The 72,089-nt window shown below is 42.2% G+C and overlaps 1 protein-coding gene across 4 annotated transcripts; it reads left to right on the forward strand.

Annotated features, from left to right (window-relative positions):
- Window positions 1-6,988: 6,988 nt before the first annotated feature.
- MANEA (mannosidase endo-alpha) lies at window positions 6,989-39,291 on the forward strand. Of its 4 annotated transcripts, XM_065588214.1 has the most exons (6): window positions 6,989-7,261; window positions 11,050-11,091; window positions 11,373-11,962; window positions 17,882-17,991; window positions 26,214-26,290; window positions 31,873-39,291. In XM_065588214.1, exons 3-6 carry the CDS (start codon window positions 11,416-11,418, stop codon window positions 32,507-32,509), a joined length of 1,371 nt encoding a protein of 456 aa, XP_065444286.1. In that variant the 5' UTR covers window positions 6,989-7,261; window positions 11,050-11,091; window positions 11,373-11,415; the 3' UTR covers window positions 32,510-39,291. The 4 variants fall into 4 exon arrangements, with proteins under 4 accessions (XP_065444286.1, XP_005301206.1, XP_023958217.2 ...); XM_005301149.5 differs by lacking the exon at window positions 11,050-11,091; XM_024102449.3 differs by lacking the exons at window positions 6,989-7,261; window positions 11,050-11,091 and adding an exon at window positions 7,411-7,813.
- The last annotated feature ends 32,798 nt before the right edge of the window (window positions 39,292-72,089 follow it).

Raw genomic sequence — 72,089 nt, forward strand, 5'->3', positions numbered from 1 at the left:
ACAGTAAAAATAGCAGATATGTTTAACTAGCCACAAAATAAATATTTCAGATTTGCAATCTGATGCCACTGACACCAGCTTCCATAGGCCATGCATTCTTTTCTCCCACAACCACCTGTCCTTCTACCCTATCCCTTACATATGCAATATCCTTTTGATCTGGTCTGCAAAGCTACTAACCCTTCCCTTTCCCCATCAAAGTCCCTCTGTAAAACCCACTTCTTCAGGAAAGCATACAAGAAGTTACCCAATTAAAAAATATGATTCCTTTTATTAAACCTCATCCCATCATGGAAGTATCTTATTGGTATTACCCATTTCCTCCCCCTAACTCTCTCCTTACTCTCTTGTGAGTAAGTTACAGCATTGCTAATTAGTTTGTAAGATCCTCAGGGCAGGAAATATATGTTTATCTGTTCTGTGCAGCACTTCACACAATTAGATGTTTTAAGAAATGGTTATTGCTATTATGGATACACAGGACAAAGATAAATCACACTCTGCCAATAATCTAATGACAAAAAAGTGTTAGTGACTGTTATAATGAAGTGCTTGTCCATTTGCTAGCTTAGTTGAAGACTTCCTCTTCTGTTGGCAATAAATCAGTTGCCAAGTTTGCCCATAGGCTTGAGCACAACAATAACTGCATGGAGTTCATCTCCATTTCATCAGATAAAACTGTCTGCATCATGAAGGCAGATCTAATTAATTTGAAGATGTTATTGTTTTAACTGCATAATTAAGGAAATTACTGTTCTCAGCTGGCATTTTCCCAACTACTAATGCTGCTCAGTGGACTATATAATGCATACAGATATCTGAAGAAACTGCTGCACCCTGATACTGTACCTTCCTCTCAGTGATCTTGCTTTGCAGCTGCAAATTCTAATTTAAGATCCCAAAACAAGACCTAGTTTTAGGGAAAGCAACACAACTTAATGTGTTGAAGAGTGGCTAATATAATAGTCTTTTGAACATATAAAGCAAACACTGGATAATGCTCTCTTACATCTACAAATATACATAGAGGGAGACAGTGTAATAGAGGAACCATATAATAGAGAGTGGTATCAGGTTTCCCATCCCAACAGGGGAGTTCAATATCACTGCCTTGGGGGGCAGTGTATGGTCCAATCAGGAACTGTGTTGTGTAGCTCAGTATTTTTTGACCCAACGACCTATCCATTTTTCTTTCAAGAAAATTTTAGAAAAAGGCAGAATAGTTTATTTCCAATTTACATTTCACTGAAGCTAGTAAAGGCACATACTATCTATCACCTGTCAAAATGTCAGCCTGAATACCTCATGGAGGTACAGTACTTAACTGGACTCACCCTGTGTAAAACCACTGACAGCAGTAGTTCAGTGACCAAAGTTCACCCAACACTAAGGCATACCACCACTGTAGATCTCAAAGAGAAGTATTTTTAAAAGCCTCAGAGAGATATCATGCCACAGAATGTACCTGGATCTCCAAGGAACACTAAACCCACTATCAGTGTCCCATATTCTCCTCTCTTTGAGCAAAAGCCTAGTCATAGCCCAACCCTTTCCTTTTAAAAGCTCACTTACTCAATGAATCCCAACTGCTAACCTTTCCTCCAGGCCTGATAACTTGGTACACTCCCTTTGGGGCAGGTGATATTCCTCACATAAAAAGGAATCTTATTAACCTTTTTCACTCCTTGCTGGAGACAAGGTAATACATCTCTTTCACAGGACCCAAGTAGTAAAGAATGATCATATCTCCACCTTTTGCACTGCACTGAGACATTTCTAAATGTGAAAATGTTGTATTGTGAAAAGTAACTTTCAAAATGTCATTGTTGGGTTCCATACTTTTTGTCCCTTACTAATTCCATATCAAATTGACTCAGTGTACAACTAAGCAACAGAGGGTCCTGTGGCACCTTTGAGACTAACAGAAGTACTGGGAGCATAAGCTTTCGTGGGTAAGAACCTCACTTCTTCAGATGCAAGTCTTCTTCTTGCATCTGAAGAAGTGAGGTTCTTACCCACGAAAGCTTATGCTCCCAGTACATTTGTTAGTCTCAAAGGTGCCACAGGACCCTCTGTTGCTTTTTACAGATTCAGACTAACACGGCTACCCCTCTGATAGTGTACAACTAAAAAACACTCTTTTTTAAATTGCCAGCCTTCTAAACTGAACATGGGATCTGAAAGTTAAGCTGGGCTCTTTGTTGGCTCAGGTATCAGCATTATTGTTAAAGATTCCATAGGTCAAATCTGATACTCAGTTCCACCTGCCTAACCTCATTGTCTTCCTTCAGGATGTTCAGCTAGGTGAGGGATAGTCAGTGCTTCATAGAATGCGCTACCAGATTCAGCTCATCCCATCCTGCCCTGCCCTGGTTCCTCCACACTCAGTCACATCCACTTCGGGGACTGAATTAGCTGTCCAGGGGCCTCTTTAAGGAAAGAAGGTTACTGAACTTTTCTGCCATCTCAATTCCCCTCCCTACTGACAAACTTTCAGATCCTGCAATAGGATCTCCATTAGGTTAAGCCATTGTAGACCATGGACTTACTCTGAGCCAGTATCTGCACTTGGCTTACCAATGTAAATCTTATTGAGGTACTGAGACAAACAATTTGTAATGGATACATACATTTTATTTCATTAGTAAAGCTATGGAAAATATTTATATAGTTGTTTCAGTGGGGAAAGTTTATGTCATACAAACCAAGGAAGTTAATCAAATTTACATCTAATTATACTGTGCTTCTATATGATTATACACATGTGCTTACTCAGGGCTAACCTTAGGCACAAACAAAGCAAGTAGCCCCTTGGAACCTTACACGTCTGAAGACCAGTGATACAGTATAACTCTGCAATTAGTAGTCCTATTTCCATTTCTGATTTTATTGACAGAATAGAAGAAATCCTTCTATCCTACATACCTACCAATGTGACTCTGAAACAAGATCAGGAACACTGTGATGTTTGGTGTTGGGAGCCTTGTGCTATCTAATGGCCCCCCAAACCAGTCAGACTTGCCTTTCTCTGACATACAGGGAGGAAGTTCTATAAATGTCTGTTTGCTTTTTAAAGTTGTGTTACCCTGTATTGTCAATAAAAAATATTACATCTTGCAAAAGTTTGTGTATATTGCTTGAGTGGTAATTGAAAATGGTTGATGAGTTAGAAATGTGATGCAACAGCATTTAGCTAATTTAATTCTCTCTGGATGTTAATACTGAATCAATTAGAAAATGATTATCCAGTATTGGAGCACTTTAAAACCAAATTGATACGTCTTAAAAATGTGCACATAGACTAAATGCCTCTAGGCAAATTTTAGAAAGACAAGGTGGGTGGGTAATATCTTTTATCTGACCAACTTCTGTAAGGAGCATGTGATGACCTCTTGTTTGAGGTGGTTCCTGCTGGAATGAAGTACAGTAAGTGGTTCTTCCATTTTTTGAAGTCCTTCTGCAGAGCTATGCGATATAGAGTAGTCAGAGACTTATGGATGGTTAGGCCTCTGGGGATGATGTTTAGTTTCTTGCCTTGCTCATGAAGCAGGTGTTCCTGTTACATTTTTGCTTTCTTTTTCTCCATGGAGTTTCCATTTCAGATGGCAACATTCAATATCTTCCATTGTTGTATGCAGTGTTGTATCTGTATTGGTCCATGGACCACAACGTTTTGGTCCTGGGATCAACATGGCTACAATGTCTGGTCAAATCTGTTTTTTGTTTCTTTAAAACCTTTTGGCTGCTTTGGCTCTTCTTCTTGTCAGCACAACCTATCACAAATATTTCTAAGGCATCTATCATCCTGGCATATAAACTCTCAAACCTTTGCATCATCACACATTTCTTCCCTTGAATTGTCTAGGAACTGTTCCTTCATCTATCAACATGGAGGAATTTTCGTTCATGAGGCTACCTATACTGAATCACCTACACTGCCAGTAGATGAAAACATTATTGTCCCATCACAGTTCATTTAATCTACAAAATAGCACACTTGAGGTTCTTAAAATCTAAAGGATATGGAACTCAAATCAGATACTAAATTATATTCATAGCTTGAAAAATACTCCTGGGGAAAATTCGGTCTTGAAAACAAAATGTATGTTTTCTCTTTAATCTTCTCAATGCCAGCAAAGACTGAAAATGCTTTTGTTCCAAAGCATTATATATTATTACTACTAACAGACAACTGTTAAAAATAATGAAGGTTGCTTAATAATTAATAATTAAGGGCAATACCTCTCCACACAAATCCTTGAAAGGAAGAACTTGTCCAGTTATGGTATCCTTTATTAACATGTGTTAACTCACATATAACGCATTTCCTGCTTTCATTGCCCTTCTGTGAATAAGCTCCATACACATCCAACAAGTATAGTAACACACCATATTCCTCAGAATCACACAATAATGCAAAACCTTAACTCCAAACTCAGCAACATTAACATACATCTATTATGCATCCAAGCCCAAGCAAAGTGTATAATGTATTATTTTTACATTAGATAGATATTAATAGTACTAGTGATATTCCCCAGTGTCAGTGTAGGGAATATCTGTTAGTACCAATAAATGTATTACATAACCATAACAAGTTAAAAGGAAACTTTTCAAGTGAACCCACTGTACTTATTATGACGATAACACCCACTTTTATTAGACTATGCTCTTTTTGAGGCTTTCGCAACACATGTTCAGACAATAGGCAAGACATGAAAGGCATTCTTTTCTAAGAAAAGCATCACCCCACACATGCTGGACTTTGGTTCAAAATCTGATATCTGGCCATTATATAGGGATATACTGGCAGATTTTGGAAATCCACAATGTAGATCAGTCAGTTTCATATTGACTTTACTATCACTTGTATATATGTACAGTAGTTACACTGCTGTACAGTTGGAACAAATCCATAACAAATACATCTATTTAATGAGCCAGTCAATAAATACCAGGATTAGTTACATAATAAAAATGGTACTATGGCCTTGCAATAGCATTGGGTTATATTCAGAGCTTAAAAAATCCAGTCATCCACGGAGTGAAGCAAGATTAACTTGCTGAGTCCCATTCAACTTCTTCATAGCCTAAGCTTTCAATTTTTAAATAATGGATATGTCTAGTCTTTACCACTGCACAACAATCTGTCAAACATGTACCAACTGAAAAACCAAAGCAGTGCTGTCTTCCAAAGTCTACAGATGGTTCCAGGTCTTCTATTGTGCTCCCAAAGCTTTTCCAAGTTGCAGCAGAATTAAAACTAATCAAACTTGGTAGTTTTCACTGCTGTTGTGTAAATCCATGTTCAATTATCTTCTGCTGCTACATAGGAAAGATATGGGTGGCAGCAGAAGCAGGCCCTGGAGGTAGCCACTGGGAAGGAAGTCTCAAAAGTAGCAGTCAGGGGAGAAGTACAAAGTATTAATATAAACAAATAACATAAGTATGCAGGGACAAAATTAGAAAGGCCAAGGCACAAAACAAGATTAAACCAGCTAGAGACATAAAGGGTAACAAGAAAACATTCTACAAATACATTAGAAGCAAGAGGAAGACCCAGGACAGGATATGCCTATTACTCAATGGAGGGGGTCGGGGTGGAACAATAACAGAAAATGTGGAAGTGGCAGAAGTGCTAAATGACTTTTTTGTTTCAGGTTTCACCAAAAAGGTTGGTAGAGATTAAACGTTTAACATAGTGAATACCAGTGAAAACAAGGTAGGTTCAGAGGCTAAAATAGGGAAAGAACAAGTTAAAAATTACTTAGACCATTAGATGTCTTCAAGTCGCCAGGGCCTGATGAAATACATCCTAGAATACTCAAGCAGCTGACTGAGGAGATATCTGAGCCATTAGCGATTATTTTTGAAAAGTCATGGAAGACAGGAGAGATTCCAGAGGACTGGAAAAGGGCAAATATAGTGCCAAAAAACACAAAGGAAAATAAGGACTACCTGGAGAATTACAGCCCAGTCATCTTAACTTCAGTACCCAGAAAGATAATGGAGCAAGTAACTAAGCAATCAATTTGCAAACACCTAGAACAGGGATCGGCAATCTTTGGCATGCGGCCGCAGGTGCTTATCCTGGCGGGCCGGGCCGGTTTGTTTATCTGCCACATCTGCAGGTTCGGCCAATCGTGGCTCCCACTGGCTGCGGTTCGCCGCTCCAGGCCAATGGGGGCTGCGGGAAGTGGCGCAGGCGGAGGGATGTGCTGGCCACCACTTCCCACAGCCCCCCTTGTCCTGGAGCAGCGAACCGCGGCCAGTGGGAGCCGCAATCGTCCGAACCTGAGGATGCAGCAGGTAAACAAACTGGCCCGGCCTGCCAGGGTGCTTACCTGGCGGGCCACGTGCCAAAGGTTGCCAATCCCTACTATAGAACTTCCTCAAAATAATTCCTACACCATATATTTTGAAAAAAACATCCAATGTTATAAACTATAAGGAATGATTTTAAACAGCAACAAATCGTTTAAAATAAAGAATTTTTGAGGATTGTAGGGGTTTATAAAATATTTCATGAATCAAGTCTCCTTTACTAGCTTAATACATCATTTCAGATCTGCCTTGTTTAGGCATTCGGCTATATGGTGCCTGTCCAAACCCAGCCCTGAAAAGCCGCTGCTCAGACCTACCGTCCTGCTGGAAGGGAAGAAGCCCCGCTCACCCTATTTGGGGTAACTCTTAACCCCTCTGCCCCTGCCTGCTTGCCACTGCCTCTTTACCTCATCCTTCACCCAGGCTGCAACCCTGTCCCTGATTTTGTCCAACCGCATGAACCTCTCCCCTTCCCCGGCCGCACGTGTTTGAACAGCCCGTGAATGCAATTCACCGCCCACTGCACAACTTTGGCAGTTTCCCCTCCCTCCACCCTTCGCAGCAGGGAGCACGTTCGGAATCCCAAGTGCGGGCACAGTGAGGGCAGAGGAGGAGTCAGCAGATATTACCGCGCATGCTCAGCAGCCAACTCTGACGCTACCGGACTCCCTCGTCTCTTCGGGGAACGCGCTCATTTCAGGGCAGAGGCTTCGCCGGTAGCTACTGCGCATGCTGAGACGTCTGAGCATGCTCAGTAGCAGTTTAGGGACCAAAACCCGAACTGACTTGACTCAGCCCATGATCACCCCGCAGCCTCAACTGCCCCAGCAGGCCTCGGTGCGGACACCAACTGCCTCGCGCCCGCGAGTAGCCGCTAGGCGGAGCGCTGCTGCTTCGCTTTCCCCAAGCTGTAGGGCCGCGCCCCCGCCTTCGACTGGTGAGTAAGGGGGGCAGCCTCCAAAGTACCCGCCTCCCCCCTTCACACCCCCGGGCCCCTGCTCGCAGCGCCGCTCCGGACTGGGGGCCCCATGCTCGGCCCGGCCGGGGGGGGGGGGCGTGCGCAGGCAGCAGTGACGCTGGTGGGGAGCGGGTGCCGGGGGGCGGCTGCTCCGACCCAGTCCCTGCGCGCTCCTTTTGCGGGCTGTGGCTGGCCTGCGAGTGAGGAGGGCGCACAGCGGAGTGTCACCTGCCCCCCCCCGGCCAACATTTTTGGGCCGGACCCGCGCCTGGACGTGCCTGTGCTGGGACCCGGGGCCTGTCTGTAGCGCCCGTCGCCACAGGGGCTCAGGCCCACAAGCGTCAGGTATCCTCCGTGGCCCTGAGTCCGCCTGACGCTCCCTGCTGGGCTTACAGCCCCACGTTGCTGGGTTTTGTTTTGTTGTTTAATTTAAATGTTTGTATCACTCACGTTGGTGTGCGAGAACCACGCGAATCAAGGGGGAAGCTGGCACACTGTGCGGAGGAAACTGAAAATGGCTCTTAAGCTAAGGTCCGATTAGTCCCAAATGTACATAAACTGGCAGAACCAGCCGGCAGTTTCTCTCTTTAAACCCTCTTAGTTGTAACGGTTTTAAGTGGGGTAATGCCGTAGATTCTCCATCAGTGGCAATTTTTAAATAAAAGTCGGATTTTGGACGTTCTAGTTCAAAGAGGATTTAACATGGGCCTAGCATTTGCTGAATTAGCTAAGGGGGGCAGACTAGGTGATCATGGTGGTCCCTTCTGCCTTATAATCAATGAATTTATTGAAGCCTTTGCAGGACTGGGACACTACCATGTCTAAATACAATAAAATATTTAGCATTGATGGATCCTTGACATTTCTGCCATTATTTGCTCTAAAAATTCAGGACGGGTTAATCAAAAATAAGGTTCGCATTCTGTCTACGGTATAAAAATAACTTTGTTTAAATATGTTTGAACCCAACGATGTTATAGCCTTTTGGCATGGAAGGAGGGAGGAGAGGGGAGGGGAACTGGATGGAACCGAAAGAACCGTGTTATGATTATATTATGACTTGTTTAATTGTTTTAGACAGAGAAATGAAAATATGGCTCTCTCTCCTACACAAACAAACCACTGTTGTTTTTTCAGTTTGTGTCATCAAAACCTACTCAGTGGAGCACAAAGATAAAATTGCCAATGACTGGTTTCAGCTGCGGTGCTGAAGTTCAAGTAATCACAGATACCATGCAAATGAAAATTGATCTCATGATACTACTAGTTTCAGAGTCATAGACTCTTCCAGGAGGAACAAGTTAGGCAATATTTAAATGAATATGAAAAACAAGCTGAAAAAAATCAGAACTTTCAGACCTTATTTTTAATGCATTTTTTAATCCACATATTTATGAGACAAAAAAGATTATGCTTGAGAGTTATTAAAAAGGGGTAAAATTACATTAACCTTGAAGGAACAAGACCCATGGATTTCCTCTCAGGATGAGAGGCAAGAATTAGTAATATGAAAGCCATATGGAAATTATTATTGCAGGACACAAATGGTGGTAGAGGAAAAAGTGGCTTTTATGTCTGCAGTCTCTAAAGATTTGGTAAAAAGTAGCTTTTTCATATATAGGAATTTAGAAAGCTGTGAGTAAAGTAGATATGTAAGGGTTTTAGAGAAATAAAGACTAGTGAAATATGGATTACACAATCATGCACATGGAAAATGTCAGATTTTACAGAGTCCTTATGGAATGAGAGATGTTTCAGTATCTTTATCTATAGTAGGAGTAGCTAAATTGGTAGATTTCAAATATTTTGAGTCCCATATCTAAGCCCTACTCCCCAGACCAGGAGGAAGAAACTGGAACAACTCTAACAAATGTTTTGAGACTTCAGGAGTTGAGCCACCAATTTTGTTTCAAGTTAAACTCAGTTGCCTACATTACTGACAACAGGTAAAAAATAAGTTAATGTGTTCAGCTGCATTCCAAGGCAAAATGCATGATAATTAGGCTTGGTAGAATTCAATTTTTATTTTATAATTTCAACAGATAATATTGACTGCTTCCTTTTTAAGTATTTTTTATTTTAAATTCTTCACAATTGCGCATGTTGGGATGGGTTTTAAGCATTTTTTTGTCAATTTTTAGAGATTTAAAATTTCACAGTTGAGAAATTATGGGCAGGTCAGAAAGTAGGGAGGGCCTGACAATTATTTAATAACAGTGGAAGTTGACATTTTAAAAGTTAAAGCTTTATGACAATTAAAATACAAATTGTCAACATCATGTGTCAATACACAAAGTAAATATCATTACAACAACTTAAATGAACTTAAATAAATTGCAGAAGCAGTTTAAATCCCATGGATTTACCAGTGATAAAGTATCCTCTTGAAACAGTGCAGAAGGGTTCATTTACAAGTTGAACAGCCATTTTCACTGATAAAGACCTGTGACGGAGTTGTCTATATAACAGTTAATGATCAGTTGCCAAGTTTGTTATGATGTCTCCAAGTTCCAGTTAGGATCCCGGGGCCATTGAGCAAAGCATTGTACAAATCCATACAATAAGAGGGTCGTGTCCCAAGCTTACAATCCAGAGTCTGAAATTTGTATGTTTACTCCTGTGGGAATTCTGCGCCAAAAACCTAAATTCCGTGCACAGTGTTTTAAAATTTTGCATATCTTATCTGTCAATATAATGCATTATAATCATACCGGTTTCAGTTATTTTGAAATAAACCAAAATATCTGTCAACAAGTATCTCTGTTACAATACAGATGACAAAAAGATTCAGGAAATGTTTTTTGACAAATAGATTCCTTACCAGGCTTATTAATACAGAACTTTGCATAATAATTCATTTAAACTACAATACAGAAACTTATTTCCCACACCCCTTATCTGCACCCCTCAGAAGAAGTGCAAAGGTCTTTGCTTGGGGGAGTCAGGGGTAATGAGCGAGAGGGAAGTAATTTTTGGAAAGGCGCCTGGAAGTGAACCTGGAGGATTGTTGGGTGTGAGTGGGAGAAGTATGGAACATTTTTTTGGGAGGAGGGAGGATTGTTAGGGAATTGGGGTGCCTCCCCCAGGCAGACCCTGGCTGACCTCTAGCCTCTCCCATTCAGTCAGGCACATCTGCCTCTGTCCCCGTGTGTACCTGCACCCTCCACTCAGCCACCTCCTTACTCCTGTCCCCATGTGTCGCTGCACCCTTCTCCCCACATCCTATCTGTCCCTGCACTGCCACTCAGCTACTCCTTTGATCCCATGTGGCCCTCCACTCCCATTAAGCTCCTGGCTCAATGCTGTCCCCCCAGTAGTTCCTGTGCCCCTGCCCCAGTCTGTCTCCCCCAATACTTCTGAACCCCAGTCAATGTGACCCCCAGCAGCTCTGGGTGGCCTGCGGTCTGTCACCCCTCAATATGCCGTGCCTCTTCACCTGTCCCCACGGGCAGGGGGCTGTGAGGAAAGCATCCTCTCTGGGACTGACTGCTCTAGCCCTGAGCTGGCTGCTCTCTCTTTTGGTGCTATAGCGGCCACTGGTGAGTGTAATTGCAGTGCCTCTTCAGCAGAATGTAGTATTTTACAAAGGGGGAAAAATCTACAGGAGACATGAATTCTGTGCATGCACAGTGACATAGAATTCCCCCAGGAGTATCAAGTGCACAAAATAAAAAATCACAGCTATATTATGGTGTTTCTGTCAGTGACACAGGGTAAGCACAAAGCAGTGGCTTGGAAATAATGTAACCAGAATTCCCATTTCATAGGGTTTAGTGGCAGCTTGGGAAAACCAGGAAGCCAGTTGAAAGGTAGGATGTTCCTTAAAATGTATAATCCTTGGATGCTGTAAAGCTTCACTTCATGGTTCACTAAAACATGTCTGCATGTTCTTTGAGAATGTATGTGTTGATTTTGTCGTCTTTTTCCCAGCAAAGGCGATATGTACAAGAGTATGCAAACATAGTGTATTTTTAGAAATTAGTTATGTTTATTCCTATATCTCTTATTTAGAAATTTTATGAAGAGTTTAATATTGTTGAATTGATAGGTGACAAGAAATCTGATTTAAAAATATTTTTTTCTTGACCAGTTGTAGCTGGAAACCTGTTGTTTGGACGTTGAACTATGACATCATGGCAAGATTTCACAGAAGAACGTGCATTATTTTGTTGCTTTTTATTTTATTCATTTGCTCCATGATGATGGCTTTGAAGACTCTGAGACCTGACAGAGCTGGTTTTGGGGATCCATTTGGACTTGGTCTCTTACCGGAACTTCAACGGACAACACTCTTGGAAAACAAACACAGTCCCCTAACTGCTGCCAGGGGGGATAGCGTAACACACACCAATAATTTGCACACTGTTGCATTGAATAGCATTAAAACATCTATGGCCTCTGTAAGAAAGATGGAAGAGGAATTGCCTTCCCCTAATTATAACTTTCATGTGTTCTACTACAGCTGGTTTGGGAATCCACAATATGATGGTAAATATATTCACTGGAACCATCCACTGGTGCCACATTGGGATTCCAAAATTGCAAACAATTACCCAAAGGGAAGACACAATCCTCCAGATGATATTGCATCCAGTTTTTACCCTGAACTTGGAACTTACAGCTCTAAAGACCCTTCTGTCATAGAAGCCCACATGCAACAAATGCGTTCAGCCTCTGTTGGTAATAAATGTTTGTTTATTTTTGGCATAGTAGTCATTTGTTTGACCTCAGATACTTGAGTGAACAGAACTGTTCACCTCCTTTGTTTTCTCTAGATATTGAAATGTAAGGGGACTTTGGTATTTTCTTTTTGTGTGCACAGGAGATTTGTGTCAATGATAACTTCATGAGAACTTCTGTTTTTAACAAGTGACTTTGTACTTTATGTTCAATCCCTAACTTAGTCTCTCGTCTTCCAAGCTGCTTCATACAGATAGACCTGTTCAGAGCAGATGCAGGATTGGGGATTGCAGATATATCTATAGCTGTTTAGATGAAGGAATTTTATATTATTTGTTTACTTGTTTAACAGTACTCTGTGTGTAGTGTATAAAATAGAAAGATACAGATATAGGCATTTTTGTAGTAGATATGACGTCTATCAAGTAGAGAAGATCAGTGCTAGATGTTTCTGTAATGGTTCTCAGGCAGACTTGCTTGTATTTACCAGGGTGTCAGCTCCCTCACATCTTCAGCCTTCAGAGTAGCAGCCGTGTTAGTCTGTATCCGCAAAAAGAAGAACAGGAGTACTTGTGGCACAAGAAGTGGGCTGTAGTCCACGAAAGCTTATGCTCTAATAAATTTGTTAGTCTCTAAGGTGCCACAAGTACTCCTGTTCTTCTATCTTCAGCCTGTTAGCCACCCAAACAGTCTCTCCAGACTCGGCCTTACTTTTCCTAGTTTAAAAATAGGTACACCCCAGTCCACCCCTTTGAAGCAGTCCCTTATCCACTGAATACTTACAGAAATCCTAGGTTTGCTGCCTACAAGGGGATAGTGTACACACCAGCTTCTGTGATCGTACTCAGAATCAGTACCTTGGTTAATATCACAGCACTGAACTACATTTATAATGAAAACAACATAAGTTTATCAAATGTTCAAGCGATAATGACTAAAGATAATGGAAACATAAGGTCACATATAAAATAATTACAAACCACTTTCTAGAGACTAAATTTAGCATACTAACTTCCAGTCTAAATAAGTTTCTCACACCCAAAGTCTCTTGCAGAGTCTTCCACCAAGGTAAGAAGAGATCCTGGTTTCATAAATGTAACTGTGTCTTCTGTTTATATCTTACATGCAGGGTAAAGCTGTGTCTTTTTGCCTTTTCCTTCTGTTCCCCAAAGTTCATTGTCTGTCCCTGGACAGACAGTGTACTGCCTCCCTGTTGATTTTTAGATCCCCCCATTGTCTTTGTAAATGACTCTCCATTGCGTTAACTTACAGTGCTTAATTTACATGCTAGAGAGACTGGTGAATAGGCATCCTTTGACAGAAAACTCCATTTATCAACTCTGCCTCGACACAGATCTTAAAACATATATACTTACACTCCTTATATAGTATCTGTCTAGAAGTTTCACAACAATATTATTGACCAACATGATTGATCCTGGCTTTCATTTATGATTTCACACGATGTTCTTTGGTGAACCAGAATGTATGTACCAGGATCAGTGTATTGTAATTGCATTGCCAGTTGGCATTGAAGCGTTTGAGTCACAGTTTCAGAGGCTGGTTCAAGAAATCCCATAATAGACAATTATGGAATAACCTGTCCACAGAGGAACATTCTAGCCAACCACTATCACCTAATAATTGTTTTATGCCCTGATTTATGAGGGATTATATCCCTTGTACAATTTTCCTCCTGTACTTTGTAACTAAGGAAATTCTTACTATCCATATACATGTCCAATGCTTCTTTGAAATTTGTTAAGCTCTTGACAACATTAATGCCTGGTAGAATGGGTTGTACTGTAGGCTAATTGTTTAATTTTTTTAAACTTATAGACCAGTATTTCCTTTATCTCTTAAATTTAAAATTTATTAATGTGATTCATTGTTTGTCCCCAGTTTTTATATTAAATGAGAGGGAGAACATAAATAGGAGCACTCAGCTTAACTTTTCTATGCCATTCTTCATTTTATATACTTCTATTATAGCCCTTCTTATTTATTTCTTCTGTAAACTAGGCAGTCATAATCTTTTCTGTTTTTCCTCTTTTGGATTTCTTTTTATGCTTCTAATTATTTTATCATATGCATCTGGACCCCCTTCTGTTTCTACAGATATATTATTTGACCAGACCTGACCACAGTATTCAAGGTGAAGACTTACTGTCAATTGGTATAATGCCATTATAATGTTTTCATTAATATTTTCTATCCCAATCTTCATACTTCCTAACATTGTTAGCTTTCTTGACCACAGCTACATATTGAACAAAGATTGATATGTTCATATCAGTGATGGGTTTTTTTTGTTTTTTAAGAAACTTAAATTTCCTGTTGTTACTAACACTGGGACAGTTCCATTGGTGTTAGCAACAGTGAGAGCACTAGTGTGGGCAGGTTGCTGCTGACATTGTAAGCACAGTGGTGTTTTCTCTCACTGGCAAAGTGATTAAAACACTTGCAACAATTATCACCTTGTTTACAGTTTTATAAGGTATAATCCGTTAAGCTTCAGGCCATAATCTTTACCTCCAGTAAAGCTGAATTGGTGGAGAACATTAGGAAGAAATTCCTGGTGTAGACAAGATTTGATGCATTCTTCTTTTTGCCGAGTAATAACAGTTGATTTAGGACTCAGCAGTGTGTGTGAGTAGTTTAAATTATTTCTTTCAGTGTACATTGCTGATACACCTATATAAGGTTCCTCTGAATTTTATCTTGGTTCTGTCTAGTCTTGACTATCTCAAATAATTTCATTTTATTTCAGAGTTCACTTGCTTTTGTGGATCCTTAATTGCTACAATAAACATCAGTCCTAGTATGGATGTTTGGGATACTGTTCACCTTTTCCTGTGCTGCAGAACTGACCATTATTCCCATTATTTGTCTCTTAGACAGTTTCTAATCCATCACAGTACTTTACATCTGGCCTTAGTTTTCTTACTAGCCTTTTATGTGGGCCTTTACGCTTTCAAACAGACTTAGTTAAATAAATTGGTTTAACCAGTTCTATTATCCACTATTCTGGTGGTGTGGTCAAGGAATTCTAGAAGATTGGAGAGGCAGAATTTTCCTTTACAAGGTTCGTCCTTATCACATGGTTCTGCTAGATATTTTATAACTCTTTATTTCAATTAATTTATCTGGTTCTGAAGTGTATCTCACTAGTTTATAATGCATGGGTATGCCTAATAGGTCCAACTTTTGCTATCTTCCATCAGTGTCTGATTTTAGTGAGATTGCGCTGCTAACAAAAATATTCAATCACTTGAACCTTCAATTCTGTCAGATCTGTGGAATGAGTACCAGGTTCTAGTGGCTTGCTGCTATTTACTTTTTTTAGTTTGTTCCTCCCTTTGCCACTTCAGTCTCCAAGAGTACTTCTCTTTTTTACCTGTGAAGAGAAGATCTGTAGTAAGTATCTTCTTAACAACCTCTGGGGTGAAAACTAATACAAAAATATAAATCAGAGCAGTGCAGAGAAGCTGTCTTTTTCCTCAGTTGTTCCCTATGTGCCTTAACATCCAGTGCACCCATTGATTCTTTGCAGGCTTCCTGTTCCAGGTGTATTTTGATAATTTATTATTCTTATATGCTTATCTATGTGCTCTCCTCATGCCCTTTTACTTTCCATCTTAAATTTTTCTTATCATATTTATCCTTTTCTATTGGTTTCACTTGAGCTGGATTTCTCTTATTTCTATAACATGACCATTGAACCATACTGGATTTATTTTGTTTTCCATTTCTTCCTTTTTTTATTTAGCACCATGCAAGTGTCTTATGATGGAATTACTGTATACTCATTATCCTCCACGATTTTCTCAACCATGTCCCAACTTGATATCTGACCAATTTATGTGCAGGTAGTTGCACGTTGTATTATTCCTATTCTATTAGATTTTGTTGCTGGTTCAGTCTCCTAAATGTCATGCTCTCAAATATCATTTTCTGAGCTTGGAGGTTGGTAGTATGTTCCTACTTGTACTTGTATTTTTATGTTTGTGATTAGTTTCCATACACATTCTTCTGTAAAGTCCTCTTCACTCAAAATTTTCTCTCATTAGAGTGTATGAAATCTTTTAGATATAGTACCCACTCTCCCACTTATGTGAACTGTCATTCATGTATAATTACTTTAATACCTGGCTGTAAATCCCAACAGTTGTTGTCCTACTGCATTTCAGAAATATATATTATTTCAAAGTTCTGTTCCAGTGCAAGTCATTGTTTGCTAATGTATTCTGTCTCAGCTTCTCTGATACTTTTTACAATATGCATATCAGATGTACTTTTTTAAAGTAACGTGGCATTTTTCTCGAATTTACAAATAAGTTATTTGGGGAAGGTATATTTGCTTCCTTTGACTTATTTTCATATTCAGCAGCAACTAGTGCCATATTTCTCTGTCAATTAAAAATATAGGGCATTTTTCCTGAGACTTATAACTCAGGAATAATTTCATTAACCTTTTTTCCTTTTTTTTTTCAAAAGGATTCTGTATCATGACTGTTGGTTTTTTATTGAGAAAGCAAGAACTAGAAAAACCTGAAAGTGTAGTCTTTTAAGTGTTTAGTACAGTTGGATGGACAAGACAGGAAAAGGAGATTGCTGTTGCATTGGGGTCTGAAATTGAATTGTTTCAAGATAGTGCTACTGGCAATCCTGTTTGTGGACTTGTAGAATATGCATATGCTATGTATTTTCCTCCCGGGGAAATCCTGGACTACTGGCAATCTTATTATACTGTCTGCTTCAATTTGACTTATTTCTTAAGGAATCTGTCTAAAGTCTAAAAGTTGTTTTTGTTATTGAAAAGAAAAAGGCTCTTCAGATGGACCAGAAAACATTCCTCTGCTAGATTCTTGTGGGAATTTTCTAGGTTATTACCTTATAATTTCTTGATTTAGTCATCATAAATTTTCATTTAAACTTTAGCCTGGATACCAGTAGTCAGTGATTTATACAGAACTATGCATAACCCATGCATTAACTGAGTCTTATAATAGTGGCATAACTTAATTGTCATGAGATAGTGGGCCTGCTCTAATCCCATTAAACTCCAGAAGCTTTGCTATTGTCTTTAATGGGAACAGAATGAAATGATCCAGTGATTATATGTCAGTGTTAGCGTTTCCAGTGGAATTAAAATTTTACTTGCATTTCCATAAAATACACAATGCTATTCAAAATGGTTTTAAAACATTAAGTACAGGAATAAATCTTATTGAAAAGACTCTTGTGCCAAATCAATTTATGGCTATTTTTTTGTAAGTATGTAATGTTGTTTTCAGATCTTTGTTGTCTATGGACCATATGATTTATGGTCCACTGGCTGTGTCTACAAAGTTAGACCCATGTGCCATCCTTTTCCTTGATCTAAAGGCAACCTGTGACAGTCGGTCAATAAGAATGTGGTGCAGAGATCATGGGTAGTGTAACCTTTATGTAATAACTAAGGCTTTTAGTTAGTAAATATACTGTTGCATTTAACATCACTCAGAGGAATGGAGGGGAATTGTACAAGGCACTTAAAATTCCACCATGGCTATTTCTGTACCTTGCTTATTTGACAATCTGCATACAATTATAACGTTGGTGTGTACATCTGCAGTAATTGCATAGTCAAATTAGATGTATAGCTGCATTTGAAAGCCTTGCCCTTCACTTATTTCATTTAAAAAAAAATTCAAACCATACTTATATATTGTTCTTGGCTGTAAGAAGTATTTGCATATATTTTTTATCAAATGCCAATCTTACTCAGAAATGACAATTATTCAGTTAGCTGTATAAACTGTTATACATTAACATGATATTTATAGCTATCATGTACACACTTCTGTTTCTTTAAACTTTTAGTAGGCATAATGTTGTTTTTGGTGGTATAACTCAAGCTCATATTTTATATCTTAGGTGTCATAGCCCTTTCATGGTACCCTCCTGGTATGGCTGATGAAAATGGGGAACCTGGTGAAGATTTGGTGCCTGTTATTTTGGATAATGCACATAAACACAATCTAAAGGTATAGTAATTTTAAAGTATTCATATTCAGTACATCTCTAGATCAAATGTACAGATATATGTTCATAAACTATATAATTAGTTCTCTTTTAACGGTTGTATATATTTTGGATTTAAACAGACTTAAAGCATTATTTTTCATGTAGCGTGGCATGTAGAGAATTTCAAAGTGAATTGTTAGTAATTTGGCTTTCATGAAACTAGACCGTTTATCTTGATTTTTAAGGTGCTTTATCTGTGTTCATTCCTTCTTGTGGGTTTTCTTTTCACTTACCTTTTGAAGTCATTGTATAAATGTTCTAAGAATTTTAAATTTTCTTTTGTGAATTTGTACCACCTATTTTAAGAGGTCTGTAATAGAGTTCAATTCATAGGAACTCCTTAAATGACTTATTTAATTGTAATATTATAGTGATGAGTAATATAATTTAAGATAGAATAAAGCATTAGACTTACTTTAAACTACAATTAATGAAGTTGGGTGTTTTTTTTTTTTTTTTTAAAGCTCTTTCTATAGTCAAATAACTCAGTCCCTTTTTTTTTTTTTTTTTAATTGATGGAAGCAGCATTGGTTCACTTTCTACAATAGTAACCCAGAACCTCTAGTTTAAATAAAAATTGGCTTTTTAAAAAGAAAAAGTGCTAGAAAACACTAATTTCTACAAGAAGTATTTTAATAACTTAGTACTATGACTGCAACAACTTTTTAATAACTCTTTAATATTATCCTTTTTAAGAAAACAAACCCTGTATGAACAGAATGTGCTTGGACATTCATGAGTTAAATGTGGATCCATTTCCACAAATAGCCTGTAGGCTAGTGGAAGCAGTATGTGTTAAAGCAGGGGTGGAAATTGTATGGCAGGCCATGAATGCTCACGAAATTGGGGTTGGGGTATGGGAGGGGGTGAGGGCTTTGGCTGGGGGTGTGGGCTCTGGGGTGGGGGCCAAAAATGAGGCATTCAGGGTGCAGGAGGGGGCTCTGGGCTAGGGCAGGGGAGTGGAATGCAGGGTGAGGGTTGAGGGCTCAGGCTGGGTGTGCAGACTCTGAGGTTGGACTGGGGATGAGGGGTTTGGGCTGTAGGAGGGTGCTCCAGGCTGGGACTGATAGGTTCAGAGGGTGGGAGGGGGATCAGGGCTGGGGCATGGGGGGGGGAAGGGTGCCTCAGGGGTGCTGGCTCTGGGCGGCGCTTGCCTCAAGCGGCTCCGGAAGCAGCGGCATGTCCCCTCCTACACGGGGGCGCGGCCAGGCGGCTCTACTGCGTGCTGCCCCATCCGCAAGTGCCGCCCCTGCAGCTCCCATTGGCCATGGTTCCCGTCCAATGGGAGCTGCGGGGGCGGCACTTAGGGCAGGGGCAGCATGCGGAGCCCCCTGGCTGCCCCTATGTGTATGAGCTGGAGGTGGGACATGCCACTGCTTCTGGGAGCCGTGCGGAGTGCCCCCCGACCCTGCTTCCCAGATGGAACACTGGAACAGGGCGAACCCCAGACCCCGCTCCCCAGCGGGAGCTCGAGGGCCGGATTAAAACGGCTGGCAGGCCAGATCCAGCCCTTGGGCTGTAGTTTGCCCACCCCTGTGTTAAAGTAATGGAAACAAATTGACTTCTGAATGATCAGTATAAACAGTATCTCCACCAATAGATGCTTACGTATCTTTATCTTAGTGAAAAGAAGAACAGGAGTACTTGTGGCACTTTAGAGACTAACAAATTTATTAGAGCATAAGCTTTCGTGGACTACAGCCCACTTCTTCGGATGCATATAGAATGGAACATATATTGAGGAGATGTATATACACACATACAGAGAGCATAAACAGGTGGGAGTTGTCTTACCAACTCTGAGAGGCCAATTAATTAAGAGAAAAAAAAAACTTTTGAAGTGATAATCAAGCTAGCCCAGTACAGACAGTTTGATAAGAAGTGTGAGAATACTTACAAGGGGAGATAGATTCAATGTTTGTAATGGCTCAGCCATTCCCAGTCCTTATTCAAACCGGAGTTGATTGTGTCTAGTTTGCATATCAATTCTAGCTCAGCAGTCTCTCGTTGGAGTCTGTTTTTGAAGTTTTTCTGTTGTAATATAGCCACCCGCAGGTCTGTCACTGAATGACCAGACAGGTTAAAGTATTCTCCCACTGGTTTTTGAGTATTTTGATTCCTGATGTCAGATTTGTGTCCATTAATTCTTTTGCGTAGAGACTGTCCGGTTTGGCCAATGTACATGGCAGAGGGGCATTGCTGGCACATGATGGCATATATCACATTGGTAGATGTGCAGGTGAACGAGCCCCTGATGGTATGGCTGATGTGATTAGGTCCTATGATGATGTCACTTGAATAGATATGTGGACAGAGTTATGTGGCATCGGGGTTTGTTACAAGGATAGGTTCCTGGGTTAGTGGTTTTGTTCAGTGATGTGTGGTTGCTGGTGAGTATTTGCTTTAGGTTGGGGGGTTGTCTGTAAGCGAGGACAGGTCTGTCTCCCAAGATCTGTGAGAGTAAAGGATCATCTTTCAGGATAGGTTGTAGACCGATGGATTGCTCTCTAACACCACATTTTACAGGCCATTATCCTCTGATCCCACTGAGGATTACCTAAAGAAACTACACCATCTGCTAAAAAAAGACTTTGAAAGAGAGAAAAATCAACAGATCCTATGACTGTTATTTCCCTACCTAATTCACGGTCTGTTTTGGTCAATTTCACAGTCATAGGATTTTAAAAATCATAAATTTTCATGACTTCAGATATTTAAATCTGAAATTTCACAGTGTTGTAATTGTACTGGTCCTGACCCAAAAAGGAGTTGGGGGGAGTCACAAGGTTATCGTAGAAGGGGTTGTACTGATACCCTTACTTCTGCACTAGTGTTGGCGGTGGCACCACCTCAGAGCTGGCTGGCCAGAGAGCGGCAGCTGCTGGCTGGGAGCCCAGCTCTGAAGGCAGAGCTGCCACCAGCAGCAGCACAGAAGTAAGGATTGCGTGGTATGGTATTGCCACCCTTACTTCTGAACGGCTGCTGGCTGGGGACCCGGCCGGTAGCCACCACTCTCCGGCTGCCCAGCTCTGAAGGCAGCGCAGAAGTAAGGTTAGCAATACTGTGATCCCCTTAAAATAACTTGTGACCCCCCCCCCCCCCTTTTGGGTCAGGACCATCAATTTGAGAAACGCTGGTCTCCCCCATGAAATCTATAGGGTAAAAGCACACAAAAGACCATATTTAATAGGGGGAGACCAGATTTCATGGTCCGTGACGTGTTTTTCGTGGCTGTGAATTTGGTAGGGCCCTAGTTATTTGCAAGGGAGATTCAAGTTATGTGCATTTTATCAATCCCAAAGGTAAGATAAAAGTAGAATAATAACTCATTGAAGCTGGCAAACATGGAGCCCAAGCGTTTCTTTGCCTAATTTAAGGAAAGCTATGTTGTTCTTCCAGTCTAGGTTTTTTTTATTATTATTATTTCAGTTGGGTATTGGATTTTGCATGTTTGGATTTTATTCTGAAGCTTGGCTTTTTAGGTGGTGTGGTTATTTCTTTTTATTTCATTTAAAGTAAATAAACATAATGCCATTTAAGTGGTTAACACATCTTTTGTGTCCTTACACTACATTTTTAATAAAGTGTGTCACTCTTGTATTGTAGCCAAATGTGTTTTCCATGCTAAAATATTATTACTAGTCAAGGTAATTTTTTACCAAATATCAGTTCACATTAAATGTTTATAAGTTATTAAAGTCAGTGTTGTTCAGTGGTTAAAGGGGACATGGAGCCAGGACTCCCCGGTTCAATTCCTGGGTCAGTCTCTGACTTGCTGAAGTATGCTGGTCAACTCATCATTGCCTTTCTGTTTGTGTCTTTCTCTCCCTGGGTCCTCCTATCCATTTTAAAGTAGGGTAAAATACATTACATTTTGAACACCTCTGTGATGTAAGTATGTCGATAACATAGTTTGAGATGCTCTGAAAGATACTGAGAAAAGCAGACTTATACGCCTCAAAAAGCTGTTGGCACCTCTTCAGATGCCATGTGCCATCAATTCCCTTGTGAAATTAAAACCAAATCCTATGAGCTACGCTTCCAGAAGCTGTTTTTAATTCACTTCTTTTAACTGTGTGCCTTGAATGATTCATAGAAATAATTATCGACAAAAAACCCCCTCTGCGTCCAGTATCAGTTAAATGATAGATTGGATTAACTGAAATGAGTAGTTTTAGTGCAACTTTAGGGTTGAGAAATAACTGTTTAAAAGTCAGAGAACATTAGTTTGGCCACATTGGATATTCTGACTAGATTATTTTATTGTATAGATTATTTAATCTTTCATTAGGAAGGCTGGAACTGAGAACACAAGTTCTCTAAAAATATTATCTATGCAGGATTCTCACTTGTCAAATCTTGACTCCCTAGTCCAAGGCAGGCAGACGTTCCTAGCTCTAAAGGTTTCTTGGCCCCTTTGGTGAGTGGTAGTGCTATTGCACTGTGACCTTTGAAAATACTTGTGCATTTCTCGTACTTGGGAAGTATGCTGCCAGTTTTGTGTCTTGACTTTTGAGCCAGCTGACTCCACATGTTCTTAATAAATATTTGATGTTGGTTATGGCCTGCTTATAGAGGCTGGGAGTACATGTGCTTAGACAACTGGCTGCTCAAATACGCCACTTTGGAGTGTGTCAGAGGGCAATATATGACCCATTCATGTGGTGGTGATTCATCATGACTAAGGCTACGTTTTAGTCACCAATATTTTTAGGACAAAAATTAACGGCCTGTGACCTGTCCATGACTTTTAGTAAAAATACCAGTGAATAAAACTTGGGGGGGCTGCCTGCGGAGGGGGGGCGACGACGCTGATATGGGGGGAAGGGGCCTGGGTCGCGGCATGCGACCAGGGACCCCCATTGGTGCCTGGGGGGGGGGTTGGAGAGAGCGATTGATGGTGCCGGTAGGCTCCCTGCCAGGCTCTGCAACTCCCCCTCCCCTCCTTCCCACCCCCCACCCCTCCCCGGGCAGCAGCAGAATTTGGATGTGGGAGGGGGTTGGGGCACTGGACGGGGTGAGGCGGTCACCTGCAGGCACCATCACCACAGCTCCCATTGGCCACAGTTCCCGCTCTGGGCGGAGGCAGTGTGCAGAGCTGCCTTGCCACGCCTCCACCTAGCAGCTGAGCGAGGGGGGTGTCGCTGCTTCCGGGGAGCCTCCCAGGTAAGCACTGCCCAGAGCCTGCCTCACCCCGTACAGTGCCCCAACCCCCTGCCTCCTCCCAAACATAAACTCTGCTGCTGGAGATGGGGGCCTGAGACTGCCCTAGCAGCAGCCAGTGCACCTGGTGCAGGGCTGCCTGAACTGCTCCTGATCCAGATGCATCGGCCACTTCAGAAGTCACAGAAAGGGACAACCTCGCAGCCTTAATCATGACAAAACAACGTCAAGTCCTAGTTTGGCCTCCAAAGACATTTGAAATACATACAAACTGCAAAACATGGCTCAATTCAAAATGTTTCTGCCCTACAACAGAATCTGAGACACTGATGATGTGACAGAAAGAATATAGAAGAGCAAGCAGGTGACCGCTCAGATCATGCTATAAACATTGGGCCTTATGGTTGTAATTGTATTTTCATGGCCTGTCTTCACATGAAACCATGTCAGTAGATATTGAGATTGTGGTGGAAAGAAATATCATAGGGACTCTCATACTGTATCACATCTGTGTAATGATACACTCTGGTTCACTCTGGCTTTGTGGCACCTTAGAGACTAACACAAGTACTCCTGTTCTTTTTGAGGATACAGACTAACACGGCTGCTACTCTGAAATCTGGCTTTGTAGCAGTCTGAGGGTAATGGACATAAAGCTATAGCAAGACCCATAGCTGGGATAAGAGACCGCACCAAATTTACTCTTGTGCTGCTCTGTCCCCTTCCCAGCCTGCCACCTATTGTCATAAAGTGGCTGAGGGTCTTTTCTGTCCTAGCACACTACATCATTTTGAACCATAGATTAATGTAGCTATATGGAGCAAGTATCTCTTACTGAGACATAACCCTGGTATTATATCTATACTTTTAAGTACCCCTTATAGCCCAGTATTGGTATTACATATATGCTCATAACCCAGAATGTTAACACCCCTTTATCCATTTCCAGTTCTCTAAGGCTAAGTCTACACTACCCGCCTGAATCGGCAGGTAGAAATCGATCTCTCGGGGATCGAATTACCGCGTCTCGTCGGGACGCGAAAATCGATCCCCGAATCGACGCTCTTACTCAACCAGCGGAGGTGGGAGTAAGCGCCGTCGACGGGGAGCCGTGGAGGTCGATTTTTGCCGCCGTCCTCACAGCGGGGTAAGTCGGCTCCGATAGGTCGAATTCAGCTACGCTATTCGCGTAGCTGAATTTGCGTATCTTAAATCGACCCCCCCCCCCCCGTAGTGAAGACCTGCCCTAAGGTTTTTCTCTGTTATCTATGAGACTGCCCCAGTAGTTCATACCATGAAATAAAGTGAGAGATAGGAGATACTGTATTAGTATAAGAACTAGTCAAATAATGGAAAAGACTTAATAATAAAAAGCCCAAATTTGAGTTGCTGCTATTCGTTGTTCAGGAATATGCAGAAAAATGTTCACAAATTCTGGTTTCAGATTCATACCTTAAGTACATTATTTATCTGGTAACTATTTGTCATGTGTATGTTATTTATAATCAGCGAGAAGAAACAAAACCATATGAGCATTCTCTTGAATAGTGAATACTCAAAGTGAGCAACTTACAGACAACCAATAGTCTAAAAATTGCTCACCCAAAATATTTGGTGATGACTTAGGAAAGCTTAAATATGTTCTCAACTATCAGGAGTAGTTCACAAATGATGTGCAAAAAGACCCAAAATTATTTTTTGATTCAGTTACTACTGGTTGAACAGTTCTCTTCTGCATTAGGAAATATAAAGGTTGTAATGTATTATTCCCTAAAGTGTTAATGGATTAAAATTAAAATCAGGAAGTTAGCAGGAAAGAGATTAGCAGTAGCATTGGAATAATTTTTTTCTCAGTACCTATACTCAACGTCTATTCTTAGCACAGTGAATTTCATCTTCAATATTCTATTTTGCAAGCATCCTTGCAATTTGAATGAGAAAATGATTAGAGTTAAAGATGATAGACTTGTCAATAAACTCAGAATCATTATGCAAAAGAAATTATTTTCAATCTAAAGAGAGAAAAACAAGGTCATATAACAGTGTGTAACTAGAAGTACCCTTGTCAAGTATGATTTGCCTCTTTATTGGACTGAAGTAAAAAGAAATAATAGGACAATTGAGGGAAGCTTAACAATCCTAACAATTTAGTCCAGCAGTGTGTTTCACTTCAGTTTGTGAAAAAATCTTTGTAATAGTGACAAATTTCACTGGAGACTGGCTGAATATTGGTTTTATTATATGCATTTTACCTAAAAACTGCTTCTGAAAAACTGCCAGCAATGATTAATGTAAAAACATTCTTCCTTTTAATTGGGTAGTTGAAAACAATGGCGTTTAGTTTGAAGTGAGCTGAAGTTTATAGCATAAATAATTTCATAAGCCCCATTCCTGAAATAGCATTGGTAGTATATTAGATTTAGTGCCTAGGTATTTATTGCTGTTGATGAACCTATAAAACTCTAAATTAAAGGTAAACTTCTCACATTCTGCATTTTAAAATCTAATTTCTCACTGAAAGCTCTCCTTGGAGAAATATTATCTGTAACAACTGGAATATATTGTTGCTGTTTAGAAATAGAATACAGCTGATCAAAGTTTTTTATAATCAGCTTTGGAACTGTAAATAGATAATCTTTTAGTTAACTAGCTTAGAATACTCTCTATATTTATGTATTTTAGTAGTTTTTTCCCAACATGCTTATTACTTATAGTAGCTTAGAAAAGCAATCTTATATAAAACTAGTAATAAAGAGTAGGTGTATAGTTTTCTATTTTTTCATCGAATCTGTGTTGTTAATCTTGGCAGTCCAAAAATAGTGAGTCTTATTGAGTTAGTCTTCAGGAATAGTGGTCTTGAATAAATTACACACATAGCATTGTGGAGACTTTTCAAAATCCCTCTTTCTAGAGCTCTGTTGGTGTGCCTGATACTACTTAGACAAATAACACCAAATGGCTTTTATGTTCTGTAATGTTTTATAATCCATATTGCATTTATTGCATTTTCATTTTACAGGTCACTTTTCATATTGAGCCATATAAAGATCGAGATGATCACAGTATGTACAGCAATGTGAAGTACATTGTAGACAAGTAAGTGCTTTCTAAAATGTATGTATTTGGCATTATCACATGCTCTGATAGATATTTCTCAGCTATTGTGTGAACTCTTGAACTGTATATGGTATGACCTGATCTTGAGAGAAATGAAAGGGGCTGCTTTGCTTGTAACTGACTGACCTAGAACTCAGACACAAGGTATGCACATTTTAAAGTATTGGGACATGCATGTTATGTGGACATGCAATAAACAACTACATTTAAAATTTCTTCTTCTTTTAGTAGTTACACTTGTGCAGTCAACTCTTGGTGTTGGAGCACCAGTACATGGCCAGCAGAAACGTTTTCCCTCAGTGATACCCGTTGAGTGGCTTGAGTTCCCCCTGCTGCTGCATGCGTAGCCACTCCTAATCCCCCTCAGTTTCTTCTTAACTCCTGCAACAGTCATTGGAATTATGATCTATTCCAGAACAGTTGTTTCTCTCAGCCTTTGCGAACATAGTATGTATGTATATAATTAAGTCTAGTCTTTAGTGTTGTTAGGATAGATGTTAAGTTTTAGCTGTGTTATATAATAAAAATGAACTTCTTGTTTGTTTTTCCCATTTGGGGTTTTTTCTGTTCACGCTATCAAGGTATGCCCTGACCACTGGGTTTCAAGCTTTGTGCTTCTTGCTCCGGCCTAGGCCAGTGAGTGACCTACAAAATAGCTGCCTGAAGTGCTTTCGGGGAAGCACAAGTGAAGGACCAGTGCCAGATTTGCAGGGAGTTCAAGCTGAGGATGAAGGATAGGGAGAGAAGGCTGAAATTCCTGCTGATATACACGGTGCTCACCATTCCAGTCTGACTCTATGCCGAGTGCTGCAGCTTGAGTGAGAAGCGCACCTTCCACTTTATTGGAATCCCGGCACTGTTCTTCCTTGCCCATGCCAAGGAAGAAATACAAAGCTTTCAGAGAGATACCAGCCAGGAGATGGTCTCCACCCTTAGTCTGGTAAGAGGATCAAGAAGGAGTAGAGTAGTGTGCACCTGAAACCTAAGCACTTCTTCTCCAAATCAGTGCCTAAGTCAGAACAGTTGGCTTGGGTTCTGCAAGGAACACTGTTAGCTTCTTTGGCCCTGCAACAAGAGACCACCTCAGTGCCAGACGTTTGCAGCAGCAAAAACCTGTTCTTCTTCTTGGTGTTGGTGTCTCCTTTTTTACAGGTGTCTGGTCCTTTGGCGCTGCTGCCACTGATTCAACCTCCAGTAGTTCAGTTGCCTGCTTCCCGGACAGGTGGACCCTTGCAACTCTGTTATGATGGCATCACTGCTTTCATCGCCAGGCTCTCAACACTGGTCTCTGGCACTGACTGGATTGGCCCTGCCATCATCAGAAGAAGGGGAATCCTCATTGGACTCAAGGATGGGATCTTGCTTATCACAACCCTGAAGCAGGACCCGTCAGTCTCCGCACAGATCCTCTCTTTCCAACTACCCCCAGAACCCTTCAATTGGACCTGTCATTGGAATGTGGCCAGGATAGTGGGACCCTGCCCTGCATTAGTGGCCATTTTGGAACCTTTGCAGATTTCCCCCAGCTTCCAGGTATTCTCACCATACATACTCAGGACTTGTCTACACTTACAGTGTTGCTGTACCGCTACAGTTCTTAGTGAAGACGCTACCTATGCTGACAGGAGAAAGCCTTCCATCGACATAGCACTGTCTACACTGGGAGTTCAGCACACCCCTGAGCAATATAATTATACCGGCATAAGTTTGTAGCACTGACCAGGACTCAGTGCCCTCATCTAGAAGGCCTGAGTCTATGCACCAAGCAGCTCTGTCCCCAGAATCCAGCACTGAGTCCAGTATCGAGCATCAACAGGATGGTCTAGAATGGGAAAACGGCCAGTAGAAGAGGTTCTACCTTCTCAAGTCTTGGCTTCCTCTTTGGCCTCTCCAGATGAGGCCATTTCATCCAGCAAACTTCACCTCCTCTTGATGATTTGAGGTTTATCAGGAGTTATTAAAGAGAGTAGATATAGAGCCGATAAAGACTTTATGGCAGACTCCATCCTTTTTGCCGCCCACTTCTTAAAGGGCAGAAAGAAAGTAATATATACCCTCCCAAGGGTTTACCTTTATACTTGCCCACCTCTGGGCTCATTAGCTGTTGCAGTGGCTAATGAGAGAGAGTGACAGGAATACCAGCCTTCCACTCTCAAATCAAAAAATGCTAAGAGCTAGACTTATTCAGCAGAAAGATTTATTCAACGGAGGTTTGCAGTTGCATATCACCAACCAACCGGCTCTGTTGAGACAATATGATTTTAATTTGTCGGGTTCCATGGAAAAGTTCAAGGAGCTGCTTCTGGAGAATGCTAGGCAGGAGTTCTCTTCCTTGGTCAATGAGAACTTCACTGCAGGCAGGATTAGACTCAGCAGTTAGAACCATGGCCTCCACAGTGGCCGTACATAGATCATCCTGGCTGTAGTCTTCTGGTCTTTCTGCTGAAGTTCAGAGTACTATCCAGGATTTGCTATTCAATGGTCCTTCTCTAGCCTCAGACTAGAGAAACAGCAAAGTCCATGGAGTTAGGGACTCTAGAGCAACCCTGAAGTCCTTTTGGTTGTGCACATCTGCCCCAGTCAGGAAGCATGGTTGGCCACAGCAGACACACTGCTCCTCTCCTCGACAGGACATATCAAAAAGAATTTCAGGGATTATATGTGTAGGTCTCCACCTCCTGCTGCGTTGGCTCCAGCTCTGGGCCCCTCAAGACACGCAGGAACCACAAAGCAGGCATTTTAATGGGCCAGTCAAGGTTGACATACTAGTCTCTATCTCTCCAGAACTGAACCTCCTTTGCAAACCATCTTTCCCACTTCGGCTGTGCTTTGTTCCAGATTACTTTGGAGTGGGTCTTGAGCACTGTGAAAGTGTGATATACTGTCTATGCGCTGGCAGACTAAGTGCCAACTCTTGCCAAGGCTGTTGGCATCAGCTGAGCACTAACAAATTCATAGCTAGAAACCAGACCAGCTCATCTGTATGTTAGTATTGTTCAAGTTAGATATTAGACTTATAAGTATGTGTTTAGTGTCTAGACTTTATGGAATGCTTATAAGTTGCTGCATGAATTAATTTCACTTGTAGGTTCCATAACAGATGTCCCTTTACTGACATAGGCAGGCAAGCTCCTCTGTGCTTTCCCACCAGTCCCACTCCTTCATAGAGTATTGCAAAAGATAAGACAGGACCAGTCCAGAGTCATGCTTACAGTCCCAGCATAGATCCATCAGCACTGGTTCTCCACTCTCATGGCGCTGTCAATGAAACCTCCAGTTTCACTTTCATTAGACTCGGATCTAATCTCCTAGGATCACGGGTGCCTACTCCACCTGAGCCTATAGTCCCTTCACTTAACTGCATGGATGCTCCATAAGGTAAATGCTAGAGAGCAGGCTTGCTTGAAAGATGTTCAGGTGGTCCTGCTAAATAGTAGAAAGCCTTCTAGAAGAGTTATTTACCTTGTTAAGTTGCAGGGTTTCTCTATCTGGTCTCACCATTATGGGGTATCACTGACCAGCTTCAGTTCAACATATTCTGGACTACTTAACCCAAGATTTGGCAGTTCCATCAAAGTACATCTGGCTGTTATTTCACCGTTCCTGAAGTGGATAATTGCTCTATTTTCTCCAGTGAAATGGCCCTAATCAAATTATATCCTCAAGTGCAAGACCCTGTTCCCTCAGAGGATCTAAACTTACATGTGCCCCTCCCCCCATCTGAATCATTGGCTACCTGCTCGCTGCTGCATCTGTCAATGAAGGTAGTGTAGCATCTGTGGTAGCCATTATCTTAGCTAGAAGAGTAGGGGAGGTGCGGGCAGTAATATCAAGGCCTTTATATACAATCTTTTTTAAGGACAAGGTTTACTTGTGTCCTCATCCATCCAAAGTTCATCCCACAGGTGGTTTCCTATTTCTACATCAACTGGCCAATTTTTTTGCTTGTGTTCTATCCAAAAACATATACAACCAGGGACGAAGAGTGTTTGCATACCTTGGCTGTCAGCAGGGCCAGCTCCAGGCACCAGCTCAGCAAGCAGGTGCTTGGGGCGGCCAAGGGGAAGGGGCGGCACGTCAGGCTTTTCTGCGGCACTTCAGTGGCGGGTCCCTTGGTCCGTCTCGGAGGGAAGGACCTGCCGCCGAAGAAGAAAGCGGCATGGTGGAGCTATCGCCGAATTGCCGCCAATCGCGATCGCGGCTTTTTTTTTCTTTTTTTTTTTTTTTTTCTTTTTTTCCGCCGTTTGGGGCAGCAAAAACCCTGGAGCCAGCCCTGGCTGTCAGAAAAGGCTTGTCCTTTCACCAGGACAGAACCAGTTACTTTTGTAAATCTTCCCAGTTGTTTGTAGCAGTGGCAGACAGAGTAAGAGGTCAGTCAGTCTCCTCCATCCAGAGAACATCTTCCCAGATTACATCCTGCATATGCATGAACTATGACTTGGCTAATGTCGCTCCACCTGACAGAGTCACAGCTCATTTGAGGAGGTGACAGCCTCGGCAGATTTTCTGGCACAAGTTTCAATTGCAGACATTTGTAGAGTGTCAGCCTGCTCCTCAGTCCACATGCTTGCTTCCCACTGTACTGTGGTTCAAGACTCCAGAGATGATGCGAGAGTGGGATGACTTGCTCTCCAATCTTTATTGAAATACGCTCCGATCCCGCCCACTGTCTTACAGTTTGAGAGTCACCAAGAGCGGAATGCACATGTGCAGTCACTCGAAGAAAAACTGTTACTAACTTGTTCCATAACTGTCGTTCTTTGAGATGTGTTGCATACGACCATTCCATGACCCACCTTCCTACCCCTCTTCATCAGAGTTATGGCAAGAAGGAACTGAGGGAGGCTAGAGACGACTCTGCCCTTTATACCTACGTGCAGTGGTGTGTAGCAGCAGGTGGAGCTTGAGCCACCCCAACGGGTGCCGCTGAGGGGAAAAGTTTCTGATTGCTGTGCGCTGGGCACGCCAATGCCAAGAGTGGAATGGACGTGTGGAACACATCTCAAAGACTAACAGTTATGGAACCAGGTTAGTAACCAATTTTTATCACATGCTTCATGACACCTTAGACTGACATTTCTAACTGCTTTTATTTAAGCTCTTAGACACTTATATTTGTTTATTTAAAACAAAAAACTTTGTAGGCTTACAGGTTGCCATCTAAACTTCTAATGGGCTAACCCATAATATCCTTAAATTCAATCCAGCCTGAGAGTCAAAGAAGTTATGAACAGTTTTTGTTTTATTGCTGCCACTTAGAGTATCTTCCATAACGATTCAGCGAATTAATGTTTTGCCTTTGAGAGGAAAGTGATGGCTACTTGTAGGACTTGACACTAATAATTAAGTTATGCAATAGATTATTATCTCCTTGCTGTAATACATAAATTTCCATCATATGTATGGTTAAAATATATATTTGAATGGCCACATTACTGAATTAAATTCATCTTGAACATAAAGTTTTAAAATGCATAAAAAATTCCTCAGTTCAGTATGTGAAAGATTCTCTCCCAACTGGCATATTATTATGAATATTTACCATATTGTTTGCTTTATAGATATGGAGGCCATCCAGCTTTTTACAGGCATAAGACCAGCACAGGCAGAACCCTCCCCATGTTTTATGTTTATGATTCTTATGTAACAATCCCTGAAATATGGGCAAATCTATTAACTGTTTCTGGATCCCAGAGCATTCGCAATACACCATATGATGGATTATTCATTGCACTTCTAGTGGAAGAAAAACATAAACATGAAATCCACAGAAGTGGTTTTGATGGAATTTATACATACTTTGCCACCAATGGCTTTTCTTATGGCTCATCTCATCACAATTGGCCAAGTCTAAAAGCCTTTTGTGACAGCAGCAACTTAATGTTCATTCCAAGTGTGGGACCAGGATACATTGACACCAGCATCCGACCATGGAATAACCACAACACCCGCAACCGTGTTAATGGGAAGTATTATGAGACTGCCTTCAGTGCAGCACTTTTGGTGCGACCAGAAATTATTTCCATCACCTCTTTCAATGAATGGCATGAAGGGACTCAAATTGAAAAAGCTATTCCTAAGAAAACTGGACAGGTAACTTACCTGGATTACAAGCCTCATAAACCAACTATGTATCTGGAGCTCACTCGCAAGTGGTCTGAGAAATACAGTAAGGAAAAAGAACAATGGCTTATGTGAGGTGCCGCTGCCCTTGTTTGTAAATACATTCAGTCCATCTCAGAGGTGAAAATGACTCTGGAAATTCTAATTCAGCCAATCAAGATGTCTTTTATCATAAATATACTTAAAAAAAATAACCTTTGAATGTAGTATGCGCTATTACTGTACCTGTTAGAATTAACTTTGACTCCTTTTAGGGGCTAAAATAATAGTGAGCAATATTGCATCTCTAGGCTATTTTAATTCGAGAATATTTTGTGAAATGCTAGATGCTTTTTATTCATAATCTTTATGTAAAACTTACAGAAACTCTATCTGGAATAATTCAGAGGTGACTCAAGTAGAGTGAGACAGAATTTAGCATATTTACATTTATTACCTTTAGCTATAAAGCCGTGTTTCAGAGTTGAATACTACTGTGATTAGAATTTTGTCTCGATAGTTCCTCAGAGGATAAATATTTGTGGTGCATGAAATAACATAGCAATTGTTATATCATTTGTACACCTTGTAGCACGCGGAGAGTTTACTTTAACATTTGCCTTGTCTGTGGTACAAACACTAAGAATGGTGTGAAATTGTTCTGAAATTTACAGCTTTTAAAGCTTTTGGTTTCAAAAATTGATGAAAGGTTATTTAACTCCAGATTAGTCTTGTATTTGGATTTTGCATTCTGTATTTTTTTGTAACTATGGAGTGTCAACAAAATGCATTGAGATCTTCTAACTAGATTAAAATTAAAGAAGGAATAACAGTAACTAAAATGAGGGGGGAAAGTATCTGAGTGATGACATTGCTCAAACTAAGCTGTTTCTTAAACAAGATTTTCTTTAATGTTTACCAGGGATAGACTTTTGTATTACTTATTGCAGACCTAGATCCAGTGTTTGGAAAAAGTTGAAAAGATTACAAGTCACATAAATATTTACTAGTCCTACAATTGATTCATTTTCTAGAGCAGTCTTTGTTACATGATTTTAGCAGCAAATAGTCTTGGCCACTAGAATGAATTTTGTCTGTTAACTTGAAAGCTAAGATTTCAAATGGTTTCAGACAGTTCATTGATTTCCTGCAGTACTAAAGGTAGCAGCTACCAAAATCATGTCAGAATTCAGGTGAGGAGAAAATAAAGCAAGATAGTAATTGAGTGATGGTCTTATTGCATTTCATAACATGTCATTGCTAGAAATGAGTGCTTAATACTGTTTGAAAGCTGAGATTCTCAGGTTTCAATTATTATAAATCATTCATTTGTAGACCTGGTTGTTTCTGAGACACTACTCAACAATGGTCTATGTCTAGCAATGCTTTTTTGGCACTTACCCAGTTCTGAATAGAGCAAATCCCATAGTGGTCCAAGTTTGGAGTTTCACTATTTGGTTTCATAGTTGTGGTTAATTTGAGAGTACGTTGGCAAATATTTAATCTGTAGCATAGTATAATTGCTTTTTTTATTTTATTTTATTTTTACTTACTTTAGGCCCTGATCCTGCATTGTGATTTTCATGTAAACTGCCCATTCAAGTCCCATTGACTTAATAGAATTTTGTGCAGGCACAGTAATCTGCCCATGCAGTCGCAGTGCAGGATTGAAAAAGTGAAACTTTATTTCTGAAACATGTTTAAATTTCATCTTAATGACATGATGTTGCTGATATTTGTTAGTGACCTCTTAATGTGAAGGAAGGAAGAGTTTATCTGAAACTTGTCTCCATAGATTAAAGACAGTTTTCGCCAAACTTATGCAGGGAAACTGTCTGAAATTCTTTAACTGTTTTATACATCCAGGATGGCAAATTGTATGTAAGATTTCTCTTCCGATTATTTAAATGATTCTATTAGTAAGCCCCCAAACATCATAGGCATGGAAATTCCAACTTATTTTTAAACAAGATTAACATATAGGACCATATTCTCAGCTACAGCCAAGGGGTGTGGGGTGTAGCTTACAAAAGGGGCTGCAGAAGAGCCATTTGTGGTTCCCAGTGGTGGGATCAGTTCTGCGCTTGTTGGGTCCTAGTGTAGTTTAGAGCAGGTTTGTGTGTGCGTGTGCGTTTGTGTGTGTATGTATGTATGTAAATAAAAGGAGGGAGGGGGAGGGAAGGGGAGAAAGAGAATAGAGCAATGCCCTGCATCTTGTGTAGTCACTTGTATCGGGGCAGAGTGAGTGTAAAATTCTACTAAATCATAACAAATGCCCTGGTGTGACTACACAAAATACAGAATAGAGAGAATCTGACCCGAAGTGTGATAAGCAATAATCTTGGATCCTGTCCTGCATTCCATGCATACCCATTGAAGATAAATTTGGGTATGCAAGGAATGCAGGATTGTTTCCCTTTTGTGTATTGAGAAATGAGTAGCTTGGTGCCTTCAACATGCCTGAGAAATGCCTATCTTGACTAAGGGCTTGTCTACACTAGAAGCACTACAGCAATGCAGCTGTGCCACTGCAGCACGTCTGGTGATGATGCTCTATGCTGACGGGAGAGAGCTCGCCTCTCAGCATAATAAAACCACTTCTGCGAGAAGGTCTCCCACCGACATGGTGCTGTCTACACAGCGCTTATATCAGTGTAACTTATGTCACTCAGAGCGGTGGCTTATTCACACACCTGAGCGACATAAGTTATGCCAATATAAGCTTTAGTGTAGACCTAGCCTAATATGTAGTCTGGGATGTTACAGTGCACCTTCAATATGTTGTATTCTGTTAAATGGTATCTTCTAAATATTTTGCACCGTCAGACTTCATTTCTAAGGATCTCAAAATTCAGTGAATCAGTGACAGTGTAGGACATAGAGCAGGTATCAACTCTCTGCCCCCCCGTTCTAACCACTTTCATACAGTCTCCTTAGGAAATTAATGTATGCCCTTTTAGTATTAGTTCCTTAAATAACTATATACTTTTTATTTGTTTGTTTTAAATTTGTTACTTCTTCTTTAAAGTATTTACAAGCCTGGGAGTGCACAATTACTTTAGTTATTTCCTCATTTCTAGCTTTCTAGCTCTCAGCAACTTAAAGGGATGCTCATGCTTCCTCCTACATGAACTGGGAAAGGCTCAGACCATCAGTAGTACTTCTGAAGTAAGAGGTTTTGAAGGGAGGAAGTCTCTTTAACTTAAAGTTTTTCTCAGCTTTAGGTCCTTTTCATCTCTTGCATACTGCTTCCTAGCACTTTTTAGACAGTTTACATTCAACTTTTGGTTGCCTGTTTTTCCCCCACAGCCAACATTTACTCTTCAAATTTGACTGCTACAGTCCCTCCAGTTTATGCTGGTTATGGGACCCTTTGAAATTATTGTAACCCCACTAGTCAATTGGAAATATCTTTCCCTAGTTTAAAAAAATATTGCTTCTTAACCAGTGACTTTGCAGTGGAAGCACATTGTTCTCAAAGGTTCACATAACAGCACCAAAGGGCAGATTTTAAAAAATATTCAGATGCTTGAAGATGCAATTAGGTGCCTACAAGGATTTTCAAAACCACCTAGGTACCCAACTCCCATTTTATAATCAAAATTCCACAACCTTATTAAAATCTGGACTTACTTTCTACCCAGATAGTACATTTATCAAAGTTTGGAATTAATTTGAGATTTGCCTATAGATGAAGTGGCAGCATCCAGAGTCCCTGTTTTTTAGAAGCAGCAAATATCAGTGCCTGGATATATAGTGAGTGTGTGATAAGGTATTTATGTTTTTGAGGGGTGGTGGAGCTGCCTTTTACTTTCTAGTAGGTGGAGTATAATAGCTCAGAGTAGAGAACACTTTCATAAAATTGGGTTAAGGGGAGAAGACTTCTGCAAACACAGTGAATCTCATTTCTTCACAACATGTAAGCAATCAACCCAAAAGAGTCAAATGGCCTTGAAAAGGGTTTGGAGTCTTTGTATTTTTTAAGTTTTTAGGAACAGCTGCCCTTGAAGTATGTTCAGCTAAAAGTCTGAATTTGGGTTGCAGAGAGCGATCCAGGTAAGTATCTTGATCCACTTTCTCACTGTATTTGAGCTTAGACTCTGGACTTGGACGGTATCCTCCACCTTTCCCCGAGTGTAAGTCAAAACACATTGCAATGATTGCCATTAAAATCTTTATTGTTAGATGTAGGTAACTGTTTGCCATAGTATTCATAATAGATAATACTGCATTAATGGTAATTAGGCAAAAATAAAAACTATTAATGATTATTAAAGGCAATCACTCGCTATTATACCTGTGCTCCATAGCAATGCTTAAAATCACTGGTGACATACTACTGAGCAATCGTGACAGGGGAAAGCAGTGATGACCATACGCAGGAAATGCTCTCCAAGGCCAAGTAGCAATGTTTCTAAAGCCAGATAATTCATTTATAAAAGTGTGTGAAGGCCCTATTAATTCAGTTGTAGACTTCAGCTTCTGACAGGCCCACGTAAGTTTTTTATATACTTATTTATTGCCATAGGCTATATCTAAACTGAAGCGTAGTCCATCCCCTGTACTCTCAGAACCCTTGTCTATATTGCACAGATTTGAAAAAGTTGCCTTGCCTTTTTTCCCCAAGCAAAAGAGCATGTCCATCTATTTTGCACATACTGTTAACCCCTTATGGCTGTCATCTTGTGAATGCACAGCTTCAATCTTGGATCAGCTTTATTTGTAGAGTTCCTTTTGTCTTGTGGTGCCAATGTTCTGTCACAGACTTAACAAGTTTTTGGAACAGAAGAATCCTTAATAAGTGTCTTTCACCATGAAATTCTGTACACACTGTGTACATAGTATATACTTGCATATTACATACCTTTTTTGATAGTCTCTTGCATGGATTTTTCAGGTGCCCTTTATAATGTTTTACAGGAAAATATATTGTATATAGAGTTTTTATTGCTGGTGGTAGGAAATAGAGATTAGATCAACACATTTTTATGCACTTGGACAAGTAAATTATATTTTGGTGTCTTAGGTTTTTGCAAAACGTATGTACTTAATAAAGGAGAAAGACATAATTTGATTTAAAAGAATCCTACATATATTCTATTTAAGATAAGGTAGAAATCTCTGGCAAATTGTTCTAGATTCTGTAAGTATTAGTTCTGGTCCTTTTACTTGCAAAGAAGTTCTAACTTTCTATTACCTATATTAAACAATTCAGTAAACCCTCACCATCTTTTATTCCTTTCTTTTTGTGAACCTCTTCAAAATATTGTCATAGTCTGCTACTTCTGTCCAGATTTAAATCTTAAATCTGTTTTTAAAGTAACTTTATTTCTAAGAATTCCTGTATAGTTCCAATGTAACCAACTTGTTACAATATTTTGTAAGAGAATGTGCTTATTATATGTATTTTATAAACAAAGCTTGCATTTTACAAAATGTGTTTTTATGACTTTGTTGTTGATATTAATATTTTGTTATGTGCAATTGACAGAGTTTAAATCAGTTACATTTTAGGTGTTTTATTTTCCTACCTGGCTGTAGAAATGTATTACTAATGTGGCCTGATTCTGTCACCCTTATTCAGGGTACTACTCAATGTATGAGATTTGTGGCACAATCTAGCTCATAGCAAATCATTTGAGTACACAGTGTTTTCGTTTATAATCATGTTTACAAAAACCTAGTTGCTTAAATGTTGATGAAGAATAACTGTGTGCCCAAAATGCCATAGAGTGTATGATAGTAGCAATCTCTAAGCGGTCACAGTGTAGAAAGTGAATTTTCTATCAACTATGACCTTGGAATTGAGGTGTCAGATATTGCATTTGCTCACATAAAACATGGCGTACTGGTTCTTTCTATTAACTGTCTGCTGCTCTAATTTGTATATAAAGGAGACTGGTTCACCAAAATTTACTACTTATTCAGCTGCCAATCAATTTCTGCTTTGTGAGCCAGTGGAATGTCTAATGTAAGACAGAAAAAGTGAATAGTGATGCAGGACTTCTAATAGTACAAACCCATGAAACATACTGGGTCTGATCCTTATGTTTTTAAATAGGCAAAACTTCCACTGAAGTTGCATTTAATCCAGTAAAAGGCTCTCTCTATAGTGCACAACTCACAAAAATACCCAGAGGCCTTTGAAAAAATTACACAGGAGGTACTGCTATGTTTAACCAAAAGATGAAAAATGTAGGATTTATGTTTGCATTTTAAAGTGGTAAAAGGAGGAGACTCGTGTGTATTTTTACAATTCTAGAAAAAAGCATAATAGCAATAATCACCCAGTCTTAATGCAGAAGGGTTTATGCCTGTTTTGCCTGTGGGAGAAAACTGGGATCAGGCCCAAGATGCATTGTCCTATTTCAGTTAAGAAGCAACCAAAATATAAATGCACCACTTGCATTAGTTATTGAGGAGAAATCTACTTGTAAATAACCCATGGTTGGAAAATAGCCTGTTCAGATATTTATAATATATTTTACTAATCACTATAGTGAAGTAGATGTATTCTAGTAAGAAACTACTGGGTTAAAAATGTAATGTACTCATTCATTACTACATGTTTCTAGATATAGTCTAAGGTATTTTGAAGCCTAGAATAGTTTAATTCTTGTTGCACTTCAATTTGTTGACCACTAAAATTTCAGTGACTTACCACTGCTCTTAATGTAGAATGTTTTGCTATGCACAGTGTTTAATTTACTATAGCCTAAAGAAATGCCATGCATGTCTCAGGAAATCCAAAATTTAATCAAATACAAAATGTGCTTGAAATTTTAAAATTATATTAAGTACCTTGTTATGTAATTGTCACTCTAAAAGAAGACTGTAAATTTCTGGCTGTTTTGGTAAATAAAATATCTCTATTACAATGTTTTGTGTAATTTACTAAAAATATGGTATTAAGAACTGATGAGAAAATAGAATGAAATTTTAATTGCTCTTTTGTTTAAGTTTTCCATCAGCCTCTTATACTGAATGTGGGATGCGTGTTCAATAAATCATTTTCCTGTGAAACACAATGACAGCTGTCCTAATCTAACATGGGGTTTTTTTCAGCAGGATATCAAAGGAAAAAGACAGCAGCTTTATAAGAAACAGGTATAGATACAACCAGAACAGCTGTATGTATTCCCAAATTATCAATATTTATTTAGTATTTTTTTTATTTTCAATTTATAAAAGTGCTTGTAAAAATTAAAAATACAGACCAGAAACTTACTAGGTCAAAGACCTCCAAAAGAGCCTCTTTCAAGCTCATCTAAATAAATTCTTCCTGCGACCTCCTTTTCCCATTCACTAGTATTATAACGGGTCCGCAAATTCTGGCACGCGGCTTGCCAGGGTAAGCACCCTGGTGGGCTGGGCCAGTTTGTTTACCTGCCGCGTCCACAGGTTCGGCTGATCGCAGCTCCCACTGGCCGCAGTTCGCCACTCCAGGCCAATGGGGGTGGCGGGAAGCCACGGCCAGCACATCCCTCGGCCCACACCGCTTCCCGCAGCCCCCATTGGCCTGGAGCAGCGAACCGTGGCCAGTGGGAGCCGTGATCGGCCGAACCTGCGGACGTGGCACATAAACAAACCGGCCCGGGCCCGCCAGGGTGCTTACCCTGGCAAGCTGCGTGCCAGAGGTTGCTGACCCTTGTATTATAAAATCAGAATAGAAGCTTCAATATGATAGGTGCCATACAGACACATAAGAAGGAACAGTTCTTCAAGTACTTGCTCATGTCAATTCCAAGTAGGGGTGTGTGCGCCATGTGCACAGTCATCGGAAGGTTTTTCCCCTAGCAGTTCCCATCAGGTAGGCTGTGGAGCCACCCTTTCTTGGCAGTGTATATAGGTCCCTGCCGACCCACTGTCTCTTCAGTTCCTTCTTGCCACCAGTGTGATGGTCGTTGGAGCTGAGTGTCTCTCTTGCTTCAGCGAGTGTTTCCTCTAGTGATCTCTCTCTTTTCTGTTAGCCTGTAAATAGTTAGTGTTAGTTACAGTAGTTAGAGTTGGGGGTTCCCCCAACCCCAATTCCTTCCCTTCTTGGGGTTCAGGGCATGCCTCAATCCCAAGGCTTTAAACCGTGTGGGACCTGCCACAAGCCCATGCCAAAGGGTGATCCCCATGAGTCCTGCCTAAAGTGTCTGGGGGAGGCACATCAAACCGATTGCTGCAAGATCTGCAGAGGGTTCCACCCGAGAACAAAGGAAAGGGACTTCAGGCACAAGCAATTCCTCATGGAGGCAGCCCTCTGTTCCTAGCTGGCTCTGGGCCAGCAGGACTCTGCACTGAGCACCTCTATGTGGAGCTTTCCGGCCTCCGTTAGAGAAGCTACAGCACTGAGGGAGGACTCTATGCATAGAGACTCTTGGAACAGGCACTCCCCGGCACTGAAGCCCACGGTGGCAACACGACACCGCTTGCACACACCAGTGCCTCATAAGCTCACAAGAAGTCTGACAGAGAGCACTCGCCCACGGTGAGAGCAGCCAGGACTGACAGCGCTAGTAGTGTGCATCCCGTGCAGGGGCACCTGACGCCTGTCTCGCCGGAAACAGCACTGTCAACTTCAGGCCAGCAGAGGGGTCCATCGAGTCCGGCACTGTTGGACTCCCCTGCTAGAGAGTGCCAGGTGAAGGAGTTGGAGCTCCTTTCCTCCGCAGACACATTTGAGGTGGCCTGATGGCCAATAATGGCACCACAGCCCCCCGCCAGGTGGGATAGACCTCTGGTACCGCAATGTGTGCCGTCATCTAGAGGCAAGCCCTCAATGATGAGGCACCACTTGCCGTCCACTCGGCATTGCTGTGGTCTCTACCCTCGGAGTCCTCCAAGGCAGTCCTCTTACTCCAGGCGCAGCCGGCTCCAATCAGAGTGGAGCCGCTACAGACAGGAGGCAGGGATGATGTCGTGGCTGGCGCATTAGCAAGGGCCCATGCAATGGCCTTTCTGGACCCCGTGGGCATAACATCAGGCTCGGGGCACCTATTCCAATAGATAATCTCAGAAAGGCATGCACCTTTATCATCCCAGGACCGTCCCCTGCCAAAAGGCAGCAAGACAGCTTTGGACCCCATCTGGATCCCAGCTCTGCTGCTGGCACCAGACAGGACCATTCTAGGGAGCCAGAAGGACAGGAGGGCCCAGTACCGCCTAGGGCATCTTTGTCGTTCTCGCCTGACGAGGCGGTGATGGGGTCATCTTCCGTTGGGCCGCCCCCCATTGATGATAGAGCACATCAGGAGCTATTGTGCAGGGTGGCTCATAACATGGGGCTACAAGCCGAGGAGGTGGTTGAGTCTGTGGACCCCATGGTGGACATCTTAACCCTCGAGGGGCCCTCCAGGGTGGCATTACCCATCATAAGAACCATTCAAACCACCACAAAGACCTTCTGTCAGACTTCTGCCTCCATTCCCCCTACAGCTAAGGGAGTAGAGAGAAAGTATTTCATCCCTTCATTCTAAATCCACAGCCTGCGTCGCTGGTCATAGCTGCAGTGAACGAGAGAAAGAGAGACTGGCAGCAGGGCTCAACTCCGAAAGCGAAAGACAAAGAAGCTGGACCTCTTCGGCAGGAAGGTGCAATCCAGCGGGGGGGCTCCAGCTTTGGATTGCTAACCATCAAGCAATCCTGAGTAGATATAATTTTAATTCATGGAACACCATGATGAGTTAGGAGTTGATCTTGTCAGACTCTAGCGCAGAGTTTGCTGCTCTGGTGGAGGAGGGCAAGGCAGTAGCATGGACCTCTTTACAGGCCTGGATGCGGCAGACTCGGTACCTGAACCATGTCCTCCACTATAGCCATGAGGAGGAGCTCATGGCTCCAGGTGTCGGGCCTTCCCCCAGAGGTCCAGCAAACAATTCAGGACCTGCCCTTTGACGGTGTGGGGTTGTTTTCGGAGCATATGGACTCCAAGCTTCATAGTCTAAAAGTCTATGGGCAACATTGAAATCGCTGGGTTTGCCCTAACCCCTCCACACTTCTACCTTCCCCAGCCTAGGCAGGAATAGTAGGCGCGAGCCTCCACATCCACCACTCAATCAAGGCTAAGGCTTGGTGAGGCAATCCTCCGGCTCCAAGCACGCCCAGGGGCGACTCACCAGTCCAGTCACCGGATCCTTCACCCTGTTTTCTGAACCATCTGTCCCATGTCTATCATGCTTGGGCCCAGATAACCTCAGATCACTGGGTTCTCCGCACTGTAGAAGTCAGATATTCTCTCTAATTCTCCTATTCCTCTACCTCCCACCTCCCCCTTCCCTATCCCTCTTCAGGGACACTTCTCAATAGCAACTCCTCATGCAGGAAGTTCAAACGCTCCTGACTACAGGAGCAGTGGAAGAGGTTCCTCAGGAGCTAAGGGGCACAAGGGTTTTTACTCCTGATATTTCCTAATCCCCAAAGCCAAAGGGGGTCTCAGACCCATTCTTGACCTGTGAGGCCTCAACAGATTCATGAAGAAGCTGAAGTTCCACAGGGTCTCTTTGGCTGCCCTCATCCCATCCCTAGATCAGGGGAACTGGTACACCATACTCAACCTGAAGAATGCGTTCTTCCACGTATCGATAGTTCCAGCCCACAGACACTTTCTGAGGTTTGTAGTGAACCACAACCATTACCAGTTTATAGTCCTCCCCCTCGGCCTGTCATTAGCCCCTCGAGTTTTCACCAAGTGCATGGCGGACATTGCTTAAGTTCCCTCTAAGTTGTGCAGCAGCCTATTAAGCACCACGCAGGTGCTCAGGGCTGAGGCAGGAAGAGATACCTCTCCCCAGGCCCAGACCTGCCACAGTGGGGAGACCTGCAGAGGCCAGGGGAGAAGCCCAACCCAGCCCCAGCCCACACCTGCTGCAGCCAGGGGAGAGAGCTGCGGCGGGGGGAGTCCCTCGCTGTACCCCAGCCCTGGGACAGCCTGCACCCCAAACTCCTCATCCCCAGCCCCACCCGAGAGCCTGCACCCCCAGCCGGGGCCCTTATGCCAACTCTCTGCCCAAACCCTGAGCCCCCTCCCACACTCCGCACTCCTCAGTCCCACCTCCGCCACATGAATTTTGTTATGTGCACCAATATGGAAGTGATGTGTGACACATCACCTCCATATTGGTGCACATAACAAAATTCATTCAGCACATGCATGGGAAAAATTAGAGGGAACACTGGTCATAGCCACCTTCCTGAGAAAAAGGCAGGTGCAGGTATTCCTGTACTTTGGTGACTGGTTATTCAGGGCCTGCTCCAAGGCACAAGTGTAGCAACATGTCGGCATAAGGTCTACCTTTGACAGGCTGAGTCTCTTGCTGACTGTCCACAAATCAACTCTATCCCCTACTCAGAGAATAGAGTTTTATAGGGGCAGTGTTGGACTTGGGTCAAGTCAGAGCCTTCCTGCCAGAGTCTCGTTTTCAGACAATGCACGACCTCATAGAAGGCTTCAGGCAATACTTCACCACTACAGCAAGGAATTGCTTGAAGCTCCTCAGACATATGGCCTCTTGTACTTATGTAGTACATCATGCAAGGCTGAGGTTCAGACTTTTCCTGGCCTGGCTTGTGTCAACTTATCACCCAGGCCGCGACAGCCTGGACAAGGTGGTCACACTCCCACTGCAATTTCTCAGTTCTCTCCAATGGTGGCTCAATCCGTAGGCAGTGTGCACGGGTTTCCCCTTTGCCAAACCGCATCCCTCACTTGCTCTCACTGGCTCCAAAATCCTGTGTAGACATACCCTGGCAGACCGGTAAAGGAAATGAGCACCAGAAAAGATCACCTTCCACTAAGTATGTACTGCCTCCAGTTTCCTGAAGTTCAAATGCACATCAGCTGAGCTGTTCTATAGGGAAAGAGGTGGTCTCTTTAGGAGCTATGATCGGATCATATATGGGCAAGTATATAAAAAGTGCACTTTGGTATGAATGAATCTGCTTATGAACAAGGACTCTTCTTTATTTTATTCCACTGTTTATGTAGCTTAGGTGTCCTTTTAACTCATCATTAAAGATTTTTTTTATCCTCTTTTTACATAGAATACCTATTTATCCACCTGATCATTTGAGTATAGTGACTGTGTTGTTTCCTTACTTTTAATGTCCTACACTTGGGTGGATTGTAAATGTCTGCCAGTTTTGTACTATTATATATTTTAGACAGCTACTGATTTTTTAATCTATTTTTTGTAAGTGTCTCTTGGGGTATCAGCAAATATCATTATTTATATTTAAGTATCTAGGTTCTAAAATAGTTTTAATGCTATTTAAGCATATCTTGTCTGTGTAAAACAATAAAACAATGTTAAAGCGGGCCAGGTGCCACATCACAGGAAAACAGTATTCTAGGCATGAACAGATTGAGAACCCTGTTAAAGCATAAAACATTTTCTTCAGTGATCTAAACTCCTAACAAATTAAACCCTTTTTTACTTTTCAGTGGGAATTTTTGTTTTATCCTCAAACATACCCTCTAAAACTGTTTGTGGACAATTTGAAGAATGGGAGAAAACTCATTTATTTCAACAGGACCAGGATCTCCTCCTTCCCATCCCTAAGTACATAAATATTTACACAGCCATCATACAGGTGCTTTCATGATGAAGGTACTGGATTCTTTTTGTGTATTATATATTCAACTGCCACACTTATCTCAGAATTATTTTTCCATTTCTTTGCTTAGGGCAATTGATTTTTGGTGGTCTGAAAGACAATCTCAGTATGTAAAGTGTAAGAAACTTTGTCTAATTTGAAAATAAAAATGATGGGGGGTATTTAGGATGTTTCCAAGTTAAATTCATTCCTTAATTAGTAACCTATCCAAACAACAATAGAATAGAACAATCATTCTGAGTTAATTTGAACTACTCTTGTGCAGATAAAAAAGGGTGGTCTCTTGTTTGCTAGTGCTTTTCTCTGTACCTCTTGCTCAATCAACCATCATTGCACTTCATGAAAAGGAAATGTTCTTGAAGAAAAGATTAAGAGATGACTTGATCATAGACTACAAGTTCCTATGTGGGGAAAAGATTTCCGATAACAGCACAAACAACAAAACAAAAAAGAGCATAGTGAGAGCCAAAGGTGGGAAGCTGAAACCACAAATTCAGACTAGAAATAAAGGGCAAGTATTGAGGAGTGAGGGTAATTAAACAGTTTACCATGGGCTGTGGTGTATTCTCCATTCTTGCAGTCCAAGTCAAGGCAATATATTTCTAAAAGATCAGACACGTTATGGGCTTGATATAGAAATACTTTGGCCTGTGTTATGGAGGCCAAACTCAATTATCAGAATGATTCCTTCTGGCCTTAAACTCTATGAATGAAGAAATAGAATCTAAGAAAAAATGTCAATAGTGACATGTTTTTTGAACCAGTATCAAGCGTTAGTGAACTTCTCATTAAATACTAGAGGGTTATATCTTACTCTGCAAGCAGTCCTGTGGGTTTCAGTGGAACTTCTTGAGGAGTACGGTGTTAATAGGTGGAAGCAAAGAGAAGCTAGCAAGATGCTGCCTTCTCCCTCTATTGAAAACATCTTCACTCCATTTGTCAAGGTACAGTAGTACAAAGGCTGGGACTCTTACTGCATATGTCACTAATCATGGAAACTCGTATAGTTTAATCCCGGTGTTTGGCACTTGGCTACAACAGTCATGAGTAGAGCCAGTTAAATATTAATACATTTAGCAATTTAATTCTAATCAGAAAATGTATAAATATTATTCAACATAATTTCAAAATATTACTAAATAAAAGTAATAACAGAGCCTAGATTTGGGTAATCAGTCCTAAATTATTGTAGAAATGTAATTTAAGATACATTTATTTTTTATTCTTTTCTATGTTTGCTACTGTATTCAAAACTGACTTTACCACTTTTGGAAAGTGTTTTAAATCAGATTCTAATTTCTGCTACACAGAGCATAAATCGTGCATCCTGAGTGATCTCTTACTACTGCATTTGCACATCACTAAGACAATAACACTGTTTATGTTCTTAAATACATGGAAATGTGCATTGTGCATCTGAGAATAGGATCTGACCTTCATAATTGTTCTTATAACTTCAGGTTGTTTCTATGGAAACACAGCATGGTATCTCAAATCTCTGATTTCTCAAACTGCAGTGAGATGGTTCAGAAAATAAATAAACAAAACTCCAGTTGCTGCAGGGGAAATAGAGAGGACAATTAGACTGCTGGCCTATTGCAATGTTAATGGCTATCTATTGGGAAAGTCTTTTGAAAGACTTTCAAGTTCTGTTATAAGGACATAGGGAGAGGAGGGGTGAGAATCATCATCCAGTGACATCAGTTGCCCAGTTTGAGCTTTGAGAAGTATGAATTTGTGCATTCAAATTACATTTCAACAAGGTAAATATCTCATGTTTGCATAATCTCTACCATTAATTACAAGTTTCTGTGTGATATCAATGAATAGTCAGAGAGAAAGGGGGAAAAAAACACATAACCTATTGGCTTCCTGGAAGTCCCAGAAAGCAATTTAAGTCTATGTATGAATAAAAAATGAAGATTTTTATGAAAGGAAGCCTGCAATTTGCCTTTGTTGGGAGTAGGCACAGCAGCTCTTACATTGTCTCTCTACTCGCTTCTCAGTGCATCAGCCTTGCTTCTGGGGTAAAACCCTAGTGTGAGGGCTACATTTTTCTGAATGCACGTAAGTGCATGCTAAGGTGAAAGTTCAGATATGGTAATAGCTTCAATAGACCTTATAATACTGTAAGCACAACTGGAAGGGGTTAAGATTTGCCTTATGGTTAAGGAAAGCAAACTGGATTCATTTCCCACTTCTGCCAGAGACTTCCTATGTGACCTTGGGCAAGCCACTTAGGGTGGGATCCATAAGGTACTTAGGTGCCTAAACCATGGATTTAGGCACCTAATTCACTATTCCACTGCAGATAAATATTTAAATAGTCATTGGGCCAGAGAGAGGAAGTGAAAGAGCAAGCATTGGAATGACTCTATGGCTAGGGTGCTCACCTGGGATGTGGGAGACCCAGACTCCGCTCCTACCACTCCTTCATTACTTATCCATAGTAGAACAGCTCTAATGAGAGATTGAAGGAGTCCCACATCAGAATATCCTATGGCCCACTGGTCATGAGAGGATTTGAACAAGGGTCTCCCACCTTTCTTTCCCCCCACCCCCAGATTGGGGGGAATTGAACCTGAGTCTCCAACATCCCAGATGGGTACTCTAACCACTGGACTTAAAAGTTAGGTCAACTCCTTGTCCTCTTGATTTTGCTGCTGTCTTTTTCCTTTGATATCCCTCAAGAAATTCTGTAGGCACCTAAGTCACCTGACTGCAGGTGCCAGGTTCCTGTTCATGCATTATTGGTGGAGCTAGGCACCTCCTTGCAGCCTGGACTTAGGTGCCTATCTCTGAGAGAGGGGCAGAGCTTAGTGCAGACCTCTTTCATCAGCATCTCCCCTTGACTAGTCTAGGCAGCTTCCCCTTCCCCTGAGAGTGCTGACTTTTGTATAGGGAGCATAGAGGCCTAACTCACCTTTGTGGATCACAGTGGTGTTCCTGTGATTTTCTAGGAACTGCAATCCTGAGCATCACAACACCTAAGTTCCTTTGTGGATCTTATCCTTAATCTCTTTACACCACAGATCCTCTTAGAGGTAGGGGCAATGGTAATAGCCTTCTCCCGCTCTCTCTCTTTTCCCCTTTTTAGATTGTAAACTCTGGTTTCGGGATGGTCTTTTATTACATTTCTGTACAGCAATTAATACAAAGGGGATTTATACAAGTGCACTTGTGCACATAGGTAAACATGAGATTACTTCATAAACCTTTAAAATAATCTCAGTGTGTAGTACTGTCTGTTGTACCAAAAAGAATTACTTCAGTTCAGGTCCTGAGCCCCTTGGGGCATGAAGACAGCATGGTCTGACTGAAGGCATCCTTCGACCTTTCAGGGAGCAGTATTGGGGGGATTTTCAGCAGAAAGAATATTCTTCCTTTCTTGGTTGAAAGAGTTCAAAGGATCACTGAGGGGCCTTTACAGGTGGTGAAAGTGTTTGTGTGTGAAATGCTTTCCCTATTTAAAATAAAGCCTCAGATGTATGTGTACAATCTTGATTTTCATTCATTGCATAGTTAAACTGCATCTAATAGCGCTGTTTTTCTGTCACTTAAAAAAATGGCCTCTGCAATCCAAAATAAAAGCAGTAGCCAGTAAAAGAGACTTGATTGATATAAGCCAGAAATAGTGATTGTGTGTTTGTTGCAGAGGCCAATCTATGGTCCCTATCCTGCAAAAATGAACGAAATGGGACAATTCACATGAGTAGAATTATCCATATGCATAAATGTTTACAGGATTGGGACCTCTATCTGGATGTCTAATCACAAATCAGATGACTAATTCTGTTGCAACAAAATTTTATTCTTGTGTAAATGTGCATTTCTCAGACTCACCTAGTTACTCCGCTCTCTCACGTAGCTGTACAATGCTTTGTTTGCAACAAAGTAATTGATGTTGAAGTGCAGTTAGGGGCAGGCTTATTCAGATATGCCCATGTCTTTGTATATGAGTAACGCAGGGATATTTTTTCAAAAATTTGAACCACCCAGCCACAATTGTTCTGGAGGTTTCAGTGTTCATGGACAGCACTGGATTGATTTGCCCTGGAATCTGAAGTTATTTATTTTTCCACAAAAGCAGGTGCAAGACAGTCAGTGGTAGTTCCCACTCTGCCCCACCACTGTGCTTCAAGCCTGAGTTGGAGGGACACCCCCCCCCCCCCCACACACACACACACCTTAAAAAGGAAAAGGCAGGTCTATCTGTTGTCTGACTCAATCCCTTGATTGAGTCTTCCAACCGCTATGCCAGTGGTAATTGTGTCTTTATGCTGGATATGGTGGGCATCTGTTCACAAATGAGATCACTACCTCATTTTACATGGGTCACCCAGTAGCTGTCAGGTAGCAACTGCTTTCAGTCAATACTTATCAAGGCCAGATTTTAACAGTGACATAGAGATGGAAAAACTATATCCCAGTACAAAATCCTTCAGCCGTAGTCCCCTTTTTAAAAAAAAATATGAAGAACATGCCTAAGAAAACTTTGCAATCTTAGTGTCATGTTGGGGAACACTTCACATGTTTATAAAACCTACAAAATAGACGCCTATAATGAAATGCTAACTTTAATTTTAGCAGTGTAAATGGCAATGCTATAATTAGCAACTAAAGCACATATAAATTAATCATTATTATGTAAAACTCACACTGAAGTTCAGTGAAGAAAGTCAGCATTCGTTTAAAAAATAAGATTATTTCAGAATTCTTGGAATAGTCTCAGATAATTCAGCTCTATGCTATCCTTACAGTTTATGAAGTTTTGACATACACATTAGTTTGATTATCAGTAAAAGAAACCACTGTTCATAAAGGCAGCACAAAACATTGATCCATATATGTGTGAGTTTTGGAATGCAGAATTGCCAAAAGATACAGGAGAGAAAGGAAGTACAATTTTACTATTGAATGTCTTTTAAATAAAAAGAATTCTTTTCTTTTAGTTTAGTTCTTTTTAACCATCTCCCTCTTTTTCATTTTGTCCCTGATTTGGGAAAGCACCTAAGTCCAGACTTGTAGGAATTTGAAATCACTAGAATTCTCATACCGTATTTAGGTCATGCACCTAGACTCTATACAAGGCATAGGAAAAGTTAGGTGCCTGAGAAGGGGATCCACAAAAGCCAGCCCAGTAGGCTCTGACTAATGAGGAAACAGGATTTTCCACTTCTCAAATGAATGCCTGAGATATTCTGAGGTACGTCTCTCATTCTGTCTTGTTGAACCAGTTTTCCTTTGGATAACTAAGTAAATATTCTTTGGGTAAGAGAGAGAGACTGAGAATGACTCTGTAGTCTAGTGGTTTGGGTACTCTTGTGAGAAGTAGGAAAGCCCTGTTCCTTCTCTTCATCCAGCAGGGGGGGGAATTGAACCAGGGTCTCCGATATCCTAGAGGGCTACCTTAATCACTGGGCTAAAGATTATAGGAAAGAATGCTGCCATCTCCTTTCTGGTAGTTGTGTGTGGAGTTAGGCACGCTCTGAGAACATCTGTCTGATCAAGCCCCACAGGCAAGATGTGTCCTTCACCTGGTTAGTGGATCACCCAAAGATTTAGGTATGATGTGGGTACCTGGATGCCTGGCTGAGGCAGCAGTGTGCATTACCAGAGACTGAAACTTAGGCCCCTAGGGCCTCTTTACTGCAAAAATTTAGTTGCTGAGTGAGCTTAGGCATCTACAGGGTTAGGCAGCAGCTGAGCGGGGATTTTGCAGATTGCAGTAGCGTCTGAATTTGGGGGGCCTAAACCCATGCTTCTTGCTCAAATATGGAAGCAACAACCAAAGACATTGCAAATCATTTGGCAAACCAGAAACAAATTAACAAGAATTGGAGTATATATTTTGCTTTGAGTTTACTCCTTTAATACCAGATTGGACATTCTGGTTTCTCTAATGGGTAAGAAGCTTCTGTTGTTGGTGATACAGCTCAGTTACCTGGCTGTGGTACTTGAGTCCTATAAAGTACCTCTCTTCACCTGAACTCCCATTCCCATCCAGGCACACTATCCGAGGCTTTTTGCTCCTCTGTTTGTTTTCCCATGAAACCAACACCGTGCTTGAGTCCTCTTTTCTTTCTTAATCAGCTGCTACCGTAAATATTTTAGGGTAATATGTACACACACACACATGGAGACTAGTTCTAGGGATGAAAAGGATTTGAGGAAGTAGATTAGGGATACACGTGTGGAGTGGAGACATGAACTGGCAGAAAAATCAAAGCCAATGCACATCCTGAGAGAAGCACTACCATGCTCAAGTTTACCTCCAGTGTATGGAAACAATCATCATAGGGTAATTTATTTAGTGCACGTGCCCAGGAATTGCAGGTCCCTAGAGTTTAGTTAGGTTCACCTGCGGTTTGTGTCATGGAGAGAAAACAGGTGGCCAAGGTAAAACTAGCAGGGACAAATCAAGAAGTGCTAGATTATAGATTTAGACAAAAGTTATGTCTACATTGCAATGTAAGCCCAGGCTCAGACCCAGGCTTGAGCCCAGACCCCCTCCCCCTTCCACCTACACACAAATCTTTCACACTCAGGCTTGAGCCTTGCGTCCTAGGAGCTACAGGGCTGCAGGGTCTGAGCCAGAATCATGCAATGAGCCAGGGTTCAATCCCAATTGCTTTACAGTGTAGATGCAGTCCCCCACAATTTAGGTCCTGGGAGTCTGCCAAAAGTATCCCACAATCCCATGGGCCAATATCCTTTGCCTTCTCTATCCCAAGAATCTGAAAGACTCCAGTGAAAACAGAAGCAACCCTCCTTGGCATACAGCAGCAGCTCAGTGAATCAGCATTAACCCTTCCATTGTCTTTTGACCACCAAGCTGCAAACACACCCTCAGAGAACCTTTTGTGTTTGCCATGGAGACTGAATGGAAGAAGCCTTTTGCAAAGCATAATGCTTCACTGTCATGGGAGCACACCCAGATTTTGTTAAATCTCTGGTGCAAGGCCAGAAAAACAGTGAACTTTAGTAAGAGGGGGAGAGGGATAGTGCTTTCCGGCCCCCCAGCTCTGAAGGTAGCACTGCCGTCAGCAGCAGTGCAGAAGTAATACTATATCATGCCACCCTTACTTCTGCACTGCTACTGGTGATGGTGCTGCCTTCAAAGCTGGATTCCTGGCCAACAGCTGCCACTTTCCGGCTACTCAGCTCAAAATCACAGACATTTGTTCTTATTTCAAAAATTTGCCTGGACAGAGATTGGAGGACAAAAAAAAAAAAGTCATGTCTGGGAAAACCTGGACTTATGGTAGCCCTAATTACAGCAGGACCCCAACTCTAGTCTAAAGTATAAGAAAGGTTTGCATTTATGGCAAAGAATTTATGCAGTCCCTAAAAGGGAGCGATACAATATTATATATTTTCTACCCCCACATTTGATAAAGTTATTCAGTCTAACATGAGTTCCTTTTCTCTCCCCCTCCCGGTATTTTAATCTTTTTGTGACATTGGTAAAACTAGTGCCAGCTCTGGCCAAGACCTTAGGCTAAACTGACAAACTCATAGCTGGAAACCAAACCAGCTCACCAATGTGTTCGTTTTGTTAAAAATAGGTATTCGTCTTATAAGAATGTATTTAGTGTTTAGACTCTATGAAACACTTGTAAATTGCTGCATGCATTTATCTCACTTGCAATGTCTGTGTTCCATGCTATAAGGAAACATGCAAGCTTTGCTTTATAACATTAAAAATGTTTGCACTGAACTTGTGAACCTAGATGTGGGAACCCAGGCACCTATTGATGCAGAAGGACTCAAAAATTAGGTGGGCCACATCAGACAAAAGCTTTGTTAATTGCCCCATCCAGCCATGGAGAAGTATATGCAGAAGGCTTCGTCCCATTGATTTGAACACTGGAAGAGGGAAATAAAAATAGTCAACATGAAATTTCTCTCATCTCTTTGCTGTTTGAAATCTCACAGGGCCAGAAACATTAAACTAAGGCAGAGATCTCCCGGAGTTATCCCTGGGTCTGCCCTGAAAGACATTTTGAATTGACAGATTACCTCATCTCTGTCATCTTTAGGTCCATCTTTAGATGGTAACTCTTTGTGTGTACATGTTTGCTTGCTTTAACTGGTAAATAACTTTCTCATTTCTTTTTCCTAAATAATAAACCTTTAGATCATTTATTACAGGACTGCCTACAGGCATTGTCTTTGGTGTAAGATCTAAGGTACAAATTGATCTGGGATAAGTGACTGGTCTCTTGAGACTGGAAGCAACCTGAATACTTTGTAATATTTGTTACTGGCTTGGTGAAATCTAATTATAGAACATATGACCGGTTTGGAGTGTCTGCCTACTTTTTGACAGTCTATCCTGAGGTTGGCATTCATGGTTATGAGCCACTCCAAACAGCCTGACAATTCTCACACAAATAAGATATGTAACAGCTCAAGCAGCCCTCAAAATAAGTTGAAGCAAAATAAAAAACCACCACCACAAGTCATGTTTAACAAGTAGCTAAGATAATATCTCTTATAATAAACATAACTCCCACTACAGACAACACTTCCAACCGATTCTTGAAAATGATTCCTTCTGGAACCTAACTCCATAATAATAAGCATTCAGGTAGCAGAACCATCATTGCAGATAAATAACATTTGCAAATAGTGAATAAGCAAGTTAACACAAGGATACTCACAGAATAAACTTTGTTCATTTTTTTGTGTATTTCATTTAGTAACATGGAATTCTCTTGGCCAATCAAATACAGAGATGTTGTAGAGTTACTGATGCACGACTGTTTCCCATTCCCCCCAGTTATGCAATTCCCCTGCAGTCTGATTGTGGATGCCTGTTTTGCATAATCAATGCACAATTATAACCAGGCTGTGAACACTAATTGCTCTACTCTGACTCCTGCACTCAGAATTTTAAGACATTTGCTGGTCTCCTGAGCTTCCCGTTCCCTTTAGCAGAAACTGAAATTCTACATTTGCACAAAAGGAGAAAAAAAAGAATAAAATCAAAGGAAATGGAGCTGGCACACTACTGAAACTGAAATTGTTTAAAGAAGGTTGAAAAATAAAAAATCTGACTCACCCACCTCCTTACCTTGCTTGTTTTGGCAGGGCATGCTTACTTAGTTCAGTGGAGAGAGCGCTAGCTCTCTAATTCAGAGATATGGATGCTAGTCCTGCTTTGCAATTGAACTACACAGCATGAGCTTGGGAAAATCATTTCATCTCTCTGTGCCTCAGTTTCCACAGCTATCAAATGAAGATAATGAAACTGACTCTCCTCTGAGAAGCACTGTGAGATCCACAGATGAAGAGCACGATACAAGAGTGAAGTATTTATTTTATTTTCAATGTTTGTTTCAGTTGGGGAAGTTCCAGCTCTTCCATCCTAGCTCAGTTGTGAAACAATGTAAACAAACACATTGCAGTTGATTTGGGGAGGAGGGCTTTGAATGGCCCTGAGGAGAAGGAAATGAGAATAAAAGGGTAGAAAATAAAATACAGAGGAAGTGAAGGGTACAGAAGGAAGAAAATAGGGAAGGTAACGGGAGAAAGAGCCAAAAGTTTTACAATTTAAAAAACAATTTAGCTTTCAGCCTACAATAAATGAGCTATAAAATAGGGGTTTCTTCTTCTGTCATTTAAAATGGAATGTTTAATTAAAATGTCATCCTTAATAATAGCTTGCGGGTACTTCCAGATAATTGAGTGATAATAACCATATCATGGGCTAATAAACTCTTCACCTTAGGCCTCAAAGATTATCCTGGATATGATAACTATATAATAAATAGGGAACACCCTCAAGCCATCCCATTGTATTATTTATAATACTTCATGCTGTACTAGTAAATGTTCTGTTCTACTTTGTAAAAGTAAAGACAATGTCGTAATGGGAGACCTTACTACAGACAGCATTCTGCTATAGAATCTTTGCCAGGAAGTGGAGGGGAATTGCTGGGAGAGCTTGAGAGAACGTTTGGTGTATGGGTTAACAAAGTACAAATTAATGAAGGTCTACTGTATTTTACATTTCCTACAAACTAGAAACTGGCATATGAAAATCCCCACATACTGCAGCTGAGACAGAATTAAGAAAGCAAATGAAAAACAAAACATTATTGTAAGTGACAAGCTGTGGCCCAAATCCTGCTTAGCTTTGTCATGTTTTAATTGGAACAAGATAAACAGGATTTTTAGTCTTACATTTGAAAACCCATTGGTAATCCAGGAAGAATATCCTGTCAGGGTCTGACCCTGCAAGTCACTCCATGCAGGTGGAGACCCATTCAATGACGTCAGTGCAACTCTGTGTGGGCACAGTGGTCTTCCTGTGTGCACTGCGGTGCAGGATCAGGGCCTTGATACAATACAACACATCACAAAATAGTCCCTGTTCTCAAAAGCTTGATTTTTTTTTTATTACACCTGCTTCATTCAGTTGTGGTGTAATCCAGTGTTTGAGATACTTCATTGCGTTAGAAGCAGTTGTGATGCCCCAAACTAGCTAAGTCAATCCTTTAGGCCCAGTCCTAGAGTAGGGCATATAACTAGTGCATCCGAGGAGCAACCTTTAGAAGGAATACTCAGTGTCACAGTTCCTTCCCGGTTACAGTTTTGCTCTGGGTGCAGCTTACTTCTCTGCTCATGCCTGCCCAGAGAGTAAGGGAGAGCAGACCCAAGGCTGTGCCATTCTTCACCCGCTTGTCTCAGTGGCAAATAGTTCCACATCAGACCTGCACCCATGCTCCAGGTAAGGCTGAGCAAATGGATGCGGGAGGGCCTTATTCCCTACTTCCCTGTTCAGGTGGATAAACTAAAGGCACAATCTGATCCTGAATGAATTAGGAAGGAAGATTCTGCTTAGAAAGAGGAGTTGCTGTTAAACACAAATCTTGATAATTACTGGTGATAGGTAAGAATACCCGAGGAACAGAAATCCTGATAATTTAAAGAGCTCATGCTTCTTTCTCTCTCTGGGTTATATATAATGTTTGATGAATTGTAACTGTGGTTTTCTAAAAACAAGCAAAATAAAATCAAGTAGGCCTTCTTTGCTTTCATATATTGCCTCAATTAAAATAGGTACTGATTTAAAATTCAGAATAAAGATTGAGCTAAAAATAAAATGACTGATCTGTAAGTGTAGATCACAGCTGTCGCTATTTAACAGATGTGATGCGATACACATTATGCCTCTTGGGCAGGAGTGGTCATAAACATATTGTTTCTATATATTTTTAAAAGCATTTTCCTATGGGACTATTTTAAATATATTGTTTCTGATAGTTATACATCAAACTTCCCCATGGAGAGCATGTAGAAAATATGTATCTATTAAAATATCAATAAACACAGTTGTAAGCAATGTTGTTGTAGCTGTGTTGGTCCCAGAATATTAGAGAGACAAGGTGGATGAGGTAATATCTTGTACCGGACCAATCGAATAGAAGATGTTATCTCACCCACCTTGTATCTCTAATAAACAGTGACACACACTATTGCTACTGATGATTGTCTGAAATTGTAGGTCTTTGAAGTTAGTAATTAGCAGATAGATATTTTCTATGTCCCAATCACACACATGGCCCCCTGATGATTGAACTTGTTTTTCCATTGTCACAGACTTGGCTTTGAAGGTCACTCACTGTTACAAACAAAATACTCATTACTTATTTTACCTTCAGCTACAAATTTGTTCTCTCCATTGATTTTTCTGTCCGATGTAATGCTGAAGGAAAACTGCTGAATCTGGATTAGTGTTACATTTCTCAACTGCTAGTAACACAGTCTAATTTTCTCATTTCAGTGAATTATATTTGCATTTGGGTGATCTTTCAGAAATACATCTATAGTAGAGGGATTTGGTAATTGTCACACTTCTTGAATGCATCCCATTCAGACCCATTGTGTTTATTTGAGACCCAGTCCTGCAAGGCGCTAAGCATAACCGGTGAGGCACTGAGCACTGTCAATTCCCAATGAAGCTGGGGATGTTAAGGGTGCTCAGTGCCTCACTGATAACAGCTTGTGGCTATTTTGGCCTTACTCTGATGATAGGCACTACCAAAGAAAAAAAAAATCTTCTACACAAATAGAAAACAATTAGAGATGTAGGAGAACTTGGCATGTAGCAGTCAAATGATATCAGGCTGCACATATTCTCAATTATGAAGAGCTTCAAAAAGAGGAATGCCATTCTAACAATATCTGCACAAAGAGGTTAAAGCAAGAGGGCGTGTGCAGAAGCACAGCTTTTACCGCTAAAAGCAGAGGGAGTGCTTCCCCCTCACGTTCGGCTGGTGCAGTGACAGCTCCTCCTTCTGTATCAGTCTATTTCATCCACTGGGTACATGCACTGGATAGGTTATGAACTGCAGGGGCAATTTAATTTGAAAATATGGTACCAGAAAAAATACGATCTGAAAATAGAACTCTGATATCTAAAGCTGGAATTTCCTAGTCCTTCATAGGTTTGATATTGTTATTAACAAAGTACACCCTGAGCTCATATATAGTATGACAGAAGTCCTTGCCTGCAAACAGCTACTCATACCAATAGCCCTTCTTCTTGCATATTGTCCCAAGTGACCACTATGGGTCAATGGAGGTCAGTATGGGTTTGCAGGATCGAGATTTAAATGGGCTTTTGGCAGTTTCACATACAATAAATGTAAAGGTTACATTTTTGCTGTATTATTTGCATGTTACAGTAATGAAGTCCCAAAGTAGATTTAAATAAAGTATTAGACTGGAGCAGCTCCTCTTGCCAGCAGGAAAGAACAGATTGCATTTAGTTGTATTCCCAGGGCTAAGACAGGAGCAGGGTTTCAGACTGAAAGCAAATAAATAGTATCAAATGTCTAAAAACACAATTGTTCTAAAAGAAGCGCACAATTTCTCCCATAGGAGAGACCACAAATTAGGATGTGGGAGTAGCTTTACATACCTGACATGTAATTTACCAGTCACTGTCAAAAGATTGTAAGCAATGGAAACACATCTTTATACTGGGGCTTAGTACGTGTGTATGGGGAACAGACTTTCTTTAAGTTGCTATGGAAAATCTCTCTTGTATGCAGCCTATATGTATCAGGAACATAGGAATTGCCATACAAATTCAGACCACTTAAGTACTTCCTAAGTGCTCCACTTGGGAAGGAACAATCAGTTGCACACATACAAAATGGGAAATGACTTCCTAGGAAGGAGTACTGTGGAAAGGGATCTGGGGGTCATAGCGGATCACAAGCTAAGTGTGAGTCAACAGTGTAACACTGTTGCAAAAAAAGGCAAACATCATTCTGGGATGTGTTAGCAGGAGTGTTGTAAGCAAGACACGAGAAGTAATTCTGCTCCACTCCACGCTGATTAGGTCTCAACTGGAATATTGAGTTCACTTCTGGATGCCACATTTCAGGAAAGATGTGGACAAATTGGAGAAGGTCCAGAGAAGAGCAACAAAATGATTAAAGGTCTAGAAAATTACCTATGAGGAAAGATTGAAAAAATTGTGTTTGTTTAGTCTGGAAAAGAGAAGACTGACGGGGACCATAACAATTTTCAACTACATAAAAGGTTGTTACAAGGAGGAGGGAGAAAAATTGTTCTCCTGAACTACTGAGGATAGGACAAGAAGCAATGGGCTTAAATTGCAGCAAGGGTGGTTTAAGTTGGACATTAGGAAAAACTTCCTAACTGTCAGGGTAGTTAAGCACTGGAATAAGTTACCTAGGGAGGTTGTGGACTCTCCCATCATTGGAAATTTTTAAGAGCAGGTTAGACAAACACCTGTCAGGGATGATTTAGATAATACTTAATCCTGTCCTGAGTGCAGGGGACTGGACTAGTTGACCTCTTGAGGTCCCTTCCAGTCCTACGATTCTATAACCAATGGTCCATCCAGTCCAGTGTCGTGTCTCTGACAAACAGCATTAACAGATGCTTCAGAGAAAGGCATGAACTCAGGCAATTAGCAACTGATATCTATCCTGAAATGTAAAGGATTACATTCCTTACAATTTTTGTATCCTAGCTACTGTTATTGTTCACATCTTTATTTATTTTATTATTCCTATAATAGCATTTTGAATCTTACTATGCTCTTTGCCTGAAAAATACCTTGTAGCAGTTCCATAGGTTAATTATGTTGTATATAACCAAATTCCTTTTACCAGTTTTGAATATGTTGCCTGTCGATATTGAGTGCACCCTTTTCCCTAAATACCATGAAAGGGTAAGAGGAGGTGTTCAGATAATCTTCTTTATACAGTACTATAACATGTCACCTTTTATTAGTCTCAGTCATGTTGCACATACATAGTGTTTTCAGTTCCTGTTTTCTTCATTGCAGCATACCACAGAATTCAGGCCTGCCAGCAATAGCCAGTATTCAATCATGTAAATGTATGTTTTCCATCTATTTTGAACGTCTGAAGGATTTATGGTTTAACAATTTTCTGCCCCCCTAACACATTTTGCATGCACGTTTGCAATCAATGCATTTGTAGGAAATGCATTGCATTTGTGCACAACTACCAGGGCTGACACTAGCTACACTGGCATCCTAGCTGAAGAAAGGATTTAGTTCTTCCATTACCACCCCATCTAGCTCCCAAAAATGCCCCTAATGTGCCAAGAATAATCTCAGTCTGCTCTTCCTTTTCTCTGAGATTCTGCTTGCACTTTATTTTCTGAACTCCAGACGTATCCTTGAGACCAAGAGACTGATTTCTCTTATTCCATTTGCATTCCACTGACCTGTTGGCTTTTGCTTGCCTGTAGGCAGAATGACCGTGGCAATTCCAGCACTATTCCAGTTTATTCTTACATATGGTGCCCTAGACAATCAGCTATATCACCTGCATGTAAAGATAACTAGGGTCTCTCCCCTCGAAGACTAGCTTTCACATTTATCTGCCTTTAATATTTCTGTAGGGCGCATCACCATTGCATCTTTTCATCTCATAGCAATGGGTGCTTCTGATATTGCCTGTGTCCCTTAAACCACGTTAGTCAGAGACTCAAGCAATAGAAGGAGGAATGTGGATGCTTTTAAAAAAATACTCTGACAAAGAACAGAAAGGAAGATTTTGTTTGTTATCATTTGATATTATAGTTACAATAGATTTTGGGGGTTCTCAGTACTATCTTTCTTTTGCTCCGAGTCAGATGCTGTTCTCAGTAGGGCTTCAAGGTGTTTAGTGCTGCAGGCCTGCTGTCTCTGGTACGAATTTCCTATGAACCTTTATTCTACCTATCGCATAACTACAAATCAACCCTGCCTGCTCTATATTAAACATTGTGTAGGGGCCTCGTTCACTCTGCAGTGACAGAGCTGTCAGGAAACTCAGAAGACAGCTATGTGAATGTTTCAAAAAATATAAAAGCAGTCAGCTCCAAGAAGTCTGTGGAAAACCTTGCCTTTGGCTTCAGCTGGTGTTACTATGTCAGCACAAATCACCACAGGGAGCACAGAATAGAAATGTGATTCTATTTCTAACTGCACTGCTTTAGATTAGTTTAGTTTAGGGCACAGAGTTATATTTCACATTATATCATTGGCATTTGTTACTTTGAGTATTTAAGTAATAAATATTCTATATTTCTTTACAGATGAATGTAATATGTAATGAGGTGTCGCCTCTATTTTCAGGGAGAGGCAGAATATATACTGCCCTCTTTCCTGGAGCATATCCTGTTTGCCTGGAAGAGATGAGCGCCTTGCTTCTCCCTAATCTACAAGGCTCCTGGTCCCAGGCCCTTAAAGAGGCAGTAGCCTAAGTTTTCCCTAACACTAATTATTTGGGGGACCAATTCCTCTTTCTCAACACCCGCCTCTGCTTTTTCTTAAGGTTTTTGTCCACTCCAGAGGTCCAGGAACCATGCCTGGGCCATGAAAGGGTTGTGCCATGGGACAGAGGTTGACTGACCCCTTGTCCCTACTACTTGTAAAGGGGACAGTCCCCCTCTTACAGGTATCCTCTGAAAATCTATCTGCACAGTCCTTTTATGGCCCAGTTCTACCACACTTACCCACCCACCTTGTGTTGTACATTAGTCCCTGAAGTACTTTGCTCAACAGAGTACTTGCAGTTTGTAGTAAGACAAGGGGAGTAAGAATGGCAGAACCAGGTTCTTAATTAACAATACATTGTTTAGACCAGAGGTTCCCAAAGTGGGCGATACCGCCTCCTGGGGAGCGCTGGAACGATCCGGGAGGGCAGTAGTAGCCTCGGGTGCAATTGGGGGGCATTGAATAAAAATAAGGGGGCGATGGAAGCATAAAGAAAGAAGCGAATATAAGAAAATTTTGAAAAAACGTTCGTACATGTTTCATCTGTTGTGTAACATAGAGTTAAAGTTGTAGTGATTACTTCATTTTCCAAATAAATTCACAAATTATAACCGATCAGGTGTCAAGTCCGCCAACAGCTCTTAACAAACAAGTGTTGGCAGGCGAGCGTGTCACGCATTGTCAGGAAGTCCAGCATGCATCGGCAGGAATATGTGCGTGTAATGACTTGTTTACAATACAATACTATAAATAGGCGACATGTATGAAATCTAATTTAGATTGTTTCTGAATTGTGTAAAAAGCAGTTGTAGGACGTAGGTAGAAATATAGATACATAAAAGAACGCAAATTTGTCACTGCATCTTTCTGTTTGTTCGCTTAAAGAAGGTAGATTTCCAGGGGGGCACTGAGTAATTTTTTTTCTGAAAAGGGGGCAGTAGGCCAAATAAGTTTGGAACCTCTGGTTTAGACCATGATACCATCTGACTACTTACAGGGCAACTTCTTTCTCATACTCTTAGTTTCATGGCCACTGTTCATGTGCAAAGCTACAGTATACATATTTACTTATATTAGTTAAAAGCTTATCTTCCCTACGTCGTTAAATAATTATAGAGCAAATAGATATTTGCAATCACTGTAATAGTGATTTATTGCAGTCTATTTTTAATGATGGTGATGATATATCAGAGGTCCAAAAAGGTTTAACTCTGCTCTCTTTTCTGGTAACTGGTTACCGTTACCTGGTTAATATGTAAGTCCAGGGGTTGGCAATGTTCGGCACGCGGCTTGTCAGGGTAAACACCCTGGCGGGCTGGGCCAGTTTATTTACCTGCTGACGTGGCAGGTTCGGCCAATCGCGGCCCCCACTCACTGCGGTTCGCCATCCCGGGCCAATGGGGGTGGCGGGAAGCGGCGCGGGCGAGGGATGTGCTGGCCACGGCTTCCCGCCACCCCCATTGGCCCGGGCCGGCGAACCGCGGCCACTGGGGGCCGCGATCGGCCGAACCTGCCATGTCAGCAGGTAAATAAACTGGCCCGGCCCGCTAGGGTGCTTACCCTGGCGAGCCGTGTGCCAAACGTTGCCGACCCCTGTGTTAGTCCCTATCACTAGAGCAATCTAAAATGAATTTGTCCCACCTTAGCACTCATCACATACCACTAGTGACTGTCCCATTTCATTTGCAACATAAGTATATATTTCACCTGAGAGTCATCCATAACGTCTATCTGTATATTCCGCACACTAGGAAATACACTACAATTTACAAACATCCTTATAGTAGTATGTCAATTTTGTTGTACTTTTGTTATGGAGAGATGAAGATAAAGTTCACAGGTTGAGGTCCTTCCACTGACTTAAATGAATTTATCCACATGCATAACATAATGCACATGCATAAATGTTTGCAACATCAGGACCAAAGATAGTCTATTTTAAAGGAAATATTTGTAGTTTTAATTATTTTTCTTTTCAAACCCCAAAAGTACATGCATTGTCTCTTGGAGTCCACATGTACAATACACATAGTGTTTGTATCATGTGTGAACATTATGTTTACTTATAGCATTATTTTCAAGCATGCTTGATATTCTGTTAATCTGTTTGTGTACAAAATACTAATAGAATTTTGTCATTAGCCCTCTCAGGAACGATACCATATTACTCTATTTTGGGGATTCTAAACAAGAAATCCAAGAAGGGATTTACATCACCATTAGTTTATTGCATGATTTAAAAATATTAAATATATTAGGACATGTAAAAGCATTAGGAAATATTTAAAATCAACTGGGAAAGGAAACTGGAATCCAGCAAGAAAATTAAGATGAAAAGAGAAATGAATATAGCATTGCTTTTAAAACCTCTGGAGTGTAGACCATTAGTTTCTGTATAAAGGGCAGAGTTTGCACCAATGAATTATCCTTCCACCAGGATGCCTTATCAACAACTTGTTTGGAGTGCTCATAAAAGGGGTAGTTTTGCCTTCATTCAGAGATGCTTGTTTAGAAGTATCCTGATTTATTAAAGAAATATTTTGATGATGCACCATCAAGTCGCAGTAAGAAAGCGAAGTTAGAAAAGAAAAAGCAAAATCAGGAATAATGTTAAAGCTGCATCACTTGTTATCCAGCCATAGGTTTTTCTTGGGGTATGTCTACATTACGGGATTATTCCGATTTTACAGAAACCAGTTTTTGAAAACAGATTGTATGAAGTCGAATGTACGCGGCCACACTAAGCACATTAATTCGGCGGTGTGCGTCCATGTACCGGGGCTAGTGTCGATTTCTGGAGTGTTGCACTGTGGGTAGCTATCCCATAGCTATCCCATAGTTCCCGCAGTCTCCTCCGCCCATTGGAATTCTGGGTTGAGATCCCAATGCCTGATGGAGCCAAAAGCATTATCGCGGGTGCTTCTGGGTACATCCTCCCTCCCTCCTGGAAAGCAATGGCAGACAACCGTTTCGCGCCTTTTTCCTGGGTGAACAGTGCAGACGCCATACCGCGGCAAGCATGGAGCCCGCTCAGCTCAAGACAGCAGTCATGAACATTGTAAACACCTCGTGCATTATCGTGCAGTTTATGCTGAACCAGAACCTGCAAAACCAGGCAATGAGGAGTAGGCTACGGCAGCACGGCGACGAGAGTGATGAGGACATAGACGTGGAATTCTATCAAACTGCGGGCCCCGGTACTTTGGAGATCATGCTATTAATGGGGCAGGTTCATGCCATGGAACGCCGATTCTGGGCTCGGGAAACAAGCACAGACTGGTGGGACCGCATAGTGTTTCAGGTGTGGGACGATTCCCAGTGGCTGTGAAACTTTCACATGCATAAGGGCAGTTTCATGGAACTTTGTGACTTGCTTTCCCCTGCCCTGAAGCACCAGAATACCAAGATGAGAGCAGCCCTCACAGTTGAGAAGCGAGTGGCGATAGCCCTGTGGAAGCTTGCAACGCCAGACAGCTACCTGTCAGTTGGGAATCAATTTGGAGTGGGCAGATCTACTGTGGGGGCTGCTGTGATGCAAGTAGCCAAAGCAATCAGTGAGCTGCTGCTACCAAAGGTAGTGACTCTGGGAAACATGCAGGTCATAGTGGATGGCTTTACTGCAATGGGATTCCCTAACTGTGGTGGGGCGATAGATGGAACCCATATCCCTATCTTGGCACCGGAGCACCATGGCAGCCAGTACATAAACCGCAAGAGGTACTTTTCAATGGTGCTGCAAGCCCTGGTGGATCACAAGGGACGTTTCACCAACATCAACATGGGATGGCCGGGAAGGGTTCATGACGCTCGCATCTTCAGGAACACTACTCTGTTTAAAGGGCTGCAGCAAGGGACTTACTTCCCAGACCAGAAAATAACAGTTGGGGATGTTGAAATGCCTATAATTATCCTTGGGGACCCAGCCTACCCCTTAATGCCATGGCTCATGAAGCCAGACACAGGCAGCCTGGACAGGAGTCAGGAGCTGTTCAACTACAGGCTGAGCAAGTGCAGAATGGTGGTAGAATGTGGATTTGGACATTTAAAAGGTCACTGGCGCACTTTACTGACTCGCTCTGACCTCAGCCAAACAAATATTCCCATTGTTATTGCTGCTTGCTGTGTGCTCCACAATCTCGTGAGAGTAAGGGGGAGACCTTTATGGCGGGGTGGGAGGCTGAGGCAAATCGCCTGGCCACTGATTACGCTCATCCAGACACCAGGGTGATTAGAAGAGCACACCAGGAAGCGCTGCGCATCAGAAAAGCTTTGAAAACCAGTTTCATGACTGGCCAGGCTACCGCATGAACGTTTTGTTTGTTTCTCCTTGATGAAAACCCACCCCCTTGATTGACTCGTTCTCTGTAAGGAACCCACCCTCCCCCTTCAATCCCAGCTTGCTTTCAAGGGAAATAAAGTCACTATCGTTTAAAAATCATGCATTCTTTATTAATTGATTATAAAAAGAGGGAGAGAACTGAGAAGGTAGCCCGGGTGAGGTTTGGGAGGAGGATAGGAGGGAAGGAAACCCCCCCCCCCAGCGCCGCACCGGGCCTCCCCAACCGCCTCCCCTCCCTCCCCCCCAGTGCCAGGCCGGGCTGGGCCGCCCAAATTCCCGGAGCGCCGGGCCGCCCAAACCCCGCCCCGAGTGCTGCACCGGGCCACCGAAACCCCCGCCCCCCCCCCCCAGCGCCTCGCCGGGCTGGGCTGCCCAAATCCCTGCCCCTCCCCCAGCGTTGCAGAAGCCCCCACTCCCCCCAGCGCCACGCCGCCGAAACACCCCCGCGCTGCCCGGCCAAAACAAAACACAAAAAAAACCCTCAAGCACCCCCCGCCACCCCAACATTGTCCGCCCCTTCTGAGGTGCCGCCCCAAGCACGTGCTTGGTCGGCTGGTGCCTAGAGCCGGCCCTGAACACCGGGACCATACGCTGCCAGGCTTTGTCATGCAATTATACCAGATTACTTGCTACTAGCATGGCGTGGTCAAGTGTCCTACCATGGAGGACGGAATAAGGCTGCACTGCCCAGAAACTTTCTGCAAAGGTTTTTGGAGTACCTCCAGGAGAGCTTCATGGAGATGTCCTTGGAGGATTTCCGTTCCATCCCCAGACACATTAACAGACTTTTCCAGTAGCTGTACTGGCCGCGAATGAATCCCAAGTCCTCAGGGCAAATTAATCATTAAAAAACACTTGCTTTTAAACCATGTTTTATATTTACAAAGGTACACTCACCCGAGGTCCCTTCCATGGCCTCATTGTCTGGGGGTTGGGAGGGTGCTTCAGTCAGGTTGAGAAAAAGATCCTGGCTGTTGGGGAGAACGGAGTGCTGTGTGCTCTCCGCAAGCTCGTCATCCTCCTCCTCCTCCTCCTCCTCATCTTCCTCATCCGCAGAATCCTCAGGCAAGGCTGAGATTACCCCTGCCTCGGAATCCACGGTCAGAGGTGGGGTAGTGGTGGCGGCCCCCCCTAGAATTGCATGCAGCTCAGCGTAGAAGCGGCATGTCTGTGGCTCTGACCCGGAGCGACGATTTGCCTCCTTTGTTTTTTGATAGGCTTGTCTGAGCTCCTTAACTTTCATGCAGCACTGATCTGAGTCCCTATTGTGGCCTCTCTCCATCATGCCCTTGGAGATTTTTTCAAATGTTTTGGCATTTCGTCTTTTGGAACGTAGTTCTGCTAGCACGGAATCCTCTCCCCATATAGCGATCAGATCCAGTACCTCCCGTATGGTCCATGCTGGTGCTCTTTTTCGATTATCGGCCTGCATGGTTACCTGTGCTGATGGGCTCTGCATGGTCACCTGTGCTCTGCACCCTGGGCAAACAGGAAATGTAATTCAAAAGTTCGCGGGGCTTTTCCTGTCTACCTGGCCAGTGCATCCAAGTTCAGATTGCGGTCCAGAGAGGTCACAATGGTGCACTGTGGGATAGCTCCCGGAGGCCAATACCGTTGAATTGTGGCCACACTAACCCTAATCTGAAATGGCAATACCGATTTCAGCACTACTCCCCTCATCAGGGTGGAGTACAGATATCGATATTAAGAGCCCTTTATATTGAAGTAAAGGGCTTTGTTGTGTGGACAGGTGCAGGGTTAATTTGGTTTAACTCTGCTAAATTGGAGATAACTCCTAGTATAGACCAGGCCTTGGTGTCCTTATTTCTCTGTGAGCAAGAGAAGTAAGACTGGCAATCATCCTTAAGTAAAATAATTAAATTTTTAAGAAAGCCTTACTGTACTGCACTATTTAAGTGCCCTGGAGACATCTAGGAATTAATTCTTTGCTGGCATAACTCCACTGAAGTCCTATGACATTCCAGCATTAGCACACAATATTGTCAACATGAAAACATACATCATTACATGATGCAGCATTCTATGTAGTATGTATGCCAAGCGCCTGCATATTCCAGACACCCCCAGAAAGAATTCAGATCAGCTGCTACTAAGCAAGAGGAAAAAGTGAAAGAGCTACTGGAGCTATATGATCTCTTCCAAGCTTTCACATTTTTATGTGAGAAGCAGATTCATGGGCCCTGAATGAATGAACCCCGTCCACTGGTCAAAACTAGTTGAAAACCTATAGGCAAAGATAAGGGTTTGATGGGTTCATGTCGAACTGCATGGGTGTGGAGATTCAGCAGAAGCTTTTCAAATAATAAACTATTTAGCAAAGGGTGCTATGATAGGGTGAGAAAGACACAGCCCTGAGTTAGTTTAGCAGGGGAATAAGAGCTGTTGTTCCCTTTCCTCCCTCCTCCCCCCGCCCCTTGGTCCTGTTTACACTGTTTATGACTGACTGGAGTGGGGAGAGACAGAACTTCACACTTAGTACTCCCCACTGTGAGCAACTAGGAAAACAGAGCACAAGAAGTAGAAGGTGCTCTGGCTCCTTTCTTTTCTCTGGCAAAGGTAGATGGGGAGTGGGCAGATTAAACTGCTCCAGCAGAAGAGTTGTACTTATTTCCTCTCCCCGCAAAAAGAACAAAGTAGCTGTAGGGTAAGAATTGTGTTTGAGTAGTTTGTCCTCTGGTCTGCTCCTGGGGTGGTCCAATTACATGCTAGCTTCCTCAGAGCAGATAGTTACTTTACACTACTTAACCAGTGTATTCTGTAATGCTCACTGGATGTTGCCCCACTTTGGAGCTGAGATCACTCTCTCCTTTATCATGGTACTAAAGGATTCTACAGTATGTTCACCAACCAAACAATACACTTTCAGAATTTACTATCCGTCAATAATTAATGCAACGCCATCGAAATAAATAAAGGTCTCCCATTTTGTGTATTCATTCTGTAGGATGGAGAGGCAGCAGTCCTTCCATAGTTAGGGCCCCAATTCAGACAGCATTCATATCTCCAGGAAGGGTGCTTAAACATATGCTTAACTTTATGCACATACTTTAATCCTATAGAAGTCAGTGGTGTTGAAGGATTTGCTTGAAGTTATACATGTGGTAAGTCCAGGGCCGGCTCCAGGCACCAGCCCACCAAGCTTGTGCTTAGGGCGGCACCTGGAGGGAAGCGGCATAGTGCTCCGGCTCTGGCCGCCAGGGAGAGCGGAGCCGCGGCAGGCTCTCCGCCCTCCACCCAGCGCTCTGGCCGCCATTCCGCCCTCCCCCCGGCGCTCTGGCCACGGGGGAGAGCGGAGCCGCAGCGGGCTCTCCGCCCTCCTCCCGGTGCTCTGGCCGCCGGGGAGAACGGAGCCGCGGCGGGCTCGCCACCCTCCCCCCGGCGCTCTGGCCACCGGGGAGAGCGGAGCCGCAGCGGGCTCGCCGCCCTCCCTCCGGCACTCTGGCTGCCGGGGAGAGCGGAGCCGTGGCGGGCTCGCCGCCCTCCTCCCGGCACTCTGGCCGCCGGGGAGAGTGGAGCTGCGGCGGGCTCGCCACCCTCCACCCGGCGCTCTGGCCACCACTCCGCCCTCCCCCCGGCGCTTTGGCCACCGGGGAGAGCGGAGCCGCGGCGGGCTCGCCGCCCTCCCTCCGGCACTCTGGCCGCCGGGGAGAGCGGAGCCGCGGCGGGCTCTCTGCCCTCCTCCCAGCGCTCTGCTTGTGCTTGTGCTTGGGGCGGCACCTGGAGGGAAGCGGCATGGTGCTCCGGCTCTGGCCGCCGGGGAGAGTGGAGCTGCGGCGGGCTCGCCACCCTCCACCCGGCGCTCTGGCCACCACTCCGCCCTCCCCCCGGCGCTTTGGCCACCGGGGAGAGCGGAGCCGCGGCGGGCTCGCCGCCCTCCCTCCGGCACTCTGGCCGCCGGGGAGAGCGGAGCCGCGGCGGGCTCTCCGCCCTCCACCCAGCGCTCTGGCCGCCATTCCGCCCTCCCCCCGGCGCTCTGGCCACGGGGGAGAGCGGAGCCGCAGCGGGCTCTCCGCCCTCCTCCCAGTGCTCTGGCCGCCGGGGAGAACGGAGCCGCGGCGGGCTCTCCGCCCTCCACCCAGCGCTCTGGCCGCCATTCCGCCCTCCCCCCGGCGCTCTGGCCACGGGGGAGAGCGGAGCCGCAGCGGGCTCTCCGCCCTCCTCCCGGGGCTCCGGCCGCCAGCAGAGCCGCGGCAGGCTCGCCGCCCTCCCCCCGGCACTCTGGCCAGTCGGGGAGAGCGGCCTGCGGCCGGGCTCGGTGCCCTCCCCTGCTGCGCTGGGGGGGGGCGGCGGGAGGCTTTTTTGCCTGGGGCGGCAAAAAAGCCAGAGCCGGCCCTGGGTAAGTCCTTTGCTGAATTGGGGCCAAAGGTTGCAACCAGCTTCCACTATAAAGCTCTGCTCAGTGCCACTCAAATGTGGGCTTGGAATATTGGACAAGATTTAAAATTGTCGTATTTATAATTTATCAAACTGCTTTTGAGTTAAAGGTCAGTCTTACCCTGATTTGAAATCTTGCCCTTTATCTAGCTTTTTGTCTCCTTCAAGCGCAATCACCTCTTATTAGTCTTCAAACTTTTCAGAAAGTTAAATCTATTGGAAGACTTATACATTAGCTATATTTAGTTGATATTAAGCAAAATTATTTTTTCCTTTTTTTTGGGTGGATTATTTTAGGGCAGAATCTTGCTCCCCATAGTTTTAGTGAGAATCCTGCTTTCAGTTATGTCAATGACATTTTATTGCCATTGACTTCATTGCAGGCAGGATTAGTCACTATATAGTCTTACCCTTTTGCAACTAACAAATCCATACTAATTTTGTTCCAAGGTTGAGTCGGAACTCCTTGAGCTAGATCTGCAAAGGGAGTAAAGGTGCCTAACTGCCACTTTAGGTGCCTAAGGGCAAAATTTAGATCCTCAAAACCCTTGCTCAATAGCCATCTAACACTTCAGATGCCTAAAGTCCCTAGGTGCCTATGTTTTTACTGAAGTCTCCATGGCACCTAAATTTCTGCTGCAGGGTATGTGCAAAGCTGCCTAGTTTTGATGCCCATGTGTCTAGCTCATGCCTACACTCCAGTAGGATCCTTGCTCTGCCTATCTCACCCTGTGGGGTCCAACCCACTAGGTAAGTTCAGAGAAGCCCTACCAGATTGGGCCTCACACAAACTACCGTTGGAAGGGAGGCACTGTTCCCTTCAACCCAGTGGTTAGAGCCTTCACCCAGACTATGAGAGATTTGGGTTCAAATCTGCCTTCTACTGATGTGGTTCAACAAGTCAAACACAGATTGCCCCGCTGACTACTCTAGCTTCTGGATAATGGGTGGTCTGAGGTGGTGTGCTCTCCACATCTGGTTTTGAAGTTGTTCCACTTTTATAAATAAATTAAATATTCATTGAGCTGGAGAAAGCATGAGAATGACTTAATAGCCCAGTGGTTAAGGTACTCACCTGGGATTTAGAGTACAAAGTTCAAGTCCCTGTTCCAATGAATATTTATTTGTGGATTCCACTAAGCAGCCAGCTGCCTAAATGTTAGGCGTCACAATTACTGAATTTAAGTCCTCTTGGTGGCTCAAGCCCCTTGTGTCATAAATAGCTTCTCTGCTATATTTTGTAATATTTGGCTGAGAGACCTCTATGTACTTATGCTTTTTCTACTCATGAACTGAGCCCCATTCTTTTCCACTTCAAAGGAAAAAACAAATGGTGGATTCCTTGAGCCTCAAGTACTATTGATTTCCCTTCAATAAAGAGTGATGGGTGGGTGGTATGTTAGCAACCCTCCCTGTGATTGTACCTTGCCAGGTTTGTATGTCTCTGCATTTCTGGTAAATTAATATCGGGGGTAGCCGTGTTAGTCTGTATCTACAAAAACAACAAGGAGTCTGGTGGCATCTTAAAGACTAACAGATTTATTTGGGCATAAGCTTTCGTGGGTAAAAACCTTACTTCTTTGGATGCATAGCTATGCCCACGAAAGCTTATGCCCAAATAAATCTGTTAGTCTTTAAGGTGCCACCAGACTCCTTGTTGTTGTTTTTTGGTAAATTAATAGTATCAGGAGAAACTATGCTGCCTTTCAGATGAAATGGAAAATGACTGCTCTGATTACCCATGTCCATTAATGATTCTGTGGCATTTTTTGTAAAAGTAGAGGGCTCTGGTCAAATATTTTATCTGTTTATCTAAAATTCTCCTTGCAACATAAAATAGAGAATTTACTTTTCACTTCCCCTTCTAAAGACTCCTGTGTAGTGTTGCCATAACAGAATGGCTGTTGTATTTTATTACCAGAGGTAGCTGAACTTCACTTGGGCGGATTCCTTACATGTAGAGCTATTTACAGCTTGCAGAATGCTTTAGGATCCTTCTGGATGAAAGGCACAATATAAGTTTATTTATTCTGGTTTTGCAAGATTTCAGTGGGACACCCAAAATCTATGTAATGTCTGGGGGATAATAAAATCAAGAGAGCTTGTAAAACTTTCAAGGTCATCATTATTGTGAATTTCTTTAAGTGCAAGAAATATCCTGGTGTAATTCATGGACTTGTCATGTGAAAAAATATATCACATCAATTAAAATTTAATGAATTAAAATCTAATTACGGATATACTTTAATACAATTTAGACATGACAGATATTTGCATCTTTTTATCATTTCTTTACTGTCTTAATTCAGAATTGCTTTAATCACAGCAGCAAGCTAGCAAGAGTTAGCTGTGTCTCCTAACATTTGACTGTCTCTGAATATGTTGGAATCATTGCAAGGAGTGTCACTTTTTCATTTATTATGTTATTTTCAGGAGCATGGTCCATGTCATTATTTGTCACAGCTGTACTACCTCCAGCAGTCTGCATTCATTCCTCCATGTTTTCAGAGTTAAAATTTGTTTTTTTTTCCTTTTTGTACCAACACATCTTTCCATATGTT

Source organism: Chrysemys picta, chromosome 3 (assembly GCF_011386835.1).
Source record: "Chrysemys picta bellii isolate R12L10 chromosome 3, ASM1138683v2, whole genome shotgun sequence".
Classification (NCBI taxonomy): domain Eukaryota; kingdom Metazoa; phylum Chordata; order Testudines; family Emydidae; genus Chrysemys; species Chrysemys picta.

Bases quoted from the DNA above. Each gene is read 5' to 3' on its own strand.
- MANEA (XM_024102449.3), top strand. From the start codon at position 7,716: ATGTTTGTATCACTCACGTTGGTGTGCGAGAACCACGCGAATCAAGGG. The intron at 7,814-11,372 runs GTCCGATTAGTC...TTTCTTGACCAG, and splicing joins AAAATGGCTCTTAAGCTAAG to TTGTAGCTGGAAACCTGTTG. The intron at 11,963-17,881 runs GTAATAAATGTT...TTTATATCTTAG, and splicing joins AATGCGTTCAGCCTCTGTTG to GTGTCATAGCCCTTTCATGG.